Below are 72089 nucleotides of genomic sequence, written 5' to 3' on the forward strand. Positions count from 1 at the left end.
GCAGGTCATGGTTTAATTTTCCCACGTAAGAAAGTGAGAAAGAGACATGTCTCCACTTCATTTAGACAAAGATAAAAGTAGGTTTTACAATTCATAATGATATTCCAGAGACCAAATCCACATACGCAGACACATTCCACATTATAATAAGATTAGTTGGTAGGACTAGGGTTCCTACCGGCTCTACTGCGTAGGTTGTAGGGGCAAGGAGGGAGTGGACGCGGCGAGGAACGGGCGCGCCGGCGGCAGGGCGCCATCGCGGCTAGGGTTGAGGGCGGCGGCGGCTTGGCTGCGGCGGCTAGGGTTTCCGGATCCTCTAGGAGCCGGGCAACAAAAGATAATAATAGTCTTTATTGCTTGATCTCAAAACAATGTCTTACATGAGTATTTATAACTTTAGCCTAAGATAACTTTCCTAAGATAACATTCCTAAGATAACTTGTGGGCCAAGCCCCTAATACTAATGCCCGGTGGGCCTCTTCCTAGTATAGACCAAGCCGGTCATAACATCTCTCCCCGCCTACGCAAACAGCTCGTCCTCGAGCTGAAAGTCTGGATAGTGTTGACGGAAATCCTCACGGTGCTCCCAAGTAGCCTCCTCCTCCGGAAGGCCCGCCCACTGAATTAGGACGAACCAGACGCCACGACGGAGCTGGGCCTGCAACACCTTCGCTGGCTCTGGAAGAATGCGACCATCGGCGGTTGGAGGAAGCGTCAGAGGAGCCGCCGGTAGCTCGCCACGGAAAGGCTTGAGCAGCCCCACATGGAACACGTCGTGGATGCGGGCGCGGGCTGGAAGCTGAAGACGATAGGCCACCTTCCCAATGCGCTCCACGACAGGGAAGGGCCCGACGTAGCGAGGGCCAAGCTTGCGCTTCGCGCGCGGGTCCAGTGACTGCGTAGAGCGGTGGAGAAGACGCAGCCACACCCAGTCACCCACGGCGAACTCCGCCTCACGATGATGATCGTCGTAGTAGTGCTTGGCCGTCTGCTGGGCCTGAAGGAGACGCTGACGGACCTCAGCCAGCATCTCATCACGGGTGAGGATAAGGTCACCCGCAACCGCCGTCCAAGCCGTCTCCGGGTTGACCGGAAGTATAGGCGGGGGTGGTCGACCATAGACCACCTCAAATGGCGTCGCGCGCAAGGCGGAGTGATAAGAAGTGTTGTAGCAGTACTCCGCTCAAGAGAGCCAGTCCAGCCAAGCGCGAGGCCGATCACCTGTCACACAACGCAAATACATGGCAATGACCTTATTAACCACCTCAGACTGACCGTCCATCTGAGGATGGAACGCCGTACTCAGGCGGAGCTGGACATCCGCCATCCTGAAGAGGTCGTGCCAGACATGGCCCGTGAAGATTGGGTCCCGATCACTAACGATCGAAGTCGGCAACCCGTGTAGACGGACGATGCCGTCGAAGAAGGCCCGGGCCACGGACGCCGCCGTGTACGGATGGCCGAGCGCGATGAAGTGGGCGTACTTAGAGAAGCGATCAACCACCATGAGGATAACCGACTTGCCCCCCACCTTGGGAAGGCCCTCGATGAAGTCCATGGAGATATCCGCCCAAACCTGAGACGGCACCTCCAAGGGCTGAAGGAGCCCCGCCGGCCTCAGGGTCTCTGTCTTGTTGCGCTGGCAAGTCTGACAAGACCGAACCCAGTCGCGGACCAGGGCACGATCGCCAGGGATGTAGAAGTCGGCGCGAAGACGATGGAGGGTTTTCTGCACACCCTCATGGCCCGCCGAGTGGGAGAGCTGCAACACCTGGTGACGGAGATCATCATGCGCCGGAACAAAGATCCGGCGCCCATGGAGGAGCAGTCCGTCAGAGAAGCGCCAGGGCTCCTCCAAGTCGCCGGCCGCGAGCTGCTGCTGAAGAAGTGCGGCGTCATCTGCCGTCGCAGTGGCGCGTCGAATGTCGGCGAAGAGACCGAACGATGGCCCGGAGCGGATGCACAGGGCCGTCCCGGCGGACGCGTCGGCGGGTGGCGCGAGGTCGGAATCGCGACAGGACAGCGCGTCGGCCACGGTGTTAAGACGGCCCAGCTGATACTCGACGGAGAAGTCGAAGCCGAAGAGCTTGCTGATCCACTGGTGCTGCGGCACGGTCGACAGCCGTTGGTCCAGCAAGAACTTCAGGCTGTAGTGGTCCGTGCGAATGTGGAAGGACCGTCCCCACAAGTACGGCCGCCAATGACGAACGGCCTGCACAAGGCCAATGAGCTCCCGCTCATATGCCGCCAGCCTAAGATGGCGAGGAGCGAAAGGCCGGCTGAAGAAGGCGAGGGGTCCATCGCCCTGATGAAGCACGGCGCCGAAACCAGCGCCCGAGGCGTCACAGTCCACCATGAACGGGCGGTCGAAGTCGGGCATCTGGAGGACGGGGCCTGTCGTGAGGGCCCCCTTGATGGCCTCGAACGCCGTCGTCGCCTCGTCATCGCAAGCGAAAGCGTCGCGGCGGAGCAACCGCGTGAGGGGCGCCGCAATGAGCCCGAACTCCCGGATAAATTTCCGGTAGTAGCCGCCGAGGCCGAGGAACCCGCGGAGAGCCCGCGGCGAGCGAGGTGTCGGCCATGCGGAGACGGCCGCCACCTTGTCGGCATCCATAGCCACCCCATCGGCAGAGATGACATGGCCGAGGTAGGCGACGGTAGGTGTCCCGAACGAGCACTTCGAGCGCTTAAGGTGGAGGTGGTGCGCCCGAAGCTCGTTGAAGACGATGGCGACGTGCTGGAGGTGCTCAGCCCAGGTGGCGCTGTAGATAAGAATGTCATCAAACAAAACAAGCACAAACCGCCGTAAGTAGGGCCGGAGGACGTCGTTCATCAGGGCCTGGAAAGTCGCTAGGGCGTTGGCGAGGCCGAAGGGCATCACCAAGAACTCGAAGTGGCCATGGTGGGTGCGAAACGCCGTCTTGGCGATGTCGTCTGGATGCATACGCACCTGATGATAGCCTGAACGGAGATCGTGCTTGGTGAAGAAGCGCGCCCCATGGAGCTCATCCAAGAGCTCGTCGACCACCGGTATTGGGAACTTGTCCTTGAGTGTGAGCGCGTTCAGGGCACGGTAGTCGATGCAGAAACGCCAAGTGCCATCCGACTTGCGGATGAGCAGCATCGGGGCGGTGAAGGGTGACGTGGAGATCCGGATGATGCCCGCGGCGAGCATCAGGGCACACTGGCGCTCCAACTCATCCTTCTGCAGCTGAGGGTAGCGGTAGGGCCGAACCGCCACATGAGGGGTACCCGGCATGAGGTGGATATGATGGTCGTACACCCGCGCAGGCGGAAGGCCCCGTGGCTCGTCGAAGAGGTCGCTGTGCTGCTGCAGAAGGGAATCCAGCAGGGGTTGCTCGGCCTCCGAGGACGCGGCGACCAGCTGGAGATGGGGCACGGCTGGCGCAGCGCCCCCAAGGCCGTCCCACCGGACGCGGTGGCCCAGCCGCCAGAACGTCATCGTGAGCGCGTCGAAGTCCCATAGGATGGGACCGAGGATCCGTAGAAAATCCACCCCGAGAATGAAGTCAAAGCAGCCGAGGTCGATCCCTGCACATGTAATGGAGAAGTGTTCTCCACCAATGGAGATGGGAACGTCACGGGCAAGCCCATGACACCGGAGGCGATCGCCGTTCGCCACCGTGATCCGCAGGTGCTCCCCGCCCGTCGTCGGAAGGGCTAGCCGACGCATGGTTGCCTCGGGCAAGAAGTTATGGGTGGAGCCAGTATCCAGCAGGGCCACCAGCCGCTCGCCATGGATCGTCACCGGCAGCAGCATGGTCCGCTCGCCACAGATGTCGGCGAGGGCGTGGAGGGAGACGACGCATGCCGTCGCCGTGGGATCCGCGGGCGTGTCCGCGGCCGCCTCAGGTGGTGGTGTCACGTCGGTCGAGTCGTCCGCCTCGATGTAGTCGACCGTCTCCAAGTAAAAGAGGCGGGGGCAGACATGGGTCGGCGTGTAGGGCTCATCGCAGTTGAAGCAGAGTCCCTGACGGCGACGCTCCTGCTGCTCGGCCGGTGACAACCGGCGAAAAGTCCATGTGGTGACCGGGGGCATGGTCGTCGCGGCTGGAGGAGGCCGGCCCGGTGTTGGAGGAGTCGGCGTTGGTCGACTGGGCTGGCGGCCGCCCCGTCTGGGCTGTAGCTGCAGTGCCTGGGCCCGCTGCTCGAAAGCTCGGGCGTAGTACATGGCCGTCTGGAGGTCGGGGGGATCCCGGAGCTCGACGTCCACGCGAATATGGTCCGGCAGACCGCCCACAAACAACTCGGCACGCTGAATCCCGGAGACGCTCGGCGCGTGGCACGCCAGGGCCTGGAAGCGGTCGGCGTAGTCCTGAACCATGGAGGTGAACTGTAAAGGCCGAGGGCCGCCAGGTGGCTCCCGCGGATAGGAGGCCCGAACCGGAGAAGACAGAGCTCCCGGAAGCGCTCCCATGGTGGCATGCCGCCTTCGTCCTGCTCGAGGGCGTAGTACCAGGTCTGCGCCGCGCCGCGGAGATGATAGGACGCGAGCCAGGTACGATCCGACACGAGTGTCCATTGTTCGCGAAAGAACTGCTCGCACTGGTTGAGCCAATTGAGAGGATCCTCCGTGCCCTCGTAGGTGGCGAAGTCCAGTTTGGCGAAGCGAGGGGGTGTCGGACCGCCGTGCCCGGGGGTGGCTGCAGTCGGCGGCAGCGAGTGTGCCGGGTCGGGGATCTCCGGGGCGTAGGTCGCCGAGCCGGAGGGATGGTCAAACCGGAGGGAGGGCGTCGGGTGCTCCGGCGCCGTGGTATACACCAGGGCTGGCAACGAGCCGGCCGCTCACGCGGGAATTGGCGATGGCGATGGCGGAAACTGCACCTGGTGCAGGGGCCGACCCGTGGGCCTGGGCGCGGGTGGTGATGTAGTCGACGGTGGCGGCGCCTGGAGAAGCTGCGGCGCCGTAGCCAGCGTCGAGGTAGCCGGCGGGGGCGCCTGGAGAAGCTGCTGGGGGGTCCCCCAGCGGTACGGTGGCGGCCGGCCACGCGGGCCAAGGGTTCCCCGTGGTTGGGTAGTGCTACAGCAGCAGCGGCGGCGGGGGTGGCCCTCCGTAGGGTGACTGGAAGGCCGGGGCGGCCCACGGAAGCGGCGGCGGCCCGTAGGCGGTGGTGGCGACGCTCGGCGGTGGGGGCTGGTTCCCGGCGAGGTAGAGGCTGATGCCTTTGACCGCCTGGACGAGCTCCCGAAGGGTGCCTGAGACCTCCTTGGGCGAGAGGATGGGGGGCGGCTCTACCGCGGTGGCGGTCGGCGCTGTCGGGGTGGCCGTCCCGGATGTGAGCGCCGGCATGGACGCGGACGGGGTGGGCGGCAGCGTAGGTGAGGCGATGGTGTTTGGCAGCGGCGGCGGTGATGGAGGAAGCGACATGATCGAGCTGGTGTCTCTGAATACCAAATTGGTAGGACTAGGGTTCCTACCGACTCTACTGCGTAGGTTGTAGGGGCAAGGAGGGAGTGGACGCGGCGAGGAACGGGCGCGCCGGCGGCAGGGCGCCATCGCGGCTAGGGTTGAGGGGGGCGGCGGCTTGGCTGCGGTGGCTAGGGTTTCCGGCTCCTCTAGGAGCCAGGCAACAAAAGATAATAATAGTCTTTATTGCTTGATCTCAAAACGATGTCTTACATGAGTATTTATAACTTTAGCCTAAGATAACTTTCCTAAGATAACTTGTGGGCCAAGCCCCTAATACTAATGCCCGGTGGGTCTCTTCCTAGTATAGACCAAGCCGGTCATAACATTAGTGTTGAAAGTCAAAACAATACAAGGGCACTATTAACAACAGAATCAGATTTGAACACAAATTTACATAAACAAGATTTCAAACTTAATAATCAGTATCAAACAGAGTGCTACAAATACATCATCTTGCATATCAAATATACTTCGTATACATCAATATCTTCCACAACTTTAAAGGAATATTAGCTTCCTCTGCCACAGAGTTGTCCAGTCCACATATTACATTTGATTGTTGCTATTATAACCACAACTTCTGCCACCTCCTGAAAATTCTGGTCGAACCAACAATCATTCACATCATTACAATAAACTTTGAAAACACAATGAAAATCAGAAATATCATAAACTAGAAGGAAGAACCAATGGTTTTCTTGGCATACTCACCACAATATCATGTGCACAATGATGAAGAACAATACGTACACAAATTACTAAAATGCAAAACCTTCAAGATCATGTTATTGATTAAGATGCACATAATAAGTAACACCTCTAATTAAGAGCATGTCATTTTTGAAAATGAAATTGCAAACAGTTCATTGTACAGTAAAGTACCATTCTAGACTGGCAACCATAGCTGCTACTAAGTGATTCAAAGCTCTGCATAAGTGGAAGAAGCCTAAGCTCGGGCTTGTTTGAGTGGACTACTAGTACCTCAGAAAATTGATCCCACACCTGCGATCTTTTCTTCATCTGCCTTCTTCTACGTCGTTCATCCATTCCCTTCCTTTTCTGTTCATACTCCTCTTTTCTTTCTTTCTTTTTCATAAACTTGAATCTCCTCAGTCATCTCAACATCACCTACTCCACCAGATTCAACCATCTAAAAGTCAGTAACAAAATTAGAATTCATGGGATCATTCTTCTATACAGATTCAAGGCAATAAGAATTAACAAGAATTTCAAAATATAAGTTACAATTAACATCAGTAAGATACTAATAACAAATACTAGTAGAACCCTGATTCTCCACTAACATCATACGGAGATCTTTGCAGAATAAGCAAAAATGAAACAAAAAGTAACCAACAGTACAGACAGTGCATCCAAGTTAGCATGTACATACAGAAAAATGCACAAAGAATGAAACAAAATTCGAGACGACTAATGAGAGAGGGGGGTTATTACATTGACTGACTGCTCAGTTTCTGCCGTGGAAGACGTGGTGGCGAATAGGAGAAGACACCTCCGAGATGCCAAGGTGGGCCGACGGTCGCCCGCTGAGTTGCCGGTGTGGAGAGTTGGGATGATGTCGAAAGCTCGAAGCTCGAACCGAAGGTGGGTGGGCGCTGGGCGGACGGATGTGCGACGGCTGGTCCATGTCCTCCTCTGATCATCTGCTTCCTTGCGTGCAGCGAGTCCAGCAACGGCGCGACGGTCGGCGGTCAGTGAGAAGGCGAGGGCGGAGATGCGGAAGATGCCAGCCGCCACGGGAGTTGGCGTCGGGGGTGGCCGGGTGGGGGAGAAGATGCAGTGAGCAGTGGCGCCGGCGGCGTCTAAGCCGCTCAGATGAGTAGCGGCGGCGGCGGCTGAGTCGGGGTGGTAGAGCAGGCGGTTAGGTCTTCTAGTCTTGCGTGCGTGCGTGAGGTGCGGGGCTGCGGGCTAGGTCCAGGCCTCGTGGGGTGGGTGGGCTTGTACTGGGCCGGAGGCGGGGAGAGTTTGGGCTGGAAGTTTCGGCCATTTCGGTTAACAAGGTAAAATACCGGATGGACCACCCCTATTCTTTTGTACACAGTGGAAAAATAATCGAAATTTGGGTTTTTTTGCGGGGTGAAATTTGGTTTATTCGGCTTCGGTTCATTTTTTGGTTACTCGATTTTTATACCCATCCCTATTCATATATTCTATCAAAAAATAAAGAAACGAAAACACTAACGCCCATATATATGGGCGTTACCCAACTTGCCCACACGCCTGAATCGTCGTTCACTATCTTTTGCACGAATCTTGACACGAAAAGGTGGATTTGGTGTGCCACATAGGACGGGGCTGGTGTGTGGGCGTTGGAGAGTTTGCCCACACACCCGCACCACACACAGCCACCAACTAGGTCATGCGCATATGGGCGAACTGCTTTTCGCCCACACGACACTACTACCTTTGTGGATGGCAACTGCAGTTACGCGAACGTGGCAACTCGGTACACACATGGTAACTGTGACTCTTTACTACACGGCAACTGCAGTTACGTGAACATGGCAACTCGGTACACACACATGGCAACTGTGATTCTTTACTACACGGCAACTGCAGTTGCGAGTACATGGCAACCAGATAAACACACATGGCAACTGTGATTAACAATACATGGCAACTATGGTTGGACCACACGTGGCAACTAGGTAAACACACATGGCAACTACTGTTTTGATCATATGTGGCAAATAGTTAATCACACACGGCAATACGATTTGATTACACGCAGCAACTATCATAAATTAGACATGGCAACTATAGTTAATCAAAATAGATAGAGTTGCCATACTTTTACAACTACACTTGCCATCCCGGATAACTACATCTGCCAACCAGGATGGCAACTAAATCGTCATCCCGCGGGGTACCTAACGTAGCTGCGTCAGGACGTGTGGGCATTTTTGCTTCGTGCCACACGCATGGGGTGAAGATGAGTAATACTTGTTGGCCGTGTGGCACGAAGTAGTCGCGCCCACACATGTGGGCAATTCTAATATCCGCCCACACACAGCCCGTGTGGGCTGCCTCTTGCTCACACCATACACGGTGTGTGGGCGCATGTCGTATATGCCACACGTGTGGCAGTTACCGGCGTCCTAAAGAAAACATACAATGGACAGAGATACTCATCTAGGACTAGTTGCGCAGGTGCGGACTCATCTTGACATCCATGTTGTGAACGCGGGAACGGAGATGGAGCAGCAACCTACTCCCTATATTCTGGAGTTCTCGCATTGTTGCTTCGAAGAGCGCCGCCAATACAAGGACAAGCCCAACATCACCAACATAGAAGGAAAAAAAAGATCGAAAGCCTGCAACTATGTGACAATAAACACGCAACGGTAGATGGAAGAAGGCAAAAAAAGATTTTTGACTCACCGTACTCCATTAGACATGGAGATCTGAACCCCCAGGAGTTCTTGGCCTCGATAAAGGCAACTGATGTCGCCTTCCTCGCCAAGACCCGCGTCATCAGTGCGCCATCTTTGGAGGTCTAGGTCGCATCTATTGAGAATGTGGAAGAAGAGATTTTCGACGCTTCGCTACTATGAGAGAAGTGTGACTCGCCGTCTTTGATGTATCTAGATGGCAACTTGCGGGGCGCCGACGATGCAGGAGCCTCGCGGAGTAGGAGAGTGAGGATGCAGAACGACGACGATGGAAGGGATGGCACACGAAGTGGGAGGTGAGAAATTGTAATGTTCCTCACAAACAATGTACTAATTATTACAAATGAATAAAGTTGGAGTTTGTTTTCAAAAAAAAGGGGGAGATGGGACTGGTAAGGTCTTGGCGTTTGATGCATGGTTAAATCAATAAAAATTTGACACCCCGTGTATGAAACTGTAAATTTTGCCTCCCTGACTCCCAACGCACCGTTCACATTGATATTTTTCTCCGTCACTGGCTGCTGCTGGCCCGACGTGACATAATTTATGCAATATTTGATTAGAATTCCTAGTTTTATTACATTACATATACTTACAGTAAAAAATAAAAACAATTAAATGAACCTTGAAAAACCATAGAAAATTTAGAGTCGGAATTTTAGCGTTCACAAACAATTGGTTTTTCCAACTATCCTGTGCATATGACCTAAGCTTGTACCTAGGTCCTATAATATATTTAGTTTATGTATTTTGAAATATTATTTGAGAGACATCTTGTTATTGTTGTACATAGAAACAATGATACACATGTAGTTGCAACAAAATATTAGTAGATTGTGTGTGTTACGACCATCACTTCACCTTATAGAGAATGTCATACACTACCAAGCATCAACACACGATGTTTTCTTGCATAGGGTTTGTCGCCTCGTTGGCTTCATTGTACAATCCCGAACATTTTTTGAAATTAGTGAACACTTTTCGTACTCATGAATATTTTTTTGAACCAGATGATTAATTTTTCGAATTCATAAAAAGTTTTTAAAAATTGTGATAATTTTTAAAACTCACAAACATTTGAAAATTTACGAATATATTTTGATTTTATGAAACCTTTTTGAATCCACAAACTCTATTTTGAATAATATTTTCAAATTCCTGAACATCTTTTTAAATTCTTTTTTCAGATGATTAATAGATAAATTCCTCACGTCCAGAAATTTATTTTAGAATTTTTGGGGTTCCATAACTTGCGTTAGCTACAGATTACTACAGACTGTTCTGTTTTTGACAGATTCTGCTTTTCTTGTGTTGTTTGCTTATTTTGATGAATCTATGGCTAGTAAAAGAGTTTATAAGCCATAGAGAAGTTGGAATACAGTAGGTTTAACATCAATAAAAATAAATAATGAGTTCATTATAGTACCTTGAAGTGGTGTTTTGTTTTTTTTTGCTAACAAAGCTCACGAGATTTTCTATTTTGAGTTTTGTGTTGTGAAGTTTTCAAGTTTTGGGTAAAGATTTGATGGATTATGGAACAAGGAGTGGCAAGAGCCTAAGCTTGGGGATGCCCATGGCACCCCAAGGTAAAATTCAAGGATACCAAAAAGCCTAAGCTTGGGGATGCACCGGAAGGCATCCCCTCTTTTGTCTTCGTCTATCGGTAACTTTACTTGGAGCTATATTTTTATTCACCACATGATATGTGTTTTGCTTGGAGCGTCTTGTATGATTTGAGTCTTTGCCTTTTATTTTACCACAACCATCCTTGCTGTACACACCTTTTGAGAGAGACTCACATGATTTGAAATTTATTAGAATACTCTATGTGCTTCACTTATATCTTTTGAGCTATATAGTTTTTGCTCTAGTGCTTCACTTATATCTTTCAGAGCACGGTGGTGGATTTGTTTTATAGAAACTACTGTTACCTCATGCTTCATTTATATTATTTTGAGAGTCCTTTAGAACATCATGGCAATAATAAAAACTTTCATATAAGTGCATTGAATACTATGAGAAGTTTGATACTTGATAATTGTTTTGAGATATGCAGATGGTGATATGAGAGTCATGCTAGTTGAGTAGTTGTGAATTTCATAAATACTTGTTTTGAAGTTTGTGATTCCCATGGCATGCACGTATGGTGAACTGTTATGTGATGAAGTCGGAGCATGATTTATTTATTGATTGTCTTCCTTATGGGTGGCAGTCGGGGATGAGCGATGGTCTTTTCCTACCAATCTATCCCCTTAGGAGCATGTGTGTAATACTTTGTTTCGATAACTAATAGATTTTTGCAATAAGTATGTTAGTTCTTTATGACTAATGTTGAGTCCATGGATTATACACACTCTCACACCATTGCTAGCCTCTCTATTATCTCGCAACTTTCGCCAGTACCATAAACCCACCATATACCTTCCTCAAAACAGCCACCATACCTACCTATTATGGCATTTCCATAGCCATTCCGAGATATATTGCCATGCAACTTTCCACCGTTCCGTTATTATGACACGCTTCATCATTGTCATATTGCTTGCATGACCATGTAGTTGACATCGTATTTGTGGCAAAGCCACCATTCATAATTCTTCATACATGTCACTCATGCATCATTGCACATCCTGGTACACCGCCGGAGGCATTCACATAGAGTCATATTTTGTTCTAAGTATTGAGTTGTAATTCTTGAGTTGTAAAGTAAATAAAGTGTGATGATCATCATTATTAGAGCATTGTCCCAAGTGAGGAAAGGATGATGGAGACTATGATTCCCCCACAAGTCGGGATGAGACTCCGGACGGAAAAAAGGCCAAAAAGAAATAAAAAAAGAAGGCCCAAAAAATGAGAGAAAAAGAGAGAAGGGACAATGCTACTATCCTTTTTCCACACTTGTGCTTCAAAGTAGCACCATGTTCTTCATATAGAGAGTCTCCTATGATATCACTTTCATATACTAGTGGGAATTTTTCATTATAGAACTTGGCCTGTATATTCCAATGTTGGGCTTCCTCAAAATGCCCTAGGTCTTCGTGAGCAAGCAAGTTGGATGCACACCCACTTAGTTTCTTTTGTTGAGCTTTCATATACTTATAGCTCTAGTGCATCCGTTGCATGGCAATCCCTACTCACTCACATTGATATCTATTGATGGGCATCTCCATAGCCCGTTGATATGCTTAGTTGATGTGAGACTATCTTCTCATTTTTGTCTTCTCCACAACCACCATTCTATTCCACCATAGTGCTATATCCATGGCTCACGCTCATATATTGCGCGAAGATTGAAAAAGTTTGAGAACATCAAAAGTATGAAACAATTGCTTGGCTTGTCATCGGGGTTGTGCATGATTTAAATATTTTGTGTGGTGAAGATAGAGCATAGCCAGACTATATGATTTTGTAGGGATAACTTTCTTTGGCCATGTTATTTTGAGAAGACATGATTGCTTAGTTAGTATGCTTGAAGTATTATTATCTTTATGTTAATATTAAACTTTTATCTTGAATCTTTCGGTTCTGAACATTCATGCCACAAAAAAGAAAAATTATATTGAGAAATATGTTAGAAAGCATTCCACATCAAAAATTCTTCTTTTATCATTTACTAACTCGAGGACGAGCAGGAATTAAGCTTAGGGATGCTTGATACGTCTCCAAACGTATCTATAATTTTTGATTGCTCCATGCTATTATATTATCTATTTTGGATGTTAATGGGCTTTATTTTACACATTTATATCATTTTTGGGACTAACCTACTAACCGGAGGCCCAGCCCAAATTGTTTTTTTTTCCTATTTTAGGGTTTCGAAGAAAAGGAATATGAAACGGAGTCCAAACGGAATGAAAACTTCGGGAATGTGATTTTCTCAACAAACGTGATCCAGGAGACTTGGAGTGGCCATCAAGAAACAAGGGAGGAAGGCACGAGGCAGGGGGCGCGCCTACCCCCCTGGGCGCGCCCTCCACCCTCGTGGGCCCTCCGTTGCTCCAATGGCATACTTCTTCCTCCTATATTTATCCACGTACCCCCAAACATCCAGGAGCGCCACGAAAACCTAATTCCACCGCCGGGAACCTTCCGTACTCGAGAGATCCCATCCCGGGGCCTTTTCTGGAGCTCCGCCGGAGGGGGCATTGATCACGGAGGGCCTCTACATCAACTCCATGGCCTCTCCGGTGATGTGTGAGTAGTTTACTTCAGACCTACGGGTCCATAGTTATTAGCTAGATGGATTCTTCTCTCTCTTTGGATCTTAATACAAAGTTCTCCTCGATCTTCTTGGAGATCTATTCGATGTAATCTTCTTTTGCGGTGTGCTTGTCGAGATCCGATGAATTGTGGGTTTATGATCCAGATTATCTACAAACAATATTTGATTCTCCTCTGAATTCTTTTATGTATGATTGGTTTATCTTTGCAAGTCTCTTCGAATTATCAGTTTGGTTTGGCCTACTAGATTGATCTTTCTTGCAATGGGAGAAGTGCTTAGCTTTGGGTTCAATCTTGCGGTGCTCGATCCCAGTGACAGAAAGGGAACCGACACGCATTATATTGTTGCCATCGAGGATAAAAATATGGGGTTTATATCATATTGCATGAGTTTATCCCTCTACATCATGTCATCTTCCTTAAGGCATTACTCTGTTCTTATGAACTTAATACTCTAGATGCATGCTGGATAGCGGTTGATGTGTGGAGTAATAGTAGTAGATGCAGAATCGTTTCGGTCTACTTGTCTCGGTCGTGATGCCTATATACATGATCATACCTAGATATTCTCATAACTATGCTCAATTCTATCAATTGCTCGACAGTAATTCGTTTACCCACTGTAATACTTATGCTCTTGAGAGAAGCCACTAGTGAAACCTATGGCCCCTGGGTCTATCTTCCATCATATTAATCTTCCAATACTTAGTTATTTCCTTTGCCGTTTATTTTACTTTGCATCTTTATTTTTCTTTATCATAAAAATACCAAAAATATTATCTTATCATATCTATCAGATCTCACTCTCGTAAGTGACCGTGAAGGGCTTGACAACCCCTTTATCGCGTTGGTTGCGAGGTTCTTATTTGTTTTTGTAGGTGCGTGGGACTTGAGCGTGATCTCCTACTGGATTGATACCTTGGTTCTCAAAAACTGAGTGAAATACTTACGCTACTTTTCTGCATCACCCTTTCCTCTTCAAGGGAAAACCAACGTAGTGCTCAAGAGGTAGCATGTACACGAAAGTTTACTCGTACAACCATTAATTTTAGCAAGAAGTACCTCCGACTGAACACCATTTACCAGTATGTACCCTAGGTAACTAAAGTTCGTCCATGGATCATATTGTCTGTGATCTCAATAATTTGGATGCATAAACATACTGAACATGTGTATATCTGAATCTTTTTGTGAATTATCTATGAATATTGTTGTGTGATCTATCAATCATTTGGATCCATAGACATGCTGAACTTGTGTGTATATGAATCTTTTGAGTTGTTGATAGTGAATGTCGTCTATGAATATGAACGTGTCCTGTGAACCTGAGTTTGATACGAATGTTTACCTTTTCTGTTGTACTTGTGTGTGAACTTGTTAGTATGCCTACTGTGGGGTATGTGACGTGTGGGTGTCAACGGCACACCTTCTTCCCGAGAAGAATTGCACCAGCTTTGTTAGGGTAGCAATGGCGCATCAGCTCTTTTTAATCTTTTTGCTCTGTCTTGCCCCCTCTCCCGCTTAACCCCTGCCGTAATGTTTTCGGCCTCAAAACAAACATAGTACTGCGTTGTTTTGGGGGCTTGATGAAAAATCAAGTGCTGGTTTATGTAGGTTGGCCCGCCCAGCAAATGGGCTGCTTGTCCACCACGGACTGGGAGGCTAAAAATACAAGTTGTATGGTGCAGAGGCAACTAAAAAAAATGCCCTCGAGAGCCATCCACTGAAGAAAAGAAATTGCTCCTAATGTGCTTCTTCAGTCGTGCCGCCGGCTCCCTCTTTTAATCCAGTTCGCTCGGGGATCTGGTATCATTTTTTTTCAGAGAGCGAACAAGTATCAGCTAGGCCTAGGTTTTGTATTTTAACATGCGTAGCCCACGACATATGGTGACAGTGGTTTCAACTTATTTTTTGAGGTCCATACCGGCCTATGGGCTTTTTTCTTAAAGATCGGCAGCCCAATGTATTTTTTAACTATATTATATATATTTATATTATTACTATTATCGTATATTTTATAGAGACTTATATATACATTATAAAAACATCCCACGTGTTATTAACTTATAAAAGTAAATGTTTAACAGAAGTTGGCAAGGAAAATCCTGGTTGTTTTTGACTCACAGGCAAGGAAAATCCTGGTGATTGCGTACAAAAGCTTGCGAAGATTTTAAGGACCAATTTAATAATAACGCGCCCATTTTTATTTTGAGAAATAACTTGCTAATTTTTTAATTATGTATATAAAAATGTGCTTCTCCGGTTTATTTTTTGATATTAATTGCTCGTTCTAACATAACATTATATATATAACGAGCCCAGCTAATTCGTGTATTTGAAGGAAGTGCAAATGGGCTGGGATTCCTTAGAAAATATAAATGGGCCGCATTGACGCGAAATTATTTTTTCACCCAGCCCAGCAAATGCAGTGTACATTCTAGAAAACATGGGTTAAATATATGCCACATTTTTGCAGGCTGGCATGTGGGCCAATAGGTCAAAGCCTACGCAGGGCGTTGTCAACTTGGTCAACAAATGATTATGACATCCACAGCCATTGAATTTATATCCAACGGCCGGCATGCACCTTCAAGCTCTCGTCTTCTTCCTCCAGCGTCACCGGGACCACCTGGTACGGCCTCCGGCGGCTAGCCGCTCTGCTTAGCACGCATCGCTTCAAAGCGCTACCCCATCGCCGACCAGGCTATCCCTCCACCCCTCCACACCTCCTATTATTCTCCATCGACTGCAGCCCCACGCCACACCAGAACCAGTTATAACCTTTCTTCTCCTCTCAATCTGGGACTCCACTACCGTGTCTTCCCATTTCCGAGTCATTCCCGTCCGGGGCCTCGCCGTCGTCCACTGCCTCGCTGCGCTCGGTGCGGCGTGGTCAACAATCGGGAGTCATTGGATGAGGACTGTATGTGGAGAGCCTGACGGCTGCGACCCACGAGGTCCATGGTCGCACGCATGCAAAGTTCCTCCTTATTAAGCTGGAAAAAAATGTTTCCTCCACCTGACAACTGGGACCCACCGGTTGTATCTTCGCACGGACGGAAGTGCCTCCTTGTTATGCGAAAAAATTTATATATTCCTCCCGTTGACAGCTGGGACCCGTCGGATTTGGTGGCTGACTTGTGGGCCTACTAAGGGGACATCTACGCAGGGCTTTGTCAACTTAATCAACAAATGATTCTAGCAGCTGGACCGTTGGATGTTAATCCAACAGCCGTGCTCCTTCTTCAATCTCTGTTCTTGCTCCTGTCTCCCGTGGGCGGCACCGCGGTTGTGCTGCCGTGCACCCGAACCAGTCAAGTTTCACACTCCTCTCCATCTGCAACTCCACTGCCTCGTCTTCCCCATCTCCGAGTCGTTCTAGTCTGGGGCATCGCCATCGTCCACCGGCCTTGGTGCGCTCGGCACGGTGTGGTCAACGTGGTGAACAACCGAGAGTCATCGGAAGATGACTGTACGTGAGAGGCTGACAGTGGGGATGCACAACGCCCATGGACGCATGCATGCAACGGAACGCGGCGTGGTCAACGTGGTCAAGGAATGACTTCCATCGGAAGTGTACTGTATGTGGAGAGGCTGACAGCTGGGTCCACGGCCGCAGCAAGGAAGTGCCTCCTTATTATGTGGAAAATAATGATTCCTCCACCTGACAGCAGGGACCCACCGGACGGGCCACCGTATTTTGCAAAAAAAATGTTTCCCCCTGACTCTTGGGACCCACCGGACGAGCCACCGTATTTCGCGAAAGAAACGTTCCCCCCGCTGTCAGCTCGGACCCACCGAAAGTGCCTCCTTATTACGCAGAAAAAATGAATACTCCCCTTGCTAGCTGGGACCCACCTTGGTGGGAGGCTGACTTGTGGGCCTAGTAAGTTGACGGGGACGGAGGGCTTTGTCAACTTAGTCAATATGAACGATTCTAGCTCCAGTGACCGTACGATGTCCATCCAACGGCCGTAGTGCTTCTTCAACCTCTGGTCTTCTTGCTCCAACCGCCCAAACCAGCGCCGGTCGTGCTACGTGCTCCTGCCTCCCGTGGCCGGCTGTGATGCCGCGGATCCCTAACCGCCCCCTACTACTCCCACCGCTGGCCAAGCCATCCCTCTACTCACCCACACCCCCTATTATTCTGCGGTGACGGCAGCCTCACACCGCGGCCGAACCAGTGAGCCCTCATACTCCTCTACGTGTGGGCATCCACTGCCGCGGCTTCCTAGGCTCTACGTCGTCCCCTTCCTAGGCCTCGCCGTCATCCACCGCCTTGGTGCTCTCGACGCGGCGTGGTCAACATGGTCAAGGAACGGCTTCCATCGGACGTGGACTGTACGTGGAGAGGATGACAGCTGGGTCCACGGCCGCAGCAAGGAAGTGCCTCCTTATTACGCAGAAAATAATGATTCCTCCACCTGACAGCAGGGACCCACCAGACGGGCCACCGTATTTCGTGAAAAACGTTTCCCCCCTAATTGCTGGGACCTACCAGCTACATCTTCACACGCAAGGAAGTGCGTCCGGGTAAAAAAAACGATTCGCCCCCCTGACTGTTGGGATCCACCAGCTACATCTTCGCATGCAAGGAAGCGCCTGGCAGTCAGGACCCACCTGGTCGAAGCATACGTAGTGTTGTCATTCTGGTCGCGAACGTGTACGTACATACTGGTCGATGTAGAGGCAAGCACGTGTCGTAGTAGAGGCGCGCACGTAGCATGTATACGTACGTATAGCGGCCAGGGTGCAAGAAAGTAAATACGGCCACGTACGTACATACAGGCGGGGTCTCAAACGCCTACTCGCGCGTACGTACGATCAGGGCTCGTGTACATGGTTGGGTCGGAACGGAGAAACAACGTCGTCGTCGTGTTCATGGGGAGCCAACAGGCTGGGTTGGAACGGAATGCGTCGTCGTGTTCATCTAGAGGGCTTGGACGGAACAGCCGATGGAAACGAGGCCTGGCGTACCGCAGAACGGAGGAAACGGCCTTGTGTTCGACCGGCCATGGTCGAAATGGGATCCTGTTCATCGGGAGGGGTATGGCGTACCGCAAAACGAAGGAAACGGACCTCCTACGGTCGAAACGGGGGTCCTGTTCATCGGGAGGGGTGTGGCGTACTGCAAAACGGAGGAAACGGGCTTATGTTGGAGCGCTACAATCGAAACGGGGGTCCTGTTCATCGGGAGGGGTGTTGCGTACCGCAAAACGGTACTCCACGGGATACTGTTCATCTCCACCGTCGACCCCCTCCATCCTCCACGGGCTACTGTTCATCCACCGTCGACCTCCTCCAGCCTCCACCTGCGACTGTTCATCCACGGGCTCCTATTCATCCAGCCTCCACCGCGCGCAAGTCCACCAGCTACTGTTCAACCAGCCCTCTCCATGTGCTGCTGCTCAACCACCCCTCCATGGGCTACTATTCATCCATCCCTCCAACGTCTACTGTTCATCCAGCCCTCCATGGGATGGTCCTGTTCATCCAGCTCTCCACGGGGTCCTGTTCATCTAGCCCAACCGGCTCGATCAATCGGGGTCCTGTTCATCTAGAGGCAACACCACGGGGTCCTGTTCATCCACCCCCACCGGGAACTGTTCATCCAAACCCCCCAGCAACACTCACTATTCATCCAGAGGCAGCATCGATCGGCTTCAGTTAGCAGCAATAGCGAAGGAATCGCTCGATTGGGTTCAGTTAACAGCCATCGATCGATCGCTCAGGTTCAGTAACGCGTAGCCTGCAGTCTAATCGTTTGGGTTCAGTAGGGGAATGCCTCGCTCGGGTTCAGTTAGAGCCCAACGCCTCGCACCCACACGCGTGCGTGTACAAGAGAAACGCGCAAACCTAAGTTTGATACGAATGTTTACCTTTTCTGTGGTACTTGTGTGTGAACTTGTTAGTATGCCTACTGTGGGGTATGTGACGTGTGGGTGTCAATGGCACACCTTCTTCCCGAGAAGAATTGCACCTGCTTTGTTAGGGTAGCAATGGCGCATTATCTCCTTTTAATATTTTTGCTCTGTCTTGCCCCCTCCCCCGCTCAACCCCTGCCGTAATGTTTTCCGCCTCAAAACAAACATAGTACTGCGTTGTTTTTGGGGCTTGATGAAAAATCGAGTGCTGGTTTCTGTAGGTTGGCCCGCCCAGCAAATGGCCTGCTTGTCCACCACGGACTGGGATGCTAAAAATACAAGTTGTATGGTGTAGAGGCAAGTAAAAAAACGCCATCGAGAGCCATCCACTAAAGAAAAAAAATTCGCTCCTGATGTGCTTCTTCAGTCGTGCCGCCGGCCCCCTCTTTAATACAGTTCGCTCGGGGATCTGGTATCATTGTTTTCTAGAGGGCGAACAAGTATCAGCTAGGCCTACGTTTTGTATTTTAACATGCGTAGCCCACGACATACGGTGACAGTGGTTTCAACTTATTTTTTGAGGTCCATACCGGCCTATGGGTTTTTCTTAAAGATCGGCAGCCCAATGTATTTTTTAACGACATTATATATATATTTATATTATTACTATTATCGTATATTTTATAAAGACTTATATATACATCATAAAAACATCCCACGTGTTATTAATTTATAAAAGTAAATGTTTAACAGAAGTTGGCAAGGAAAATCCTGGTTGTTTTTGACTCACAGGCAAGGAAAATCCTGGTGATTGCGTACAAAAGCTTGCGAAGATTTTAAGGACCAATGTAATAATAATGCACTCATTTTTATTTTGAGAAATAACTCGCTAATTTGTTAATTATGTATATAAAAATGTGCCTCTCCGGTTTATTTTTTGATATTACTTGCTCCTTCTAACATAACATTATATATATAACGAGCCTAGCTAATTCGTGTATTTGAAGGAAGTGCAAATGGGCTCGGATTCCTTAGAAAATATAAATGGGCCACATTGACGCGAAATTATTTGTTCACCCAGCCCAACAAATGGACTGTATATTCTAGAAAACATGGGTTAAATATATGGCACATTTTTGCAGGCTGACATGTGGGCGAATAGGTTGAAGCCTACGCAGGGCGTTGTCAACTTGGTCAATAAATGATTATGACATCTAGAGCCATTGGATTTATATCCAACGGTCGGCATGCACCTTCAATCTCTCGTCTTCTTCCTCCAGCGTCACCGGGACCGCCTGGTCCGGCCTCCGGCGGCGAGCGGATCTGCTTAGCACGCATCGCGGTGAAGCGCTACCCCACCGCCGGTCAGACTATCCCTCCACCCCTCCACACCTCCTGTTATTCTCCACCGACTGCAGCCCCACGCCGCACCAGAACCAGTTATAACCGTTCTCCTCCTCTCAATCTGCGACTCCACTGCCATGTCTTCCCATCTCCGAGTCGTTCCCCTCCGGGACCTCACCGTCGTCCACCGCCTCGCTGCCTCGGTGCGGCGTGGTCAACAAACGAGAGTCATCAGAAGAGGACTGTATGTGGAGAGCCTGACGGCTGGGACCCACGAGGTCCATGGTCGCACGCATGGAAAGTTCCTCCTTATTAAGCTGGAAAAAATGTTTCCTCCACCTGACAGCTGGGACCCACCAGCTGTATCTTCGCATGGAAGGAATTGCCTCCTTGTTATGCGAAAAAAATTATTCCTCCCGTTGACAGCTGGGACCCGTCAAATTTGGTGGCTGATTTGTGGGACTACTAAGCAGACGTGTACGCAGGGCTTTTGTCAACTTAATCAACAAATGATTCTAGCAGCTGGACCATTGGATGGTAATCCAACAGCCGTGCTCCTTCTTCAACCTCTGTTCTTGCTCCTGTCTCTCGTGGGCGGCACCGCAGCTGTGCTGCCGCGCACCCGAACCAGTCAAGTTTCCCACTCCTCTCCATCTGCAACTCCACAGCCCCGTCTTCCCCATTTCCGGGTCGTTCCAGTCTGGGGCCTCGCCGTCGTACACCGACCTTGGTGCGCTCGGCATGGTGTGGTCAACGTGGTGAACAACCGAGAGTCATCGGAAGATGACTGTACATGAGAGGCTGACAGTGGGGACGCACCACGCCCATGGACGCATGCATGCAACGAAACGCGGCGTGGTCAACGTAGTCAAGGAACGACTTCCATCGGAAGTGTACTATACGTGGAGAGGCTGACAGCTGGGTCCATGGCTACAGCAAGGAAGTGCCTCCTTATTACGCGGAAAATAATGATTCCTCCACCTGACAGCAGGGACCCACCGGACGGGCCACTGTATTTTCCGAAAAAATGTTTCCCCCCTGACTGCTGGGACCCATCGGACGGGCCACCGTATTTCGCGAAAAAACGTTCCCCCCGCTGTCAGCAAGGACCCACCAGAAGTGCCTCCTTATTATGCAGAAAAAATGAATACTCCCATGCTAGCTGGGACCCACCTTGGTGTTGGGGAACGTAGTAATTTCAAAATTTTCCTACGCACATGCAAGATCATGGTGATGCATAGCAACGAGAGGGGAGAGTGTTGTCTACGTACCCTCATAGACCGAAAGCGGAAGTGTTAGCATAATGTGGTTGATGTAGTCGTACGTCTTCACGACCCGACCAATCAAGCACCGAAACTACGGCACCTCCGAGTTCTAGCACACGTTCAGCTCGATGACGATCCCCGGACTCCGATCCAGCAGAATGTCGGGGAAGAGTTCCGTCAGCACGACGGCGTGGTGACGATCTTGATGTTCTACCGTTGCAGGGCTTCGCCTAAGCACCGGTACAATATTATCGAGGATTATGGTGGAGGAGGGCACCGCACACGGCTAATAGATCTCAAGGATCAATTGTTGTGTCTATGGGGTGCCCCCTGGCCACGTATATAAAGGAGTGGAGGAGGGGGGAGAGGGCCGGCCCCTATGGCGCGCCCTGGAGGAGTCCTACTCCCACCGGGAGTAGGATTCCCCCCTTTCCAAATAGTAGGAGTAGGAGTCAAGGCAAGGGAACAGAGAAGAGAAGGAAGGAGGGGGCGCAACCCTTCCCCCTAGTCCAATTCGGACTAGGACTTGGGGGGGCACCCAACCTCTCCTCTCTCTTTCCCCTAAAGCCCAATAAGGCCCATATACTCCCCGGCGAATTCCCGTAACTCTCCGGTACTCCGAAAAATACCCGAATCACTCGGAACCTTTCCGATGTCCGAATATAGTCATCCAATATATCTATCTTTACGTCTCGACCATTTCGAGACTCCTCGTAATGTCCCCGATCTCATACGGGACTCCGAACTCCTTCGGTACATCAAAACTCATAAACTCATAATATAACTGTCATTGAAACCTTAAGCGTGCGGACCCTACGGGTTCGAGAACAATGTAGACATGACCGAGACACGTCTCCGGTCAATAACCAATAGCGGAACCTGGATGCTCATATTGGCTCCCACATATTCTACGAAGATCTTTATCGGTCAGACCGCATAACAACATACGTTGTTCCCTTTGTCATCGGTATGTTACTTGCCCGAGATTCGATCGTCGGTATCTCAATACCTAGTTCAATCTCGTTACCGGAAAGTCTCTTTACTAGTTCCGTAATACATCATCCTGCAACTAACTCATTAGTTGCAATGCTTGCAAGGCTTAAGTGATGTGCATTACCGAGAGGGCCCAGAGATACCTCTCCAACAATCGGAGTGACAAATCCTAATCTCGAAATACGCCAACCCAACAAGTACCTTTGGAGACACCTGTAGAGCACCTTTATAATCACCCGGTTACGTTGTGATGTTTGGTGGCACACAAAGTGTTCCTCCGGTAAACGGGAGTTGCATAATCTCATAGTCATAGGAACATGTATAACTCATGAAGAAAGCAATAGCAACAAACTAAACGATCAAGTGCTAAGCTAACGGAATGGGTCAAGTCAATCACATAATTCTCCTAATGATGTGATCCCGTTAATCAAATGACAACTCATGTCTATGGTTAGGAAACATAACCATCTTTGATCAACGAGCTAGTCAAGTAGAGGCATACTAGTGACACTCTATTTGTCTATGTATTCACACATGTATTATGTTTCCGGTTAATACAATTCTAGCATGAATAATAAACATTTATCATGATATAAGGAAATGAATAATAACTTTATTGTTGCCTCTAGGGCATATTTCCTTCAGTCTCCCACTTGCACTAGAGTCAATAATCTAGTTCACATCGCCATGTGATTTAACATCAATAGTTCACATCACCATGTGATTAACACCCATAGTTCACATCTACATGTGACCAACACCCAAAGGGTTTACTGGAGTCAATAATCTAGTTCACATCGCTATGTGATTAACACCCAAAGAGTACTGAGGTGTGATCATCTTTTGCTTGTGAGAGAAGTTTAGTCAACGGGTCTGCCACATTCAGATCCGTAAGTATTTTGCAAATTTCTATATCAACAATGCTCTGCATGGAGCTACTCTAGCTAATTGCTCCCACTTTAAATATGTATCCAGATTGAGATTTTGAGTCATCTGGATCAGTGTCAAAACTTGCATCGACGTAACCCTTTACGACGAACCTTTTGTCACCTCCATAATCGAGAAACATATCCTTATTCCACTAAGGATAATTTTGACCAATGTCCAGTGATCTACTCCTAGATCACTATTGTACTCCCTTGCCAAACTCAGGGCAGGGTATACAATAGGTCTGGTACACAGCATGGCATACTTTATAAAACCTATGGCCAAGGCATAGGGAATGAGTTTCATTCTCTTTCTATCTTATGCCGTGGTCAGGCTTTGAGTCTTACTCAGTTTCACACCTTGTAACACAGGCAAGAACTCTTTCTTTGAATGTTCCATTTTGAACTACTTCAAAATCTTGTCAAGGTATGTACTCATTGAAAGACTTATCAAGCATCTTGATCTATCTCTATAGATCTTGATGCTCAATATGTAAGCAGCTTCACCGAGGTCTTTCTTTGAAAAACTCCTTTCAGACACTCCTTTATGCTTTGCAGAATAATTCTACATTATCTCCGATCAACAATATGTCATTCACATATACTTATCAGAAATGATGTAGTGCTCCCACTCACTTTCTTGTAAATACAGGCTTCACCGCAAGTCTGTATAAAACTATATGCTTTGATCAACTTATCAAAGCGTATATTCCAACTCCGAGATGCTTGCACCAGTCCATAGATGGATCGCTGGAGCTTGCATATTTTGTTAGCACCTTTAGGATTGACAAAACCTTCTGGTTGCATCATATACAACTCTTCTTTAATAAATCCATTAAGGAATGCAGTTTTGTTTATCCATTTGCCAGATTTCATAAAATGTGGCAATTGCTAACATGATTCGGACAGACTTAAGCATAGATACGAGTGAGAAACTCTCATCGTATTCAACACCTTGAACTCATCGAAAACCTTTTTGCAACAATTCTAGCTTTGTAGATAGTAACACTACTATCAGCGTCCGTCTTCCTCTTGAAGATCCATTTAATCTCAATGGCTCGCCGATCATTGGGCAAGTCAATCAAAGTCCATAGTTTGTTCTCATGCATGGATCTCATCTCAGATTTCATGGCCTCAAGCCATTTCGCGGAATCTGGGCTCATCATCGCTTCATCATAGTTCGTAGGCTCGTCATGGTCAAGTAACATGACCTCCAGAACAGGATTACCATACCACTCTGGTGCGGATCTCACTCTGGTTTACCTACGAGGTTCGGTAGTAACTTGATCTGAAGTTACATGATCATCATCATTAGCTTCCTCACTAATCGGTGTAGTAGTCACAGGAACAGATTTCTGTGATGAACTATTTTCCAATAAGGGAGCAGGTACAGTTACCTCATCAAGTTCTACTTTCCTCCCACTCACTTCTTTCGAGAGAAACTCCTTTTCTAGAAAGGATCCATTCAAAGCAACGAATATATTGCCTTCGGATCTGTGATAGAAGGTTTACCCAACATTTTCTTTTGGGTATCCTATGAAGACGCACTTCTCCGATTTGGGTTAGAGCTTATCAGGTTGAAACTTTTTCACATAAGCATTGCAACCTCAAACTTTAAGAAACGACAGCTTAGGTTTCTTGCCAAACCATAGTTCATACGGTGTCGTATCAACGGATTCAGATGGTGCCCTATTTAACGTGAATGCAGCTGTCTCTAATGCATAACCCCAAAACGATAGTGGTAGATCGGTAAGAGACATCATAGATCGCACCATATCTAATAAAGTACGGTTATGACGTTCGGACACACCATTACACTGTGGTGTTCCAGGTGGCGTGAGTAGTGAAACTATTTCACATTGTTTTTAACTGAAGGCCAAACTCGTAACTCAAATATTTTACTTCTGCGATCATATCGTAGAAACTTTTATTTTTGTTACGATGATTCTCCACTTCACTCTAAAATTCTTTGAACTTTTCAAATGTTTCAGACTTGTGTTTCATCAACTAGATATGCTCATATCTGCTCAAATCATCTGTGAAGATCAGAAAATAATGATACCTGCCGCGAGGCTCAATATTCATCAGACCACATACATCAGTATGTATGATTTCCAACAAATCTGTTGCTCGCTCCATTGTTCCGAAGAACGGAGTCTTAGTCATCTTGTCCATGAGGCATGGTTCGCAAGCATCAACTGATTCATAATCAAGTGATTCCAAAAGCCCATCAGCATGGATTTTCTTCATGCGCTTTACACCAATATGACCTAAACGGCAGTGCCACAAATAAGTTGCACTATCATTATTAACTTTGCATCTTTTGGTTTCAATATTATGAATATGTGTATCACTACGATCGAGATCCAATGAACCATTTTCATTGGGTGTGTAACCATATAAGGTTTTATTCATGTAAACAGAACAACAATTTATTCTCTTACTTAAATGAATAACCGTATTGCAATAAACATGATCAAATCATATTCATGCTCAACGCAAACACCAAATAACACTTATTTAGGTTCAACACTAATCCCAAAAGTATAGGGAGTGTGCGATGATGATCATATCAATCTTGGAACCACTTCCAACACACATCATCACTTCACCCTTAACTAGTCTATGTTCATTCTGCAATTCCTGTTTCGAGTTACTACTCTTAGCAACTGAACCAGTATCAAATACCGAGGGGTTTCTACGAACACTAGTAAAATACACATCAATAATCTGTATATCAAATATACCTTTGTTCACTTTGCCATCCTTCTTATCCGCCAAATACTTGGGGCAGTTCCGCTTCCAGTGACCAGTCCCTTTGCAGTAGAAGCACTTAGTCTCAGGCTTAGGACCAGACTTGGGCTTCTTCACTTGAGCAGCAACTTGCTTGCCGTTCTTCTTGAAGTTCCCCTTCTTCCCTTTGCCCTTTTCTTGAAACTAGTGATCTTGTCTACCATCAACACTTGATATTTTTCTTGATTTCTACCTTCGTCGATTTCAGCATTACGAAGAGCTTGGGAATCATTTCCGTTATCCCTTGCATATCATAGTTCATCAAGAAGTTCTGCTAACTTGGTGATGGTGACTAGAGAATTCTGTCAATCACTATTTTATCTGGAAGATTAACTCCCACTTGATTCAAGCGCTTGTAGTACCCAGACAATCTGAGCATATGCTCACTGCTTGAGCTATTCTCCTCAATCTTTTAGCTATAGAACTTGTTGGAGACTTCATATCTCTCAACTCGGGTATTTGCTTGAAATATTAACTTCAACTCCTGGAACATCTCATATGGTCCATGACGTTCAAAACGTCTTTGAAGTCCCGATTCTAAGCCGTTTAAGCATGGTGCACTAAACTATCAAGTAGTAATCATATTGAGCTAGCCAAATGTTCATAACATCTGCATCTGCTCCTGCAATAGGTTTGTCACCTAGCGGTGCATCAAAGACATAATTCTTCTGTGCAGCAATGAGGATAAACCTCAGATCACGGATCCAATCCGCATCATTGCTACTAACATCTTTCAACTTAGTTTTCTCTAGGAACATATCAAAAATAAAACAGGGGAGCTAAACACGGGCTATTGATCTACAACATAGATATGCTAATACTACCAGGACTAAGTTCATGATAAATTAAAGTTCAATTAATCATATTACTTAAGAACTCCCACTTAGATAGACATGCCTCTAATCCTTTAAGTGATCACGTGATCCAAATCAACTAAACCATGTCCGATCATCACGTGAGATGGAGTAGTTTCAATGGTGAACATCACTATGTTAATCATATCTACTATATGATTCACACTCGACCTTTCGGTCTCCATGTTCCGAGGCCATATCTGTTATATGTTAGGCTCGTCAAGTTTAACCTGAGTATTCCGCGTGTGCAACTGTTTTGCACCTATTGTATTTGAACGTAGAGCCTATCACACCCAATCATCACGTGGTGTCTCAGCACGAAGAACTTTCGCAACGGTGCATACTCAGGGAGAACACTTGTACCTTGATAATTAGTGAGAAATCATCTTATAAAGCTACCGTCGAACTAAGCAAAATAAGATGTATAAAAGATAAACATCACATGCAATCAAAATATGTGACATGATATGGCCATCATCATCTTGTGCCTTTGATCTCCATCTCCAAAGTATCATCATGATTTCCATCGTCACCGGCATGACACCATGATCTCCATCATCTTGATCTATATCAATGTGTCGTCACATGGTCGTCTCGCCAACTACTGCTCTTGCAACTATTGCTATCGCATAGCGATAAAGTAAAGCAATTATTTGGCGCTTGCATCTTATGCAATAAAGAGACAACCATAAGACTTCTGCCAGTTGCCGATAACTTCAACAAAACATGATCATCTTATACAACAACTTATATCTCATCACGTCTTGACCATATCACATCACAACATGCTCTGCAAAAACAAGTTAGACGTCCTCTACTTTGTTGTTGCAAGTTTTACGTGGCTGCTACGGGCTGAGCAAGAACCATTCTTACCTACGCATCAAAACCACAATGATAGTTTGTCAAGTTAGTGCTGTTTTAACCTTCTCAAGGACCGGGCGTAGCCACACTCAGTTCAACTAAAGTTGGAGAAACTGACACCCGCTAGTCACCTGTGTGCATAGCACGGCGGTAAAACCAGTCTCGCGTAAGCGTACGCGTAATGTCGATCCGGGCCGCTTCATCCAACAATACCGCCGAACCAAAGTGTGACATGCTGGTAAGCAGTATGACTTATATTGCCCACAACTCACTTGTGTTCTACTCGTGCATATTACATCAACGCATAAAACCTGACTCTGACACCACTGTTGGGGAACGTAGTAATTTCAAAATTTTCCTATGCACACGCAAGATCATGGTGATGCATAGCAACGAGAGGGGAGAGTGTTGTCTATGTACCCTCGTAGACCGGAAGCAGAAGCGTTAGCACAATGCGGTTGATGTAGTCGTACGTCTTCACGGCCCGACCGATCAAGCACCGAAACTACGGCACCTCCGAGTTCTAGCACACGTTCAGCTCGATGACGATCCCCAGACTCCGATCCAGCAGAATGTCGGGGAAGAGTTCCGTCAGCACAACGGTGTGGTGACGATCTTGATGTTCTACCATCGTAGGGCTTCGCCTAAGCACCGCTACAATATTATCGAGGATTATGGTGGAGGAGGGCACCGCACACGGCTAATAGATCTCAAGGATCAATTGTTGTGTCTATGGGGTGCCCCCGGGCCACGTATATAAAGGAGTGGAGGAGGGGGGAGAGGGCCGGCCCCTATGGCGCGCCCTGGAGGAGTCCTACTCCCACCGGGAGTAGGATTCCCCCCTTTCCAAACAGTAGGAGTAGGAGTCAAGGCAAGGGAAGAGAGAAGAGAAGGAAGGAGGGGGCGCAGCCCTTCCCCCTAGTCCAATTCGGACTAGGCCTTGGGGGCGCCCAACCTCTCCTCTCTCTTTCCCCTAAAGCTCAATAAGGCCCATATACTCCCCGGCGAATTCTCGTAACTCTCCGGTACTCCAAAAAATACCCGAATCACTCGAACCTTTCCGATGTCCGAATATAGTCGTCCAATATATCGATCTTTATGTCTCGACCATTTCGAGACTCCTCGTCATGTCTCCGATATCATCCGGGACTCCGAACTCCTTCGGTACATCAAAACTCATAAACTCATAATATAACTGTCATTGAAACCTTAAGCGTGCGGACCCTACGGGTTCGAGAACAATATAGACATGACCGAGACACGTCTCCGGTCAATAACCAATAGCGGAACCTGGATGCTCATATTGGCTCCCACATATTCTACGAAGATCTTTGTCGGTCAGACCGCATAACAACATACGTTGTTCCCTTTGTCATCGGTATGTTACTTGCCCGAGATTCGATCGTCGGTATCTCAATACCTAGTTCAATCTCGTTACCGGCAAGTCTCTTTACTCGTTCCGTAATACATCATCCTGCTACTAACTCATTAGTTGCAATGCTTGCAAGGCTTAAGTGATGTGCATTACTGAGAGAGCCCAGAGATACCTCTCCGACAATCGGAGTGACAAATCCTAATCTCGAAATACGCCAACCCAACAAGTACCTTCGGAGACACCTGTAGAGAACCTTTATAATCACCCAGTTATGTTGTGATGTTTGGTGGCACACAAAGTGTTCCTCCGGTAAACGGGAGTTGCATAATCTCATAGTCATAGGAACATGTATAAGTCATGAAGAAAGCAATAACAACAAACTAAACGATCAAGTGCTAAGCTAATGGAATGGGTCAAGTCAATCACATCATTCTCCTAATGATGAGATCCCGTTAATGAAATGACAACTCATGTCTATGGTTAGGAAACATAACCATCTTTGATCAACGAGCTAGTCAAGTAGATGCATACTAGTGACACTCTGTTTGTCTATGTATTCACACATGTATTATGTTTCCGGTTAATACAATTCTAGCATGAATAATAAACATTTATCATGATATAAGGAAATAAATAATAACTTTATTATTGCCTCTAGGGCATATTTCCTTCACTTGGTGGGAGGCTGACTTGTGGGCCTACTAAGTTGAAGGGGACGGAGGGCTTTGTCAACTTAGTCAATATGAATGATTCTAGCTCCAGTAACCGTACGATGTCCCTCCAACGGCCGTAGTGCTTCTTCAACCTCTGGTCTTCTTGCTCCAGCCACGCAAATCAGCGCCGGTCGTGCCGCGTGCTCCTGCCTCCCATGGCCGGTTGTGATGCCGCGAAGGCCTCACCGCCCCCTACTACTCCCACCGCTGGCCAGGCCATTCCTCTACTCACCCACACCCCCTGTTATTCTGCGGCGACAGTAGCCTCACACCGCGGCCGAACCTGTGAACCCTCATACTGCTCTACACGTGGGCATCCACTGTCGCGTCTTCCCCGGCTCCGCGTCGTCCCCTTCCTAGGCCTCGCCGTCGTCCACCGCCCTGGTGCTCTCGGCGCGGCGTGGTCAACGTGGTCAAGGAACGGCTTCCATCGGACGTGGACTGTACGTGGAGAGGCTGACAGGTGGGTCCATGGCCGCAGCAAGGAAGTGCCTCCTTATTACGCAGAAAATAATGATTCCTCCACCTGACAGCAGGGACCCACCGGATGGGCCACCGTATTTCGTGAAAAAAACGTTTCCCCCCTAATTGCTGGGACCTACCAGCTACATCTTCACACGCAAGGAAGTGCGTCCGGGCAAAAAAAACGATTCGCCCCCCTGACTGCTGGGATCCACCAGCTACATCTTCGCACGCAAGGAAGCGCCTGGCAGTCGGGACCCACCTGGTCGAAGCATACGTAGTGTTGTCATTCTGGTCACGAACGTGTATGTACATACTGGTCGATGTAGAGGCACACACGTGTCGTAGTAGAGGCGCGCATGTAGCATGTACATGTACGTACAACGGCCAGGGTGCAAGAAAGTTAATACGGCCACATACGTAGATACGGGCGAGGTCTCGAACGCCTACTCGTGCATACGTACGGCTAGGGCTCGTGTACACGGTTGGGTCAGAATGGAGAAACATCGTCGTCGTCGTGTTCATGGGGAGCCAACCGGCTAGGTCGGAACGGAATGCGTTGTCGTGTTCATCGGGAGGGCTTGGACGGAACAGCCGATGGAAACGAGGTTTGGCATACCGCAGAACGGAGGAAACGGCCTTGTGTTCGACCGGCCATGGTCGAAACAGGATCCTGTTCATCGGGAGGGGTCTGGCGTACCGCAAAACGGAGGAAAAGGACCTCCTACGGTCGAAAGGGTGGTCCTGTTCATCGGGAGGGGTGTGGCGTACCACAAAATGGAGGAAATGGACTTGTGTTGGAGCGCTACAGTTGAAACGAGGGTCCTGTTCATCGGGAGGGGTGTGGCATACCGCAAAACGGGACTCCACGGGATACTGTTCATCTCCACCGTCGACCCCCTCCGGCCTCCACGGGCTATTGTTCATCCATCGTCGACCTCGTCCAGCCTCCACCTGCGACTGTTCATCCACAGGCTCATGTTCATCCAGCCTCCACCGCGCTCTACTCCACCTGCTACTGTTCAACCAGCCCTCTCATTGGGCTCCTGTTCAATCACCCCTCCACGGGCTACTGTTCATCTAGCCCTCCATCGTTTACTATTCAACCACCCCTCCACGGGCTACTGTTCATCCACCCCTCCACGGGCTACTGTTCATCCAGCCCCAACCGGCTCGATCGATCGGGGTCCTGTTCATCCAGAGGCAACACCACGGGGTCCTGTTCATCCACCCCCACCGGGAACTGTTCATCCAAACCCCCCCAGCAACGCTCACTGTTCATCCAGAGGCAGCATCGATCGGCTTCAGTTAGCAGCAGTAGTGAAGGAATCGCTCGATTGGGTTTAGTTAACAGCCATCGATCGACCGCTCGGGTTCAGTAACGCATAGCCTGCAGTGCAATCACTCGGGTTCAGTAGGCGAATGCCTCGCTCGGGTCCAGTTAGAGCCCAATGCCTCGCACCCACGCACGTACGTGTACGAGAGAAACGCGCAAACCTCTATGCATCGCTCGGCCCCGGCCACCCACCGTAACCGGGAACACCCCGATATTTTCCTCGCCCTCGCTTCTATCACGGTTTTTTCTGTCATGGACGGCCAAAAGAATGTCATGCAGCTGCGTCTCCGGCCCGCCCAGGACGAAAAGCCCATTTTCTGTCATGATTTTTTGTCATAGAAGTAGGAACCCACCACATCTATGATGATACCGAGGTTTGTCACAATTACCATCATAGAAGTGTCATAAGTATGACAGAAAAAAATTTCGTTCAGCCCAAAATGTCACGGATGTGTCTTTTTTGTAGTGTATGATACCACCACTATGGCCAGCCTTATATAGTGGGGAGTATCATATACTATATATATAGTATCATGCATATGATACTAGTGTATGATACTACGTACGTACCTTCATAGTGCATATATAGTATCATAGAGTAGTACTAGCTCCCTCTGTAAACTAATATAAGAGCATTTAGATTACTAAATAGTGACCTAAACGCTCTTATATTAGTTTACGGAGGGAGTATATATCATAGATGACCGTATTTATGAATTGAGCCCTATAAAGCTGGTTGTAATGGGGGTATTATATATATATACTAGTAGTATCATGCATGAATATATATGATAGTTTAGCTAGGATACTACTTCCGTAATGCATAGTATCATAAGTTAACATCTTAGGTTGCCTTACTACTTGTCATACATCACACAAAGTAGTAGTACAACATTTAATATGATATGGTATCATGATATGATACCACATCCTCTCTTGTGTGCCACATCCTCCAGAAAGTCTAGTTGGCATGCATGATACCGCTTATGATAATACCATTACAACCAGCCCAAACCGAAAAGAAGGGAGTATGAGACTAGCCACAATGGAGAGTAGTACACTAGTAACATACACATATCCCTAGACTATATATGTTACTACCTTCATAGTGGGTAGTAACATAAGTGTAGTGTCATGCAAAGCTTCATTTCTTAGGTTACAGACTCATATTGCATTGGGACATGTGATGCTACAGTAACTAGCTAAGTTACTAAAACTATCTCTCTCCTCATTAACTTATTGCCACATAAGCAAGTTTGCTGAGTTGGGTTCGGTGTTACTGCTGAAGTTACTCCCACTGTGGTTAGTCTGATACTAGCTAGTTGTCTATGATATACTAGCTACCTCAGTAAGAGCATAGTTAATAATACAGCCAAGGGTCGGCTATAAGAAGTTACCATGTCATATACATCCAACCTCTTAGCGGGCATGTACAATAATAAGTTTTATATACATACTAGTTTATCAATAGTTGGCCCACCTTACATCCTCACAAAGTGTCTTGGGTCTCGTGTTGCAGCTAGCTCTACTAACCAAGAGCCCGCTTCTCTTCTCTTTCCTCCAACTAATAAGCACATATATATTATTCTATTCCTTATAGCCAGACTACCCATAGTGGGAGTAACATAGGTAGTAACATCACACATATCTAGATAAAATAGATGATGTGGCAAGCAATAAATGAAGAAATGGAGGAAAGTGGATATGTGTGATGTTACTACATATGTTACTCCCACTGTGGGTATAGTCTTACTATAGTATGAGACTATACCCACAATGGGAGTAACATAGGTAGTAACATCACACATATCTAGATAAATTAAGTAGACAATGTGGCAAGCAATAAATGAAGAAAGAGAGGAAAGTAGTAACATAGCTAGTTACTAGTAGTATGAGTAACATCACATGTACATATCAAGGCAAGATGTGTCTATAGCCTAATAAATGAAGTGTTCCATGTTACCACACATATATGTTACTCCCCACTATAGAGGTAGTAACATAGACTAGTAACACATGGGCATGTTACTAGTCTATGTTACTACCTATTGTGGCTAGTCTGAGTAACATCACACATCTCAAGGCAAGATGATCTATAGCCTAATAAATGAAGTGTTGCATGTTACTACACATATGTTACTCCCCACTATAGAGGTAGTAACATAGACTAGTAACATTCTATGTTACTACCCATTGTCGCTAGTCTTAATTATGTCACTCTATTGTGTACTTACTTGCTCTAATGCATAGTATCATAGAGTAGCTAGTATCATATGTAGTACTTTATTTATATTGTCATGCATGACACATAGTAGCATAAGATTTATTATGATACAGTTTCATGATATGATACTTAACCCTCTATTTCTTCATTTAATTAATTCTATGACAGATCATCAAAATTGCCTAGTTGGCATGCATGATACTAGCTATGATACCCCCTTACTATGAGCCTAGCAAAGGTGTACAGATCATTTGTGCGTCGCTTTGTGAGTTTTCATCCGTTTGTTCGAGAAGCGGGGAGAACTTTCAAACATTTCGGCCATGAGGTGCGGCCACTGGCGTAGGCCTAGTTGGTATTTTAATTACAGAAATTCAGATGGAGTTCGGACATCATCAAAATCGATGTGTGCCTCTGGCGTGCTCTCACGACCCCGTGGAAAAAATTGGTAAAGTTTGGCACAAGTTTTGATGACCGCTCCTTCCAAACCGGAGCGTCTCACGTGAAGGATCATGGTTTTCCAAAAGGAGACGTGTCAATTCAAACTCCTGTGGTCGGTGACTTCATCGTTTGGTCTCATAAAAATTACCATGGTACGCAATGACCATTATACCACGGGTTTGATTTTCTGGCGCATTTCAGGTATCGTTAGCTATATTTAAGACATTTTTTGAGATTAACGTGCATGTGTTGTCGAAAGGGATGAGGATCGCCGTTCGATCTGGGAGCATCCAACGGTGCAGACGTACGATCCGTGGGGTTTGGGTTCTGGCTAACCAGAAAGCATGACTCAGATCGTGGGCGGGGTGGCGGGGTTTGGTCGGCACACTACTTTCATCAACGAACCGTGTGCTATTCTCAAACCAGATTGCATATTTTTGTTCACACATACTGTAGTGAGATCGATTGAGTGTGCTACATCTATGATATAATAATAATAATAAACAGTTCATATTCATTGCCTGAGCTAACAGCATATCAAGGTCAACATATCAACGGTTCTTACATCAACAGAAAACCGGGCATAACTCACAAATTCAGTACACGCAACAGTTCTAAATTGAACGAATTAAGTTGTAGGGTAGGCATAAAGACTAGTCTTATGGCTTAATTCCCATGTACATGGGGGAACTGGGATCGTTAAGTTGACACCGAATGAACTTTGGTTTTTTGATGATTTTGCGCTTCTATGTTGCATGATACGTCTCCATCGTATCTACTATTCCAAACACTTTTGCTCTTGTTTTGGACTCTAAGTTGCATGAGTTGAATGGAACTAACCCGGACTGACACTGTTTTCAGCAGAATTGCCATGGTGTTATTTTTGTGCAAAAATAAAATTTCTCGGACTGACCTGAAAATCAACGAAGATTATTTTTGGAATATATAAAAAATACTGGAAGAAGAATCCATGTCGGGGGGCCCACACCCTGTCCACGAGGGTGGGGGCGCGCCCCCCTGCCTCGTGGGCCCCCTGATGTTCCACCGACCTCAACTCCAACTCCATATATTTGAGTTCGGGAGAAAAAAATCAGGGAGAAGGATTCATCGCATTTTATGATACGGAGCCGCCACCAAGCCCTAAACTCTCTCGGGAGGGCTGATCTGGAGTCCGTCCGGGGCTCCGGAGAGGGGAATCCGTCGCCATCGTCATCATCAACCATCCTCCATCACCAATTCCATGATGCTCACCTCCGTGCATGAGTAATTCCATCGTAGGCTTGCTGGACGGTGATGGGTTGGATGAGATTTATCATGTAATCGAGTTAGTTTTGTTAGGGTTTGATCCCTAGTATCCACTATGTTCTGAGATTGATGTTGCTATGACTTTGCTATGCTTAATGCTTGTCACTAGGGCCCGAGTGCCATGATTTCAAATCTGAACCTATTATGTTTTCATCAATATATGTGAGTTATTGATCCTATCTTTCAAGTCTATAGTCACCTACTATGTGTAATGATCCGGCAACCCCGAAGTGACAATAATCGAGACCACTCCCGGTGATTACTGTAGTTTGAGGAGTTTGTGTATTCACTATGTTTAATGCTTTGGTCCGGTACTCTATTAAAAGGAGGCCTTAATATCCCTTAGTTTCCAATAGGACCCCGCTACCACGGGAGGGTAGGACAAAAGATGTCCTGCAATTTCTTTTCCATAAGCACGTATGACTATATTCGGAATACATGCCTACATTACATTGATGAATTGGACCTAGTTCTGTGTCACCCTATGTTATAACTGTTGCATGAATAATCGCATCCGGCATAATTCTCCATCACCGATCCATTGCCTACGAGCTTTTCATATATTGTTCTTCGCTTATTTACTTTTCCGTTGCTACTATCACAATCACTACAAAACCCAAAAATATTACTTTTTGCTACCGTTACCACTACTATTATATTACTTTGCTACTAAATACTTTGCTGCAGATATTAAGTTTCCAGGTGTGGTTGAATTGACAACTCAGCTGCTAATACTTGAGAATATTCTTTGGCTCCCCTTGTGTCGAATCAGTAAATTTGGGTTGAATACTCTACCCTCGAAAACTGTTGTGATCCCCTATACTTGTGGGTTATCAAGACCATTTTCTGGCGCCGTTGTCGGGGAGCATAGCTCTATTCTTTGAGTCACTTGGGATTTATATATGCTTATCATTATGAAGAACTTGAAAGATCAAAGAACCAAGATTTTTCCCTCAACTACGAGGGGAGGTAAGGAACTGCCATCTAGCTCTGCACTTGATTCACCTTCTGTTTTGAGTAAACTTGCGACACCTAAACCTGCTTCTGCTAGTCATTCTGATATGCCACATGTTATTGATGATGCCACTTCTGCTTTGCATGATACTTATGATGAAACTACTTCTATGCTTGATACTACTGTGCCACTAGGTGAATTTCTTGATGAACAACTTGGTAGGGCTAGAGAGAATGAAATTATTGAAACTGATAATATTGATGAAAGTGATGATGAAGATTCTCCCCCTAGATATGAATTGCCTGTTGTGCCTGAGGGTTATGTTATGTATGAAGAAAGTGCTAGAGACTTTCTTGCCTGCAATCATAGGGGTGATCTTAAGAAACTATTAGCTAAGCTGAAAGAAAAATCTCTTAATGCTACAATGAAATATGATCCTGCTTATGCTACTTCACCTATCTTTATTACTGATAAGGATTATGATTTCTCAGTTGATCCTGATATAATTACTCTGGTTGAATCTGATCCTTTCTATGGCTATGAATCTGAAACTGTTGTGGCACATCTTACTAAATTAAATGATATAGCTACCATGTTCACTAATGATGATAAAACTCGCTACTATTATATTCTTAAATTATTTCCGTTCTCATTAAAGGGTGATGCTAAGATATGGTTTAATTCTCTTGATCCTGGTTGTGTGCGTAGTCCCCAGGATATGATTTACTACTTCTCTGCTAAATATTTCCCCGCTCATAAGAAACAAGCTGCTTTAAGGGAAATATATAATTTTGTGCAAATTGAAGAAGAGAGTCTCCCACAAGCTTGGGGGAGGCTTCTCCAATTACTTAATGCTTTGCCTAGTCATCCTCTCAAGAAAAATGAAATACTTTATATCTTTTATAATGGACTAACCGATGCTTCCAGAGACCACCTGGATAGTTGTGCTGGTTGTGTTTTCAGGGAAAGAATAGTTGATCAAGCTGAAATTCTATTGAATAATATGTTGACCAATGAAAATAATTGGACACTTCCTGAACCAACTCCTGAGCCAACTCCGAAGAAAAGGGGTATTCTATTTCTCAGTCCTAAAGATATGCAAGAGGCAAAGGAATCAATGAAAGAAATAGGTATTAAAGCTGAAGATGTTAAGAATTTACCACCTATTGAAGAAATACATGGTCTTAATTCATCACCTGTTGAAGAAACACACGGTCTTGATAACCCGACACAGGTAGTAAAGGTAAACTCTCTCTATAGATACGATAAAGCTAAAATCCCTCCTGCTAAGTTTGCTAGCCAATGTTTGGATGAATTTGATAACTTTATGGCTAAGCAAGAAAACTTTAATGCTTATGTTGGTAGACAATTAAAACAAAATGCTGATATGCTTGAACACTTGAGTGATTATATGTCTAGAGTCAAAGGTGAACTTAAACTTATTAGTAAACATGCTTCTATGGTTACCACTCAAGTAGAACAAGTACTTCAAGCTCAGAATGATTTGCTCAATGAATTAAGCAATAAGAATGATAATGTTGTTAGAGTTATGACTAGAGGTGCTAAAATGACTCAGGATCCTTTGTATCCTGAGGGCTACCCCAAGAGAATTGAGCAAGATTCTCAGAGAACTAAAGTAGATGCACCTAGTCCTTCTAAGAGGAAGAAAAAGAAAAATGATAGGACTTTGCATGCTTCTAGTGAACCTGTTATTGACACACCTGAGAATCCCAATGATATTTCTATCTCTGATGCTGAAACACAATCTGGTAATGAACATGAACCTAGTGATAATGTTAATGATGATGTTCATGTTAATGCTCAACCTAGCAATAATAATGATGTAGAAATTGAACCTGTTGTTGATCTTGATAACCCACAATCAAAGAATCAACGTTATGATAAGAGAGACTTCGTTGCTAGGAAGCACGGTAAAGAAAGAGAACCATGGGTTCAGAAACCCATGCCTTTTCCTCCTAAACCAACCAAGAAAAAGGATGATGAGGATTTTGAGCGCTTTGCTGAATGATTAGACCTATCTTTTTGCTTATGTGTTTGACCGATATGCTTAAAATGAATCCTTATGCTAAATATATGAAAGATATAGTTACTAATAAAAGAAAGATTCTGGAAGATGAAATTTCCACCATGCTTGCTAATTATACTTTTAAGGGTGGAATACCAAAAAAACTTGGAGATCCAGGAGTACCAACTATACCATGCTCCATTAAAATAAACTATGTTAAAACTGCTTTATGTGATCTTGGAGCCGGTGTTAGTGTTATGCCTCTCTCTTTATACCGTAGACTTGATTTGACTAAGTTGACACCTACTGAAATATCTTTGCAAATGGCTGACAAATGAACTGCTATACCTATCGGTATTTGTGAGGATGTGCCTATTGTGGTTACAAACGTTACTTTTTCAATGGACTTTGTTATTCTTGATATTCCCGAGGATGATAGTATGTTTGTTATTCTTGGAAGACCCTTTTTGAATACTGCAGGGGCTGTTATTGATTGCACCAAAGGCAATGTCACTTTTCATGTTCATGGTAATGACCATACGGTACACTTTCCGAGGAAACAACCTCAAGTCCACAATATCAATTCTATTGGAAAAATATCAACAATCACTATTGGAAGTTTTGAATTTTCTCTTCCTACTGTCAAGAAGAAATATGATATTCTTATTGTTGGGGACATGCATATCCCCGTTGAGGTAACCTAGTGTTATTCAAAATTTCTCCGGTTCCATGTTATTCGGAATGAGTTTGTTAACAAGACTTGATCAACCTTGTTAGTGGATTCCTTTTGAAGAACATGAGATGGATGTAGTTAAAAGGCACAACCTTCTGTACCCTCTTTTTACTTTTTGTTATTTATATTAAATAAAGCAAAAGTAGTAATATCTGTCAGTTTTGTGAATTATCCGAGCAATAAAAAATACCTCGAAAAAAAAGTTCTCCTAATGCCCTGAAAATTTAATATGATTTTTTCTAGAATATTTGAGAATATCTGGCACTGAGAACACATCACGGGGAGCCAGCACCTGGCCACAAGGGTCCAGGGCGCGCCCTACCCCCCTGGGCGCCCCCTGCCTCGTGGGCCCCTAGTGGCCCCCCTCCACTTATTCCAGCCACCACACACTCCTTCTTCCTCCCAAAAAAATCACTAGCCAGCTCAAACCCGAGTTCTTGCTCATCTTGCTGCCATTTTTGATCTCCTAGCTCAAAGCTCCATTCACAAAACTGCTTTGGGGGATTGTTCTTTGGTATGTGACTCCTCCAATAGTCCAGTGAGTTTTTGTTCTAGTGCTTTATTCATTCCAAATTTTTGCTGCCTAGGTGACCCTGTTCTTGAGCTTGCATGTCAAATTTATATGGTCCCAAGTAGTTCTAATGCATGATATAGTCTCTAGGAACTTGTGGGAGTAGTTGCTATCAATTTTGTTGAGTTTGGTTCACTTTTATTTTAAGTTACTAAAAATTTCAGAAATTTTTCAGAGGAAGAAATATGTTTAGGAAAATGTACCAAGGTGGTTCTTCAAGGAAGCAAGGACCCAGGCCCGCAATGCGTGAGCCGGACGATGAACCACCGAGGGACGCTCAAGTGCGGCCTTGTGAATGGTCGTCAGAACATTTCATGGTCCAAGCAGGAATCAAGGAGGAATTTGACGCATATGTGCGTAACGCCGATCTTGGGAGCTTCATGGCAGATAAGTGCCATCAGTACCACTACTCACTGATTCCTTTGTGAGAAGGTTTGAATTTTCATCATCATGCAATTCTCAAATTGTGCTGTTTGATCTTTATGATAAATCTTATACCATGGACTTAGAAAATTTTAACACTGCTTGTAAACTCCCACAGTGGCGCGAACCTCGCAAATCTGAATATAGAGACTTTCTTGCTAGTATAACTGTGGGGGGATCTAGAGAAATCACGCAAGCTACCATAGGGAGCATTCATTTTCCTGCCATATATTATTTTGCTCTCTTTATAGGTAGATGCATAAATGATAAGGATGAGGCATGTCACATGTGTGTGCCAGATCTTAGTGTTCTCAAGAGTGATCTATTAGGAGATAGACAATATAACTTGGGGGCCATTGTTGCACGCAGGTTGCATAATAACAAAATTAATGGAGATTTCTTTGGTCGAATTTACGCAACCCGTTTAGCTGATTTTCTTGACATACCCATAAGTGGAGACGATATTGAGTTGCCTCCTGCTTATTTAGATTATAATGCCATGGTTCGTCATCAATTTGTTGAGAGGAACAATTAGTTCCTCCAGTACTGACTAATCTTTGACAGACGACGCACCTATCACGTCGCTCTCCCTACTCCTGCCTTCTTTGACTCTCAGGCAAAAGGGAGATATGTTATAACCAGGGAGGAGGCGACCGAGTACGAGAGGAGGACGGAGGCAGCTCGCCTCCAAGCTGCAGCTCGTCGGGTAATAGCTGATGCATCTTAGTACGACCCCAGCTTCAACTTCGGATATCCACCAGGCCATCCATGGGCATAGACCAACTTAGGCCAAAAGCCTAAGCTTGGGGGAGTACGTATTTCTCACCGATATTACATTCATGTTCACACACTCATGCTAGTTGTCGGTGCTCATAGTTCTTCACTGTATCATCCATGATAGTTTATTTCCTTTTTAGCTTTCTTCTTGTGTGCCTTAATAAACCTTAAGAAAAAAACAAAAAAATTAGTTGTAGCTTTTAGTTAGTTTACTTTCCATGCCTGTAGTAGTAATAATCAAAAAGAAAACCCAAAAAGATTTCTTGTTCTTCTTTTGCTTGTTGGGAGCTTTCCCATGTAAATAGTTTTATTTCTTCTCTTTTCTTTGGGGGTCGAGAGGAGAAGACCATAATGAAAATGTTGAGTGGCTCTCATATGCATTATTGTTGATCTAACAAAGAGCCCATATTATCTTGTCTTCTCTCTTGAATTGAATGCTTGCAGATTCCAGCTTAGTCCAATGCATGTACATTATTATTATTATTATTATTATTATCCACAACGTTTGGTCGTGCAAGTGAAATGCAATAATGATTATTATATGATGAACTTATTGAGATGAGGAAAGCTAGCATGACTCGACCTCTCTTGTTTTTGTAAATATGATTAGTTCATCGTTCCTGATTCAGCCTATTATGAAAGAAACATGTTTACAATGAGAATTAGAGATTGTAGTTGCTTATTCCATGCTTAATTAGCTAGGACTTTATAATGGTTTACCTTGCGTGCCAACATGCTATTAAAATGGTTGTGATGTCGTATGATAGGGTGGTATCCTCCTTTGAACGATTTGAGTGGCTTGACTTGGCACCTGCTCACACATGTAGTTGAAACAAAATCAGCATAGCCTCTATGATATTTATGTTCATGGTGAATTATATACTACTCATGCTTGCATTCGGTGTTGATTAATTTTAATGCATGTTCATGACTGTTGTCGCTCTCTAGCTGGTCGCTTCGCAGTCTTTTTCTAGCCTTCACTTGTACTAAGCGGGAATATTGCTTATGCATCCAATTCCGTAAACCCCAAAGTTATTCCATATGAGTCCACCATACCTACCTATATACGGTATCTACCTGCCGTTCCAAGTAAATTTGTATGTGCCAAACTCTAAACCTTCAAATAAACATTCTGTTTTGTACGCTCGAATAGCTCATGTATCAACTAGGGTTGTTTGTATCCTCCATGCTAGGCAGGTTATTCTCAAGAGGAGTGGACTCCGCTCCTCATTCACGATAAAATGGCTGGTCACCGGGATGCCCAGTCCCAGTCCCATGCTCAAATCAAATCAAAATAATTGCAAACAAAACTCCCCCAGGATTGTTGTTAGTTCGAGGCACCCGTTGATTCGGGCAAGCCATGGATTGATGCTTGTGGGTGGTGGGGGAGTATAAACTTTACAATTCTGCTTGGGAACCGCCTATAATGTGTTTAGCATGGAGGATATCGAGATCTCTCGGTTGTTATGTTGACCATGAAAGTATACCGCTCAAAATATTATTCATCTCTATTTCAAAACCAAGCTCTGACACCTCTACAAATCCCTGTTTCCTCTGCGAAGGGCCTATCTATTTACTTTTATGTTGAGTCATCATCTTCTTATTAAAAAGCACCAGTTGGAGAGCACCGCTGTCATTTGCATCCATTACTGTTAGTTTACATTGAGTATGACTTGACTGGATCTCTTTTACCATGAATAACAATGTCTAGTCAGTCCTTGATCTTTAAAGGTGCTCTGCATGTATGTTTTGCGGTCTCAGAAAGGGCTAGCGAGATACCATCTTGTTATATCATATTATGATTGTTTTGAGAAAGTGTTGTCAACCGAGATTTATTATTATTGCTCGCTAGTTGATTATGCCATTGATATGAGTAAACATGAGACCTAAGTGTTATTGTGAATATGGTTAGTTCATAATCTTTGCTGAAAACTTGAATGCTGGCTTTATCAGTTTCAGTTGATCAACTGAATTGCTTGAGGACAAGCAAAGGTTTAAGCTTGGGGGAGTTGATACATCTCCGTCGTATCTACTTTTCCAAACACTTTTGCCCTTGTTTTGGACTCTAACTTGCATGATTTGAATGGAACTAACCCGGACTGAGGCTATTTTCAGTATCATTGCCATGGTGTTATTTTTGTGCAGAAATAAAAGTTCTCGGAATGACCTGAAATCAATGGAGATTATTTTTGGAATATATAAAAAATACTGGAAGAAGAATCCATGTCGGGGGCCCACACCCTGTCCACGAGGGTGGGGCCGCGCCTACCCCCCTGGGCGCGCCCCCTGCCTCGTGGGCCCCCTGACGCTCCACCGACCTCAACTCCAACTCCATATATTTGTGTTCGGGGAGAAAAAAATCAGGGAGAAGGATTCATCACGTTTTACGATACGGAGCCGCCGCCAAGCCCTAAACTCTCTCGGGAGGGATGATCTGGAGTCCGTTCGGGGATTCGGAGAGGGGAATCCGTCGCCATCGTCATCATCAACCTTCCGCCATCACCAATTCCATGATGCTCTCCGCCGTGCGTGAGTAATTCCATCGTAGGCTTGCTGGACGGTGATGGGTTGTATGAGATTTATCATGTAATCGAGTTAGTTTTGTTAGGGTTTGATCCCTAGTATCCACTATGTTCTGAGATTGATGTTGCTATGACTTTGCTATGCTTAATGCTTGTCACTAGGGCCCGAGTGCGATGATTTCAGATCTGAACCTATTATGTTTTCATGAATGTATGTGAGTTCTTGATCCTATCTTGCAAGTCTATAGTCACCTACTATGTGTTATGATCCGGCAACCCCGAAGTGACAATAATCGGGACCACTCCCGGTGATGAACGTAGTTTGAGGAGTTCATGTATTCACTATGTGTTAATGCTTTGGTCTGGTACTCTATTAAAAGGAGGCCTTAATATCCCTTAGTTTCCAATAGGATCCCGCTGCCACGGGAGGGTAGGACAAAAGATGTCATGCAAGTTCTTTTCCATAAGCACGTATGACTATATTCGGAACACATGCCTACATTACATTGATGAATTGGAGCTAGTTCTGTGTCACCCTATGTTATAACTGTTGCATGAATAATCGCATCCGGCATAATTCTCCATCACCGATCCATTGCCTACGAGCTTTTCATATATAGTTCTTCGCTTATTTACTTTTCTGTTGCTACTGTCACAATCACTACAAAACCCAAAAATATTACTTTTTGCTACCATTACCACTACTATCATATTACTTTGCTACTAAACACTTTTCTGCAGATATTAAGTTTCCGGGCGTGGTTGAATTGACAACTCAGCTGCTAATACTTGAGAATATTCTTTGGCTCCCCTTGTGTCGAATCAATAAATTTGGGTTGAATACTCTACCCTCGAAAACTGTTGTGAACCCCTATACTTGTGGGTTATCATTACACAGGTGCGCGATCCCTTGGCTGGCAACTCATCAAATTCATCGTCCTGATCGGCAACATCATCGATGCCTAGTACCCTTCTCTTCACATGCATCGCTAAATGGCCGTTCTTATGCAAGGGGTCTTCCACAAAGAAAATCTTGGTAGCATCGCTAGCAAGAGTGAATGGGTCTGCGTGATATGCCATCGTTGTCCTGCTAACACAGGTTTTCCTATACTCATCAATCTTTACCTGACCAAGAGGGATCCATGCGCACCTGAATAATGCCACCTTAACTTTCACATAGTCAAGCTCCCAAATCTCTTTGATGGTTCCATAGTATACCCTCTTATCAGCTTCATTTACAGTCATGCATTCTATTCGAACAGAGCTCTTCTGATATGGGGTCTCCTTATCACGTCCCTCAGTGTAGAACGTGTATCGATTTATGTAATATGCTTGGTACGTCAACACCGTAGGTGATGGCTTTTATGCCAACCACGTAGCAATATCATCAATGAATCCTTGTGCCAAACGATTCTTCAGCCATTCGGCGTACTTCTTAGTGTGCTCCTTCATCTCCACTTCTGATGAAGACACCATTGGTAAGAAGCTTTGGCGTATCTCTGCCAAGTGTTCTTCGGCATAAGCGATGAGAACTGGGCTGTTAAGCAGTACCGTCAAATGGGCTTTCTCTGCCAATTCTCTGGGTGCAACCATTTGCTTGCCAGCAAGGACCAGCTTACCTTTCAGCCTTCCCTCGTGGCGAGAGAGGGGCAAACCTATAGGTCTTTGTTTCATGTATTCGGTGCAAAACTCAACCACCTCCTCCGCGGTATAACCTTGTAGGATGCTTGCCTCTGGATGGTTTCGGTTCCGACAAAAGCGCTTCAGTATTCCCATGAACCGCTCGAAGGGATACATGTTGCGAAGAAATACAGGACCACAATACTTTATCTCGTCGACAAGGTGCACAGTGAGATGGACCATGACATCAAAGAATGACGCTGGGAAAAACATCTCTAGGTTGGACAATATTCTTGCAATATCATCTTGCATATTATCCAACTCTTCAGGATCTACAACTTTCTGCCATAGTTTGTAAGAAATCATAGAGGTCAATGAGTGTGTTTCTTATATCTTTGTCCATCAGATTCCTAATGGCTACTGGGAGGATTTGTGTCAACATTACGTGGAAATCATGTGACTTCATGTGTCCCAACTTCATTTTACCTGAGCTCACATCCACAAGACTTCTGATGTTTGCGTAGTAGGAAGAGGGTGTATTAACTGACAACAAATAGGTGAAGAACTGTGTTGCTTCTTTTGTACTGAAATTGTAACTCTGGAAAGCTTTGATGAATTTGTCATCATCTTCTGCTTCACTCTTGCATTGTGTTTGATCAGCAAGCATATTGAGCCGTGAACCGTCACCATCCTTTATTTTACCTTTAGTCTTGAGCAGGGTACCAAGGATGCTTTCACATACGTTCTTCTCTATGTGCATGACATCGATGCAGTGACATGCACGTAGAATCTCCCAGTAAGGTAATTTCCAGAACACCGATTTCTTTTTAAACACTTGATCCTTGGGTGTTAGTTTCACCATCAAAGGGTGGTTCTTGCCAAGCACAACATTAATTTTTTTTAGCCATGTTGTGGACCACCTCCCCTTCATAGGGTCTTGGGGCCACACCTATCTCTGTCGTACCATCAAAATCAGCTTTCATCTTACGGTATGGGTGATTCATCCGCAAGAACCTATGATGACACAAATACACTGTTTTGTGCGAGTTGGGAAGTCTTCTGCTAGCTGTCCTATCCATGCATGTGACACACCCTACATCTCCCCTTGTTTCTTATAGATCCCAATCTTTTTTAGCATGTCCAAAGTATAGATCCTTGATGAATCTGTCCTGAATGACCCCCACCCCCAGGAAAGCGATCTACACCGGATCCAGATCTTGACACCAGACTCCCAGAACACGAGTTCGACTCCGAGTTTTGCGCCACCGAGAAGTACCAAAAGCCGAGTTGTGTGCACGGGCACACTCCCGCTCGATGTGTATGCACAGAGGGATTCGACATTGGCAGGCGGTTTCTCAGTTGCCCCTTAGAGGTTAGTGCTAATTAAGTTCATCATTTTACTTCAGTTAATGCCACAGCTCATCCAGAATACTATTTAACATTGGCAGGGATATGAGGCTTGTGCCTTTGTTAACTAGTTGGATGAAGAATGGCATGGCAGGGCTCGGAGTGTTATCATCAAGCTCGCAGAAGATAATGTAAAGCTGAAGAAGAAACTGGCTGATCTGGAATGTACAATCAGTACGATGAAGCAAGAAAGAATCAATCACAGGCAATAGATGAAAGCAAGAGACAAGAAGGAAATAACATGTGTAGTTGTGGTTGTCACATTAGCCATGTTTTATGCGCTGTTTGCAATGATGATTAGGGATTTTGTTTGACAGTATTGCTAAAGCACATCTAGATGTGCTCTAAGTAATGCACATCTAGGTCCTATGCCATTGATGTTACGCGAAGATTCGTGCGGATATTTTTCTTTGTCTTTTTTCTTTTCCTTTCTAGTTTGATTATTACTGGCTTTATCAATAAGAAGAGCTCAATGTATTTCTTGCCAATTGTCCTACTCCATTCGTACCGGTACCGGTGCATAATCCCAAAACTCGTTCCTTGTTTTTGTCCTGAAAAAGGAAACCAGCCAAATAGCCAATAGGAGTCCTGCGCAACCCCGAGAATTTGGAGCGACTGGGTACAAATAATTGCGGTTGATTATATCAGCGGTTAGATAATACGTCAACCCCCACTTCAATCCTTGCTCCAATTGGTAGTTCCTCTTCACTGCATACCCCGCTTAAGTGTCCACCGTCTTCATCGTCCCCGGCAGGCCATGCTACACACTTGCACACACTCTACAGCCATGTAGAGCGATAGCGAGGAGGACAGTTCGGCCAGCAGTCTGGCGCCCGATGATAGGTCAACACTACAAAAAAATACACTTCAGTCATGATACGTGTTTGTCACAGTAGGTCACGTTTTCTGTCATGCATGTACATTCATGACAAATTTATGACAGAATCAAGATAGTCATACATGTGCTATCGTAGAAGTGTTCCATGACATTACCAAAATTATCACCACGGAAGTGTCCACTTCCATGACGATAAATCGCGCATCACAGAAGTGCTTTCGTCAAGGGTGACCGACACGTGGCATCCACCATAACGAAACGTCGTTAAGCTATCGGGCCCGGTTTTGGATCCGATAACCCGTTAACAGTCCCGACCAATGGGGATTTTCCACGTGTAAAATCATCATTGGCTGGAGGAAACACGTGTCGGCTCACCGTTGGGACAGATGTCATCCACTCATTGGACCCAAAGCGCCTATGATATGTCGACATGTGGCACGGCCCAACAGAGGCCCATTCCTATGAAAAGGCTGGCCCGTTTGACTTGGTCAAAAGGTGGCGGGCCGGCCCACGGCAAGCCTGTTAACGGCCTATTTGCATATAGCCCATTTACAACCCGCTAACCCAGGGCCCGTTTACGGCCTATTCGAATTAGGCCCAGTAGCGTCATCTGGGTCGTCTAATATAATTCCAGCCCGTTTTAACTTCCGGCCCATGTATGTCCCATGACGTCTTTTGGCCCATATGAGGCCCTTAGTAACCCTCGGCCCATTAACGGCCTGTTGTAAAACTGGCCCGTAATGAACAGTGTATCACTTTATACCCATTAACAGCCCATTATTCCGTTGGGCCGTTTCCAGCCCATGTTATCTTTCTGCCTTCTCAGGGCCCATTTATTCTTGGGCTCATTTCCAGCATTCGTTTATTTTTGGCCCATTACTGTCATTTTCTGCTTGTGGGCCAAATACAGCCCGTGGTTACAGTCGACCCGTTTGTGGGCCGTTTTCATAGCGTCATCAAATACGGCCTATTAACGACGGCCCATTATGGTTGGCCCATGAATGGACGATTTCAACTCTAGCCCATTTACGACCATAATGTGGTCTGTTATTGGCCCATGTTTGGCCAACCGATCATACGGGCCATAGAAGGCCCATTGATGATACGGCCCGTGAAGGCCCATTGTGTCTACGCCCCATAGAAGGCCCATTGTTTCTACGGCCCGTAGGAGGCCCATGTTAACTACAGTAAATATGTAGCCCATTGTTAATGTGGCCTAGTTTTAAAAAATAGGTTATTGCAGCCACTAGCAAACCACGGAAAAAGAACTGCACTGACTACAAGAAAACAAATAAACAAGACAACAGAAATAGATAAGCAAGCAACTTACGCTAGGCTATCATGGCTATTACACATATTACATCCACTGGGCATCAAAGTTCGCCACAAGTGCAAATACAGGGAACAAAGCAGCATATAAACGCCGCAGCAAAACAAGTACATAACTAAAACCACTTTAGAAGAGCTCAAGAAACAATATCATGGGTACCCATAATGCTGGCAAGATGCTTAGCAAGCTTATTAACTTTCTCTTGTTTGGCGCTTAAATCCTCCAGCACTTGCTGTTGCACCAGAAAGTATGCATCTGAATTCTGCAGGGACTTCCTCAGCCCTTCGGCTTCCTGTCGCATAACATCTGATCGATGTCTTTCAACTTGAAGTTGAGACTCAAGAAGCCGAACTGATTCAGGCAGTGAGTTCGAAAAGCTGGTGCCAACAGTAGTAGCCAGTAACTCGAACACTACATCAAGACAGGACTTTGGGGTTGTCTCAATGTCTTCAATATAGTTTTTATTAGCTTTCCTGGAGAACAACAGGGACGTCTCACTATCTTGAACCTGGTCTGCATTACTTCCTTTACCATTGCATAACGGGGTACTCTTCTCCAATATTTTATCCGCGTTCTAAAGGAGAAACAAACAAACACATCACATGTTTACAATGTAGTATATGAAACTCATTTTGGTAAACCAGTTCAGTAGTAAGGTGGACAGGATAACAGCATGAAACAAACATATATCTATGTAGTATGGTCACTGTATGGTCTATATCATTCTAGTTTATGTTGCCAAATCAAGATAGATACAGTTCGAATCATATCTATTTAAGACAAAGCAGCATAGACAGAATATAAGTGTGGGAAAGTACATAACAATAACAACACTTGTAATGTGCATGGCATGAGAACATAACTGTTTATTCAATTGAAACTGAAATCAACATAGAGCAAGTTACAACAGCAAACACATTAAAGAAACAGGTTTAAAACATACCTGTTGCACCATTGGAGTTTCAATTGCATCCTTCAAATTTGAAATTAGTTGGTATGAGTAAATACAGTGATGCAAGAGCAAAGTAGTATGAACGATAGCTACGGAACCTGACCTGAGAACAATTCTTCTTCTACTTTAAGCGTTGACTTGGGGTTCGAAGTGGTGGTCCTCGTGCTTTGGGTACTGTAGTTGCCTTACTAACTGCTCATGTTTGGGTGATCTATGGTGGAGACGGTGTTGTGTCAATGGGAACTGGGTTACTATCTGCTGGGGTTGGGGTTAGAAGGGGTGTATCTGGTTCTCTGTCCAACTGAGTAGGGGTACAATCTGCGTGAGTCTGGGTTATGTGTGGTGGGGCTGGTTCTTGGGCAAGTACAACCGTGGTTCTATCTCCATCGACAGGTAGCACGATCTTTTCCGAAGACCGTGTTTTTACTCCCACAGATACTGCCATCACCCCCTCCAATTGAAATGGCTGATAAACAAGAAAAGTAATTGAATGTACAGACATTGTAAGATAGACAGGTGCAATGCATAGTAGGGAAGAAAACAGGGCATGAAATAATTCACATTTATGTTGTCTAACCAAACAGAATTGCAGGACATAATTTCAAATATATGATGGCTAATTAAACAGGATAGCATGACACAATTTTGCATGTATGATGGCTAACTAAACATGATAGAATGGCATACTTCAAAATATGATGACTATGTAAACAGGATGACATGATATAACTATATGATGTGTCTATTAAAGTGGTTGGCATGCCATAAATCACAAACATGTCGTCGATGGAAACATGATGGCATGATACAATTCACGGATAGAATGACATAATTCAAAATATGATGACTATGTGAATAGGATGAGATGATATAACTATATTATGTCTTTAGAAAATGGGTTGGCATGCCATAATTCAGATACATGTTGTCTATGTAAACATCATGGCATGATATAATTCAAATATATGATTTATATACCAAGGAAGTGAGCAGAGGGCAATCGCATATATGATTTGTCAACTAAGGAGACGGCATTCAATATCGTGTATATGATGTAAAAACTAAGCATTGCAATACAACATATGCATGATATGAGTAATATAACCCTGCCAAGTTTGAGCATACACCTCAGGGGGATAATAGGACTGGTCATCTGCCTCTGAATCCTCCTCTGAAGAGCTATCTGTAACCAGCAACATATCTGCTTCACCAGGTAGCATTGTCTGCTCTGAAGACCTTGTTTTCACTCCAGATTTCTCCATCACCAATTCAAATGGCTGATGCACAGGAAGAGCAGTTGAATATACAAACATTATCAACAAAAGCAATGAGAAATACAAAAAAAGTACGACATGATATAATTCGCATATATGAAGCTTGGCTAAACAGCATGGCATTGCATAATTCACATATATAATGCCTTGCAATAAGATATCATTGCATAATTCACATATATAATGTCTTGCAAAAAGATGGCATTGCATAATTCACATATATGGTAATTAGACACTAAACAGGTGGCATTCACACAAACCATGTCTAAACTAAGCAAATGACATAGCAATGCAAGATACCGTACGCACGATATGAGCAACATAACCCTGCCAAGTTAGAGCATGCACCTCGGGGGGGGGGGGGAATAGGACTGGTCATCTGTCTCTGAATCCTCCTCTGAGGAGCTATCTGTAACCATCAAGACATGTGCTTCATCAGATAGCATTGTCTATTCTGAAGACCTTGTTTCCACTCCAGATTTTTCCATGACAGTGTCAAATGGCTGATGTACATGAAGAGTAATTGAATGTACTAAAATTGTTGACAAATTTAACACGTAATAAAAAATGATGTCATGATATAATTCACATATAAGATGACTGGCTAACCAGGGTGGCATTGCAAAATTCACATATATGATGCCTGGCTAAACAAGATGGCATTGCCCGATTCACATGTACGATAAAGAAACTAAACAGATGGCATTGACACAAAGCATGTCTAAACTAAGCAGATGACATCTTTGATGTATACAGTAAGCAATGCAAGGCACCATATGCATGATATTACCAACATTAGCATACCAAGTTAGAGCGAAGACCTCATGGGGTAAATAGGGGTGGTCTTCTGCTTCTGAATCCCCCTCAGAACAGTTATCTTCCTCTTGATTACGATCCGAAATGTGTGGAGGGGGGATGCCTTTGCACCCACCATGGAGCGATGCCTGCATGAAATTTTATTGCCACGCAAGGCTCGTCTCTTTTGCTCTACATGTTCAGTTCCATTGTGTACAATAACTGACATGCATAGGAATAAAACATAGTGAGATTATGTAAGGAGTGCATGCACAAATCCAGAGTGAAGATGGCAAACTGTGGATAGACCCAAAACCAATGATAGCAGGCAGATAATAGCTTTAGTTAAAAAATACAGATAATGGCTCCTTTAATGTTTGTTTGCACCCAATATGAAACTCATAGTAGACACCCGAGATTAACCAGATAGTTGACAGATAGTACTGATTGCTGCCCCAATATGTACCCCACAACCATTTAAAAACTCAAGTTTCAGCATAAGTTTGGACCTGAGTTAGAGTCTAATAGGTGAACACGATGATAAAGTAGCATGTCATCATATTAAGCGATGCATAACGTACGCAGACACGGAAGAGTGTGATCTCTCTTGCGGACCCGTGTAGTCCTTAAGGTCATCTGCTCAATTGATGATGGTAATGCAGTTGTCGTGGCTTCCGGCGACGGGGAAGAAGATCTGAGGCGGCGAAACACGGTCTAGAGAGCAGATCCCTGTTGTGGTGAACCCTTCCATCGTTGGAGCAGCTGAGCTGGGATGGAACACAGCACCGCGGGAGCAGGACAAACCACACAAGGTTTTCTTTGACACATATCTGTAACAGAAGTAATTGTGTAAGGGCTTGTTTGAATTTGAGGATTCTAACAATGCAGGGATAGGAAATAGACAGGAATAGGATAGGAATGCATGTGCAAACACAGAATTTAAAAACACAGGATTTCTGCCAATCTGGGTGTTTGGTTCACAAGAATTGGAAGATCACGGGATGCAAAGAAGCATGGTGAGATTAAGTCAAACCACAAGAAGTGTACAACCTCTTTGGCGAAGCCATGTCGATCTCAGCGTGATTGGGTTAGCCGGTGAGGATGCTCCAGCTGACTTGGCTGTCAGAGGAGGGGAAGAAGATCTTAGGCGTCTGGAGATGGAGCCTGAGGTACTGCTCCACTGTGATGGAGGGTTTCGTCATTGGAGCAGCTCCAGTGAGTTGTACGACGCCGAGGCTGAAGCAGGATAAGAGAGACAACGTTAACCTGAGTGGAATTCTAATAGCATCTCCAATAGATGATGAAAAATACATAACCACAAACTGCTAGATGTATACATCAGCCGCTCATCTCTGAACTTAACTGTCGAAACTAAATTTAACTGTCGAGACTGAACTTGACTGTCAAAACTGAATTTTGCTGTCGAAACTAGATTTTACTATCGAAACTGAACGCACTAGAGGTGAGGCTACAAGTCAGTCGACTGACTTTTTCATCTCTGGTCAGTCGATTCTGCAGCCGTTGGATACGAAATCAAGGGCATGTAGTTCATCTTCAACCTCCAACCCCTGAGCCGCCAGCCACCATCAGCCAAACAGCCGCCACCCGCCACCCGCGACCGGTGGTGCGCCGCCCCGCCCGCCCCGAAAACACTCCCCACCGTCGGTCCGCCGCCGCCCCGGCCATCCCTGTAGGCCCTCCCGTGCCGAGCTTTTTCTCCAGCGATCCCCACGCCACCGCCCCACCATCGCCCCCACCCTAAACCCTAAGATAGATAGTGGGGTACCTCTCCGACGAGCCCCCCTCCCCGCTGCGACTGGTTCTTCCTTAACTCCGGCGAGCCTCCCCCCCACCCCCACCCTTTGAAAATCGATTGACCCAAAAGTCGATTCAGTCGACTGAAGTGTAGCTAAATCGGAGCAGCATCGCAAGCAAGAGCAAGAGCGAGAGCAGCAGCGCGAGTAAGAGCAAGATCAAGAGAAGACCAGGCAGGGGACCGAGAGCAAGAGCAGAGTAGCATTGCGAGCGAGAGCTAAAGCAGTAGCAGCTCCTACTGATGTGGACGCCACCGCCGAGGGAGCAACGCCGTGGAGGAAGTGGCCGGCGATGCCGTCGTGGATGGAGCCACGCCGTGAGATCGAATCAATAAGAAAATGCGGCGATTAGTGTACAACCTCTTTGGTGGCGCCGATTAGGCTGCAGCTTCATCCGTGGAAATGATGATGATGATGATGCTCTTCCGGTGGTGTAGGTGAAGACGGCGGTGTGGGAATGGAGGTGGCGCCAAAGACGAGGGGAACGTCAGGGCAGCTCCTTGAAGGTGGAGGACGGGGTGGCTGAACCGGCGGGACGACTAGATCAATGACGGATCCTCATCCGGTACGGTGGATGAGGGGCGTCGAGGTGTTGCTGTGAACAACGTTGTCGGGGAAGAGGCTCCGGCTGGGTGGCGGACGGAGGAGGGTGTGGGGCTTCGTGGGTTTTGCCGGCATCGGTGTACAAATGGGTGGGCGGATGGGATGGGAGTGGGGGAACCATGGCTTACGGACGCGCTTGTCTGAAATGTGGGGTAAGTTACGAAAGTACCCCCACCGATGTGAGGTGGTTCTTTCGGTTCAGGGGTATCACAGGCATTTCGCGTGTCGGGATTTCATAGGAGGTGGGCGTTTTCGCGCGCTTTGTAATTTTGGAATAGCAAGGCGCGGGTTGAGATGGAGGGAGTTATCAGAGCACAACGAGACAAAGATATATCTTAAATATTTCGGGCTAACAAGGCGCGGGTTGAAATTTTCGGACAAGCCTAACGTGTACTATACCAAATCAATTTGCACTACAAATGTCATTCAAAACTTTAAATTCATGTTATGTTCAATTAAAATATTTCGCTACGTGTATAATGCATGCAACCTAGTACTCAAATAAATGTTTTAGTGCATTCCAAACGTATATACTACCGCTTCAATATGAACTAAATTTGAATTCGTTTCTCTATTTGAATAAGATCTACAATAATGATTGTTGTCAAGTCAAAGCATTTGAATTCGTTTCTATGTTTTAATAAGATCTACAATCGTCATTATTGTCAAGTTAAACCATCGTTTGTATATTATCTTCACAGTACACCACATGATTAGTCTCAAGTTACATATGAACTATGTGTACTATATGAACTCGAACTTGATGTTTTGAATCCATTTTATGTTGATTTCAAATCATAGTACATTTCAAGCTCTAGCTAGATCTTCACAAACTAAACCATGTCTCATATGTATAATGTGTTTATCACATTATGTATGTTGCCCCGCCCACTACGCCTACAAGTATTTAGATGTGAGTTGCAAACACCACACATTACCACAATTCAAATAAAATTTGAGAATGTTCGATATCTAGTATTGTTTAGATTGTTCGATATTTAGTTGTAAGCTGCAAACGCCACACATTATCACAAATTCAAATAAAATGTGAGATTGTTTGATGTATAGTATGGTTTAGATTGTTTGACATTTAGCTGTGAGTTGCAAACGCTATGCATCATCACATTATGGTATTACATGTGCAAAACCACAACACTCGTATCACCGCTATATTCATGTATGCATATATATTTAAAACACTATGATCTCCTATTCAAATATATGAATCCACTTTTATATCAAATTATGATCTTTGTTAGTGTCTTACACCCACACAATCCTCTAAACTTTGTAGCTACCACTAACTTTCTCTCGTGCATGCTCACGCCCTCCTCGCCCTCCCCCTCCCTCAGCATTCTATCCATCGCGCACATTCATTTTATTTTCTTTAGGTCGTTCTCCCACAGTCTCCACAACTCCTTTCCGACACACACCGATCGATAAACCTCTCCAGCGATGCCTGCCTACAACATACACACGCACCTTAAATCTCCTCCTTTATGTGTCCTTACCTCGTGTCTCTCATACGGTCCCACACACGTGTAAACTCTCGCCCCTCTTTTTATCGATCTCACAACCGCACACTCCTCCCCCTATCTAGCTAGTAGCTGGGCCTCTCGCACCACCTCCTAGCTCCATTCTCTCTGTCTATCCGTCTCGCAATGCCTTATTTGCCTCTAACAAATGGACGTACACCGACCGATCTTCCACTATACATAAAGCTAGCTAGGTCCTTATAACTCATTTTTTTCCACGCATCGATCGATCTACCTCATTAGTTATGTCTCTCCCTTCCTCCGACAAACAACAATTGATCTACCGATCTAGTTAGGTTTTCTTACCAAACACATGGTTCCCCTTCATCATCCATGGATGTGTCCCGACAGATCTATCATGCACAGGCACACACAGAAACACATCCCCACTCTTATTGATAATATTACAGTTCCACCATCAGTTTGTCTAGTAGGCCTCTCCCACCATCTTCGAGAAGCAACTCCATCACCCATCCAACACTCTACCCCTCTCCCTCCCTTTCTCTCTCCTCTCTCTCTCTATCCCATCCTATTTCCCGTCCTTCAGTTATGTATGGATGTCGACGGATCTCCCTCAAGACATAGCTGGGTCTCTCCTTCTCAACACATATACGAGTCGTTCTACCTCTATAGTTAGGCATCTGCCTACCCCTACCCCCACCCCCTCCCACACACACACACACCGATACATCGAGCGCTTTAGTCATGTCTCCCTGCCACACACAAACTTGATCTGTGCCCTCTGACGTTCCGGTAGCTAGGTCGGTCGCCCTATATCTTTGACTTGCACACACACACAATTTCGATGTCTCTCTTCATCGATCTCGCACCCACCCACTTGATCCTCTCTTCGACTCTATCGATATCTATGACCTCTCCCTCTCTTCTCGTGGATCGCCCGACCCTCTATATATGACTAGTCGTCAACCCATGCATCCGCACGGGCTAGTCATTTTGCAAATGTGTGGAGATATTAATAGTATACTATATACATGGATGTTGACATATTTTAAATATAGAAAAATAAAACATTGATAATATTGTTTTAGAAAAATATACAACCGTGGATGTACATTATATCACATATTCATTAGTCATGTTAGAAAATGTCAGAGGAAACACGTCCATTCTCATCTACGATTGCAAAAGTAGCTAGCGTTAATATATTGATCCGATTTTAAGTGAATTGTTGCACTCTCCAATGTGTTACAAGAGCCTTAACTTAGTCATCACTGTTTTACTTAACCTTAGTAGGTACAAAAAATGGAAAATATAAATAGTAGAGAACCGACAAATAGTTTGTAGAGCATGAATTTCCAATATGCAAATCCAAACGAACATAATACATTAGGAGCCATTGGATTGAACGAAACAGTCGACCTATTATAAAAATATCAAGCAATAACTTGAAACATTTCATCACATGATTTTATAACATACACCTCGTTTATTGTCCTTTTTGGCGGTACAAATGAGCAACGGAAAGCTAAGTAACAGCAGTATGATAGCAATATCTTTACCGAACTCTGTCCATTATTAACTACAAATCACCTGGAAATGAGGATATCACTTAACTAAATTTGAAACTTTTATTTCATTTGATTGAACTATTGAGGGTTGGAGGGTACCCTAATCCTCAGAAATTTAAACCCCTAATTGGACTCTCTAATGCAAACCTTCCTTTTTTGCCAATGTTTTCACTGCTACTTAGCACAGACCATCATAAGCTCAATACTGCATTTTTTATGCAGATGTATGATGAGCAGTGCTAGTAATTTCATGAAAAATGTGTATGAAAAGAACACCTAAAATTAGTAAAGCGATGCATCTTTACTCTAGTGCTCTGAAAGCTTATTATCCCGGCAAAATATGACCATGCTGCATTTTAGGGTGACCATAATGTTCTACTCTAGCAGTTTATTTCATTTATTGTTGTTCATTGTCCGTGCCCGTGACTGGAAGATACGTCAAGATTGGCTTCATTGCACCTAATTTAATCGTGTTGACGCAGATAAGCAATGCACTGTTCACCACAATAAGAAAATTACCAGGTTATTCCACATGTTCATTTCTTTAACATCTCAAGTATATCAGATATAAGCAAAAGGTTCTGTAGAAAAGCAAAGCAGACATTAGTTTATACCAACATACTTCTATGCACCTATAGCATCCAGATCTCCATAGTCGATACAACCTGATGATTTTAATACATTTAAATTATATTTGAAGTGTACATTAGGTAATTATACTTGCTAGAAACTTATGAAATTCAACTATTTTGACAGGTTATGATCAAGTAAAAGATTGACAAAATGTACTGCAGAAAACCAATCATCTATCATAACAAAAATTTAAAGGGCTATTTGTGGAAACGGAATGTAAAAAAGTAGCATTAGCAATGCATCAAAATTACAAACCATCTTATAACAAAATAGTACACCACAAAACTTATGGCTAGAATAATCAAGAAAAGTATCTATAGTGATCTTCCAGTGCACCCAAGACTGAAATAAAATAGGAGCTAAAGGAACAAATTTAATTAGGAGCACATAGCTAAATATACTGCAGTTTTGTAATCCAAAGAGATAAATTTATCTAAATGACAAAAAAAGATAAATCTTTGCAAGTACAAAAATAGCAACTTAATAACGCACCGGATAATAATCCAAGCAAACTTGTAGGTGTAGCCGACATGCTAGCATTGGCATCAGATCGATGGATTGGGCAGCGTGTTTCTCCGCCCAGCACATAGACATTGCCAAGCACTCCTATACGTTCAGGTCCTCAACGTGAGAATCTTTAAACAGTTTTGCTAGAACTCATCTAGATGAGATATAATTTGGTCTCATTCATCTTTTATAGTCATTGGATGTGATGCTATAAGATGCGTGTGTGCTGACGTGGATGTTATATGTTCTTGTTTTCCAAGTGAATGAGACCAAATTATATCTCATCTAGATGAGTTCTAGGTACTCCCATCTTTAAAGGTGATTTCCTTACATGTTAGGATAGTACAATGGTATCATAACCGAGCTAGGGGATTTTATTTTTAACCTACATATGATAAAATATTGTAATCTGTAAGTTAGAGTCACATCTGATTTATTTGAACGACTTATTAAGGAGGTAATAGTAATTAATGCAACAACTGCAAATAGAAATTGTTTCTCAGTGAGAAGGATTTCCTCCTGACTTATGAACATGTATTTATATGTTTGCATCATGAAAAAATCCAGCGGAGCTGAGCACGCCATTTTTTCAAGTGAATGTAAATGTGAGAGCATATATTTCACTCTGGAAGGCTATTGCTCCATGCTCGGTGGCATATATGAATTTAGTGCTACCATTGGTGTCGCTTCCAAGTATGATTTGGCGAGTCAACATGGGGGTCGTCTTTCTATAGGACCTGTGTAATCCGTGCCTTGCCATCTGGTTCTGTTTTAGCACCCCCGTGTCAATTCGCCATATTCTTCTGTATAAAGTTATTGGATGAGCTGTGAAGACCGGTCTAGCTCATCTGCATAACTGACGTCAAAGCAAGTAAAAGGCAAGAAAATATAAAGAACTGGAGCAATAGTTAATATTTTGAGACGGAGGGAGTACTTTATTTAAATAGATGATGTCAAAACTAAACTGGAGAAGTAAAATCCTTTATAATCTTAAGAATATATACAATGAATCAAAATCTGAATTCATCATTGATGCCAATTAATTATCATCTAACTGTCAATTAAGTGAATAGTAAATCTAATGAAGATATTTAGAGAAGATGTGTTTTCAAGGTTTTTATATATACGAAGGATGAATGCACGGTACATACCTATTGGACATGAGGGAGAGGTTGAAATAACCAAAAGAAATAAATATGTGGGTCAACTTAGAAAACAAAACATAGCTTCACCTGGTTGCCCTATGCATTTGCTGCAGAGGGCCGAGGCTTCTTTTCCTTTACACCAGAATCAATCCACCTGCCTGCCTTTGCAGCCGGCGTACATGTACATGTGGACATTGCTGCTGACTAATTACAGCATCGCCCATCAACTGATTCCTGGATCGAGCCTTTCTACATACATGTGCACGTTCTGCAGCCGGCAAATAATCGCAGGGCAAGCTTGTTCCTCGTCAGAGAGTAATAGGCAAGAGCAACAATATATGCTTGGAGTCAGCTACATGCCTGCACCAAACTGTTTCCATTAGTTGGGGACTGAGACATGTAAAGTTGGGCGCTGCAATGGTTAATCCCCATGGCATGGAGTAGGGAGGCTGAAGCAACTCTGCCTTGATGTATGCATGAGTGGATCCTGATGAGCGAGTATTCTAGGAAACTAACAGGTAATCAGCGACCTGATGTAAAGCAACCAGTTTGATACAAATGCAGTTTTGTTAGCCAGTACGTGAAAGACAGTTCCACATTAATAACAAACACACTATCTACTAAAAAAGATTACATGCCCAAAGGACATAATAGTGTATATATCCTACTATTACTTCATAAGCTTCAAGAAATTCCTGAGGAAAACTCTGCCATAGGAATTCAAGTCTTGGCACTTTAACAATTCAATGAACAGTTAGAGTGCATTGCCAAACAGGAAAAAAAAATTGGATCCCTACGTGCATAGGGAAGGACTGGAAGAGTGAAAATAGATTGTTGGCTGGAACAGTACCTCAATATCAGGTCGACCTCGTATTCGTCTAAATCGTTGATGGGCATGCCCATGTCCAACCGCCTGCAGTATATGTGTGTGGTGCGTGTCTCACCATGTAGCTAGTCCTATGCTTGAACCATTCATGTCATCTTCCTCTGCCGCCATGATGTTTCAGCACCGCCCCCTGATGGCATCTCTTTCATGTTCCTAAGCAACCTCCACTTTCTCGACGAAGTGGCGGCTGTGTGCTGCCACGACGAATGCACGGTGGTGAGGAGATAAAAGAAAGCGTCCTTGCATCTAGCAAATGGGAGTCATGCGCCGCCATGAGAAATTTCAGGCGGCGAGAGAAAAATAGATCGGTATCGCAGAAAGATAAAAAAAAGGCGAAAGCCACGGGACGGAGAACCAAAGTCGTCCATAATTTTCTTGAGGGAGATATAGGCATGGTCATCATTTAGATGAGACCATAAATCTTTTTTTCTCTTGGAGGAGAGGGTGGCTGGGTGCCAGGGAAGATCGAGAGGCATGGGATAGCGATGATAAGCTGAACTAGCGTCAAGGAGATCGGATGTAACACGGAGGGAATCATCTTGGGTTCTGTCGTGGGATTGTCACGGCAGATGTCCTAGAGTAAGGACTTAGTCGTAAGGCCATCGCACTAGGAAGTTTAAAGGGGTTAATCGGGGCAAAGGACACGAGAGAGTTTTATACTAGTTCGGCCCCTTACGATGAAGGTAAAAGCCTATGTCTAGTTGGGTTTGGTATTGCTGAGGTTTCGATCACCAAGAGGCTTAACTCGCCGGCTTGGTTATCGACTTGTTGTTTCTTGCCCTAAACCGCCACCGGGTCGTCCCCTTATATACACGGGTTGACGCCAGGTGGCCTACAGAGTCCCGGCCGACTCATAACCGTGTCCGGCTCGGTGACCTTCTTTATATGTCTTTCTGTACAAGTATTTCCTTACATGTGGCGTTTTACAATATCGGGCCTTAAGCCGGCCCCAGGCCTTTGGGCCTTCTATAAACTACAAACTTGGATGTTTTACTGAACTTCTTGCGTAACCCGCCATTGAAGCTGACCCGGCCCCTCCTGGGCGGGTCTCAGCTGATAGTAATATCCCCAACATTAGGCCCCAGGTTGACTCTGAACTTTGTTCTTTGTCAATCTTCAACACTTAGTCAGAATCCATCCTCTGTCTAAAAACTTCTGTAACCCACCGTGATGTCATCTTTTGAAAACACAAAAAACCTTCATGACATCATCTTACAACGAATCTTTCATTTTTTAATGCCTTCCGAGAATCGAGGCATCTGTTCAGTTGGATAATTATTATTGGGTCTCCTTAATTTTCACGCCCGCCTGTTCGCATCTGCCCTTATAAATAGGCATGCGGCCGGTCCTTCCCATTCTCCTTTCTTCCTCATCTTCTTCCTCTCGCAACCTCCGTCGCTGCTCGAGCTCCGCCGCCGCCGCGACTCTCATCGTCGTCATCAAGCTTGGCCGCGGCATTACCCTGAGTCCGACCAGAGGACGTGGCGATTCTTCGCGGCAGACCTGCATCTCGTAAGTTTTCTTCTCTCACACACCCAGATCTGTTCTAGGTTTGCAAGTTCTTCAGTGTTCTTCACCTGTTCGCCATGGATCATCTGTAGATCTTCTCCGCAACTTCTTTTTGATCCAAAGAAGAGATATAACTCGCGCGGTAGCTGTTTGGCATTCATTTTTGATATCAGTAGATCCCTTTTACCTGTATAGATACTTCTTTATAATCGACGAACTCATCTGTACTAGGTTTTTAGGTCTAGAATATTTTCCTTTTTGAAACAGCCTTTTGATCTGAAATAATATCAATCACTTTGGGAAACTTGTTTGTCCCAATACTTAGCTGAATCCACTTTCTGAAAGAATCTATAGTCATGGCGGTTTACCGCACAGGCTCTCTTTTCCTTATATGTCATTAGCCCTTAGTTAAACCGCCATTGCTTGTTTTATAACTGACCGTAGGCTGAACCGGCATATTATTATCTATTTTTCAGCTCTCTGCACATCATGCCGTCAAAGACACCCACCGTCTGTAATTGGGTCCCTTCGTCCATAATGGAGGAACGGTTAAAGGAGTTCTTCATCATTGGGTTTCTGCCTTCGAAGAATGTCATGTCTTATCGTGCTCCTGACCCGAAGGAAGAACGCCCCAATCCAAAAGACGGAGAAGTGATTGTCTTCACTGACCACATGAATCGTGGCTTCTCACCGTCTGGTTCAAAATTCTTCAGAGAGGTCCTTCATTTTTTCAAACTCAACCCTCAGGACCTTGGACCCAATTCCATTTCCAACATTTGCAACTTTCAAGTACTCTGTGAGGTGTATCTTCAGCAAGAGCCCACCGTAGAGCTGTTTAGGGAGTACTTTTATCTAAACCGGCAGAACGAATGCCCAAATGGTCCTAGCTTAGAACTTGGAGGCATCTCAATTTAGTGCCGCCAGGGTGCTGTTTTCCCTCTTATCGTCTTACCAAGTCACCCAAAGGACTGGAACCAAACTTGGTTTTATTGCCAGGATATTTCTCCAGCAAACGAGAAGCCTCTGCCGGGTTACCGCCCCTGTCATCTTGACTCCAAGTTCACCCTTCCGGATAAGCTCACCGTTGCTGAACGCAAGAAGCTACTTCCCTCCATCAGAAAAATCAATGCTTTGTTGGGCAATGGTTTAACCGGAGTAGATCTGGCCCGCTGCTGGATCTCATGGCGGGTTATTCCATTAGGCCGTTGATCCAAACTGATGTATGAATATGACGGAAGCCCAGACAACTCTCTTCGTTACAGCTCAATTGAACTCACCGAAGAAGACATTGTTTCGATGTAAACTCTTTTGGTAAATGGGAAGTACGAAGATTGCAGTATTGTTGGGTTGAGTCCCTTTTGCAAGATCAATCCGGCGCTAGAAGTACATTCTAATCTCTTTTTCTTCGTGTTTTGCTCAGCTATTTGTACTTAATACTAATCTTTCTTCTTGTCTTTACAGGCCAATTCTGACTTCTGGAAGGTGAAATATGACCATGAAGCTGCCAAGAAGGCGAAAGCCGCCGCTATGAACACCAAGAAGACGACCCGGAAATCAAAGAAGAAGAAGAAGAAAACTATTGTTGAGGAATTAATGAAGCTTGATGACTCGCCTGACTCGGAGGTAGCCCTTGATTCCCTTGGCCAATTTTTTAACAATCTTATTGATACTGATCCTTGCCAGGATGACACTGGGGCTAGCCAGGCCGGGGAAGCAGAGGTAACTATCATTTCCTCCGACTCAGAGCCCTTACCAAGACACAAAGTTCGACGAGTGATTCATAAAGTAAGGTTTTCTAACCCCTTAGCTTACTTGGATCCCAACTTTCATTTGAAAAAACAGCAACATGAAAGTCGTCATGAAGTTGAGATTGAAGATGAGCCGGCTGTCGTCCCTGAACAGACCCCTCGGAAACGTCTGAACGAGGTTTACTTATTACTATCCTTACCTTTGTTTTAATGAATCCTGCTCCTTGTATTTTCTTTAACTCTTTTCATTTACCTTTTCAGGAGGTGTCTCGTTCCTCGGGTGACTCATCACAAACACAATTTCCGGCTTTCAAGACTGCTCCTGGGTAATTAGAAACCCTTTTTTCTTCCGAGTTTGATCAATTGTTATCTTAATGCTGATTATCCTGCAATATTTTTCTTCAGTGGTCAAGCTAAGTCCAAAAAAGCGAAGGCAACAAAACCAATGGAAGACCCACCAGTACTGGCATCTGAGCCGGCTAGGCCACCTTCTCCATTGACTGTCGCCCCAGAAGACCCGCCTATTGTTCATGAAGCAAATCCTCCAGAGCCATCCCTTGTCAAGAACACTATTAACCCTTCTGCAGCTGGTCCATCAAGCTCAACCGGCCCACAGTCTCCTCGTGTTCAAGATGTTAAAATTACTGTGAGCCGCTATGTTGAGCCGGGGAACCCGACGGTTTTGGCACGGTGCACAGCTAAGCAATTTAGGGAGGCGGAAGGTTCGTCTTGATGTTGCCAATTATGACCGTCTTAATGCCAGTGATATCTTATCCGGCTATCTCAGTCATGTACACTCCAGTTGTCATTCTGAGATTGAGATGCTCAAGCAGCTTTAATTGAAGTATGAGGTATGTAATTTCCGGTTTATCAATATTCCTTCAGCCCCCAAGTCTGTAGATTATGAGAGAAACAGAATAACCTATAGACTTACAATATAGACTGATAATTTTACTTCTGAATCTTTGCTTGATATTGGTAGAACAAGACTTCACCCGTAGTCCCCAAGGACCGGTTTATTTAAGCATTAATAAATTGGTACTTCAGAATTGAACACCATCTGTAAAATACTTAACATTCCGGTTTATCTTTGATAACCTTGCTGAATTGTGTACATTAGCCCCCAAGTGCCAAGTGTTGTTACTTTGTAAAGGACTTGGGACTTCTAATATGCTGGTAGAGTCACAAAAATTTGATTTGGCATACATTAGCCCCCAAGTGCCAAGTGGTTTATTCGTAAAGTACTTGGGACTTTGTATTTTGAATATGTATATTGGAATTGAAAACCAAATGTTGACTTATTGGAATGTTTCACAGAATGCATTATCTGAACTAAACTCCCAATTGACTGACGCAAAGACCTGGCTAGCAAGCCAGGAGTCAGAAATCAAATCTTCCACCTCCAAATTGCAAATGAGCCTTTCTGAAACGGAAACTTTGAAGACCAATTTTGCTGCCAAAGAGAAAACTTGGGAGAATGAGAAAACACTCCTGACCCGCCGAGCTGAGACAGCCGAAACAGCTCTGAAAGAAATTTCAACAGAGCTGAACAATTTCAAGGGCCGGGTATCTCAGATGGTTGCTGCGATTTTTGGTAAGCCGTCTGAATTGATCTTGAATATAATTTTCGTCAAACCGGAATATGATCCGCCAACTGACTCTGTTAAAAATACACAAGTCCGCGAAGCAAAAATCTGAGCCAAGACCCGTTGATTAAACTGAAGGCAGTATACACCTTGGTAAAACAATTGTACATTGGTACACAACGGGCTCTGGCCGCTATCTCTCCGGTAAATCAAGGATCCAACCGCCTTAGCGATGTCCTGAAGAAGCTATCCATCCTTCCTGCTAGATTTCAAGAGGTAAACCGCTCATGTGCGTGAGCCGGTGCACTGACTGCCCTAAGCCGCTCCAAAGCTTGGGTGCCAGACCTAGACCCGGCGGATGTTGCAAGGGGCTATCCTACCATGAAGGAGGATGGGTCTCCTTTTAATCAAGATGACTTTATAGCCTGCGTCTGTGAAGTCCGGCCTCATGCGACTAGCCTTGGATATGACACCAACGTGGACAAATACCAGCCGGGTTTTGACAGTGCAAATAAGAAGATGGCCACCCCTTCATACAAAGTTGCCGATCTGATCCTACCCGTGAGAGAAGATACATTTGCCTTGGAAATTGACCCGGTCGGCCTTATTGACGACGAAGCTGAATTTTTCACCATGAACGGCTTTGACTAGTCAAAATCCAACTTCCCACAGACTCAAGATGGTGAACCGGCGAGGGAAGGACTGTGATCATCTTCACGGGCTTATTAAAGTCTTGTAATAGCTTAGCTGTTTAAAACACCGCTTGTTTTCTTATGCCATCTCGCATAAAACACATCTACATGAATTTGTGCTTCCAAATGCCAATGCTTAATACTTTCTTATGCATCGTTTAATGCTTGTCTCTGCAATGTTTGAACTCTGTTCCTGTGAACACAAGGAAAAAACCTGGCAAGGCGGTTTAGAACCAACTGGGCTTAAACACCTAATTTACAGCCCATATTTCCACCTCAAAAAACAGAGACAAATATAAATAAAGGATAAGGTTTAATACCAACTCTGAAGTTAATGCAGCCGATAAGCGCGTGTAAGTAAAAACCATACCTTGTCCTTGGTGATCCTTAGATCGCCGGTTTAAATAACCCGGGTGATGAATTTGAGAATTCAATATAAAAGTTAAGACTCCTTGAACATTCAATAATCATCATATCTCAGTAGCTCGTACCTTCGGATCCTTAGACCACCGGCTTGGATAACCCGGGCGGCTGTGTTGTCCAATAATTGAGCCGGCGAAGAGAATCGGGCCATCTCATTTGTAATATTGAAACAACAAAAACTCAAAGGCAAGCAACAGATAACAAACATATTTTTAACTCTGTATTTAAAAGATTGGGGGTTTCTGATTCGAATACGATCAGTAAACCGGACCAAAGGGGTTAAGCTAAGGTTTGAATATGACCATATAGCCCCCAATGGCTTTGGCGTTGCGCCGATCAAGAGGGTACCGACAGCTATGTTCTCTTTGGTACGAATACGACCTATGTTTGAACAGGAAGCCCCCAAATGACCTTGAGAGGTTTTTAACGACCCTGATTCGAATACGATCCAAGTCGGCTCAAAAGGGGTTAAGCTATGATTCGGATACGATCAAGAAGCCCCCAAGTGAGTTTGGCCTTGAGCCGATCAAAAGGGTTACGACAGCTATGTTCTCTTTGGTTCGAATACGACCTATGTTTGAACAGGAAGCCCCCAAGTGACCATGATATTTAAAGCTAGATTCGAATACGATCATAAGCCGGACTAGAAAAGGTTAAACTTGATTCAAATATGATCAGCTCCTTAATAGTCATTTGTGAAAAAGTAATAAAGATGCATAATCTTTGAAAAGAAAAGAGACCGATGGTCTTACTTTATTGCTTATCATCATATATACAGGATGAACGTATGTACAGGATGAGAGCCGGTGGCTCAGGTATAGTACGGCCGAAGTTGAGCAATGTTCCACGGCCGGCGGGTCTCCTCTTCCGACTTACGTGAGTCTGCATGCTCTCGAATGTCAATGAGGTAGTAAGACCCATTGTTTAAATTTTTACTGACCACAAAGGGTCCTTCCCAAGGTGGGGATAACTTGTGTGCATCTGAAAGATCTTGGATGAGCCGGAGCACCAAGTCGCCTTCCTGAAAAGTCCTGGTCTTAACCCGGCGGCTGTGATAACGACGCAGGTCCTGTTGACAGATTGCTGACCGTGCTGCTGCTAAGTCTCTTTCTTCATCCAACAAGTCAAGCGCATCCTGTCTGGCTTTTTCATTGTTAGCTTCAACATAAGCCGCCACGCGGGGCGAGTCATGACGGATGTCACTGGGCAATACTGCTTCTGCCCCATAAACCATGAAGAAGGGTGTGTAACCCGTAGACCTGTTGGGTGTAGTATTGATGCTCCATAACACTGAAGGCAACTCCTCTACCTAACAACCCGGCGTTCGCTGTAAAGGAACCATAAGCCAGGGTTTTAGCCCTTTCAGAATTTCCTTATTGGCTCTCTCAGCTTGACCATTGGATTGAGGATGAGCTACAGAAGAAACATCAAGCCGGATGTGCTCTCACTGACAAAACTCTTCCATAGCCCCTTGGGATAGATTGGTGCCATTATCTGTGATAATACTGTGTGGAAAACCGAAACGGAAGATTATTTTCTTCATGAACTGAACCGTCGTGGCTGCATCACACTTACTCACAGGCTCCGCCTCAACCCATTTAGTGAACTTATCAAAAGCCACCAGGAGATGTGTCTTCTTGTCCTTAGACCTTTTGAAAGGTCCCACCATGTCAAGCCCCCATACTGCAAATGGCCAAGTGATTGGAATCATCCGGAGCTCTTGAGCCGGCACATGCGCTCGCCGTGCAAATTTCTGACTTCCATCACATCTACTGACCAGATCTTCTGCATCAGCGTGAGCCGTCAACCAGTAAAAACCGTGACGAAACGCCTTGGCCACTAAAGATTTTAACCCGGCGTGATGACTACAATCGCCTTCATGGATCTCATGAAGGATTTCTTGACCTTCTTCGGGGGAAACACACCGTTGAAATGCTCCGGAAACACTGCGATGAAATAACTCTCCATCCGAAATCGTCATGGACTTAGACCGCCGGGTTATCTGTCGAACCAGAGTCTCATCTGCCGGCAATTCTCCCCGGGTCATGTAAGCCAAGAATGGCACCGTCCAATCTGGGATGACATGAAGAGCTGCCACCAACTGCGCCTCCGGGTCAGGAACAGCTAAATCTTCTTCTATGGGCAACTTGATAGAGGGGTTATGCAAAACATCTAAAAAGGTGTTGGGTGGTACCGGCTTACGTTGAGACCCCAGCCGGCTCAAAGCATCAGCTGCTTCGTTCTTTCGACGGTCAATATGTTCCACCTGATAACCTTTAAAATACCCTGCAATAGCATCGACCTCTCGGCGATAAGCCGCCATGAGAGGGTCTTTGGAATCCCACTTGCCAGACACCTGCTGAGCCACTAGATATGAATCACCAAGACATCTGACCCGGCTCAAGCTCATCTCCTTTGCCACTCAAAGACCATGGAGCAATGCTTCATACTCTACTGCGTTGTTAGTGCATGGAAACATCAATCGTAACACATAAAAAAATTTATCGCCTCGTGGGGAAGTTAATACAACTCCAGCCCCTGAGCCCTCCAATTGCCTGGACCCATCAAAATGAATAGTCCAATATGTGTTGTCCGGCTTTTCTTCTGGCATCTGCATCTCTGTCCAGTCATTGATGAAGTCAACCAGGGCTTGAGACTTAATCGCAGTGCGTGGAACATACTTCAGCCCATGAGACCCAAGCTCAATTGCCCACTTGGCAACTTGCCCTGTAGCTTCTCTATTTTGAATAATGTCTCCCAAAGGAGCAGAGCTAACCACAGTGATTGGATGTCCCTGAAAGTAATGCTTAAGCTTCCGGCTTGCCATGAACACCCCATAAACAAGCTTCTGCCAATGTGGATATCGTTGCTTAGACTCAATTAGCACTTCACTGACATAATAAACCGGCCGCTGAACCGGATGCTCCTTGCCAGCCTCCTTGCGCTCTACCACCATAGCCACACTAATGGCCCGTGAGTTGGCAGCTACGTATAACAATAGCGGCTCTTTTTGGAGCAGCTTGGACCGGCGGCTCAGCCAATTGCGCCTTCAGATCCTCAAAAGCGGCGTTCGCAGCATCGCTCCAAACAAACACATCTGTTTTCTTCATCAACTGATACAGAGGCATAGCCTTTTCCCCTAACCGGCTTATGAACCGGCTCAAAGCAGCCACACGACCCGCCAGTCGTTGAACATCATTGATGTAGGGATACCTCAGTTGGACACCAGGAAACCCAAAATTTTGCCAGCTGGCACTCCAAAAACACACTTGGCCGGGTTAAGCATCATCTTGTAAACCCGAAGATTATCAAAAGTCGCTTTCAAGTCTGTGACCAAGGTTTCCTCTTCCCTGGAATTTACCACTATATCATCCACATAGGCATGCACATTGCGCCCAATTTGATCATGAAGACAATTCTGCACACACCGTTGGTAAGTCGTCTGAGCACTCTTGAGCCCAAAAGGCATAGACACATAGCAGAAAGCCCCAAAAGGAGTTATAAATGCCGTCTTCTCTTGATCCTTGACTGTCATCTTAATCTGATGATACCCGGAGTAAGCATCTAAGAAACTCAACCGTGCGCAACCCGCCGTAGCATCAATGATCTGATCAATACGGGGAAGAGCAAAAGGATCAGCCGGACATGCCTTGTTTAAATCTGTGTAATCCACACACATACGCCAGGTGCCATTCTTTTTGAGCACGATCACCGGGTTAGCTAACCATTCTGGGTGAAAGACCTCCACAATGAACCCGGCCGCCAAGAGCCGGGCCACCTCTTCTCCAATGGCCTTGCGCCTTTCTTCATTGAACCGGCGAAGAAACTGTCTGACAGGTTTGAACTTTGGATCGATATTAAGAGTGTGCCCAGCGAGTTCCCTCGGGACACCCGGCATGTCTGAAGGTTTCCATGCAAAGATGTCCCGGTTCTCACGGATGAACTCGATGAGCGCGCTTTCCTATTTCGGATCCAAGTTTGTGCTGATGATGAACTGTTTGGATGAAATGTCAGGCACAAATTCAACCATCTTAGTGTCATCCACCGATTTGAACTTTAACTCCGGCTCATGCTCCGTTGTTGGTTTCTTTAATGACGTCATGTCCGCCGGGTCAACATGATCCTTGTAGAATTTCAACTCCTGTGTTGCACAAATAGATTCAGCATAGGCAGCATCCCCCTCTTCACATTCCAAGGCGATCTTCCGGCTCCCATGGACTGTAATGGTGCCCTTGTGACCCGGCATCTTGAGCTGTAAATACACGTAACATGGCCGAGCCATGAACTTGGCATAAGCCGGTCGCCCAAACAGAGCATGATATGGGCTTTTGATCTTAACCACTTCAAAGGTTAATTTTTCTGCCCCGGAGTCATACTCATCCCCAAAGGCTACCTCCATCTCGATCTTACCAACTGGGTATGCCGACTTACCGGGTACTACACCATGAAAAACAGTGTTGGATTGTTTAAGATTTTTATCTGTCAATCCCATCCGGCGGAACGTCTCATAGTAAAGGATGTTGATGCTGCTGCCTCCATCCATGAGCACCTTAGTAAACTTGTACCCACCAACCTGAGGTGCCACTACCAAAGCCAAGTGACTCGGATTATCAACCCGGGGCGGGTGATCCTCTCTGCTCCACACAATAGGCTACTCCGACCAACGTAGATAACGTGGGATTGCCGGTTCAACGGCATTGACGGCCCTCTTGTGGAGTTTCTGGTCTCTCTTACATAAACTGGTAGTAAAGACATGATAATGTCCGCTACTCAACTGCTTAGGGTTGCTCTGATAGCCGGATTGTTGCTGTTGTTGATTCCCTTGGTTGTGTTGCTGATTATATCCTCCCTGGTGACCGGGATGTCCCTGACCATGAAAACCTCCTCCGCTTGAACCGGTGCCCGGGTCCTGAAAGCCGCCTCCACCTGGGCCGTGACCCCCATCAAATGCGTTTGAATTTTTAAACGCCTTCATGATCATGCAATCCTTCCACAAGTGGGTGGCTGGCTTCTCTCGGGTGTCGTGTTTTGGACAAGGTTCATTCAACAACTGCTCAAGGGTGGGGCCTGACCCGCCCGATCGAGGAGGTTGTCTTCCCTTGCGCCGCTGATTACCACCCTGCGCATTAGTATTAGCAACAAACTCATCAGCCTTACGCTTATTACCTCCTTGAATTGCCGGGTTATGCTGGTGACCTTTGTCGTTCTTCTTTCCCTTCGTTGATTTTTCTTCATCAGATGCCGAGTCTTTGGTGGTGTCAGAATCGGCATACTTGACAAGAGCCTCCATCAATGTTCCCATGTCATTACAGTCACGTTTAAGCCGCCCCAACTTCTGCTTCAGAGGCTCAAAATGGCAATTCTTCTCCAACATCAAAATTGTTGAGCCGGCATCCATCTTATCAGATGAATGTATTATCTCCTTGACCCGGCGCACC

At 45.3% G+C, this 72089-nt stretch overlaps 1 protein-coding gene across 1 annotated transcript; it reads right to left on the reverse strand.

The window, feature by feature from the left end:
• Nucleotides 1–5762: 5762 nt before the first annotated feature.
• LOC125519225 lies at nucleotides 5763–45070 on the reverse strand. The gene is made up of 3 exons (XM_048684096.1): nucleotides 44951–45070; nucleotides 6887–7360; nucleotides 5763–6581 (listed from the first exon to the last, which is right to left on the reverse strand). Exons 1-3 carry the CDS (start codon nucleotides 45068–45070, stop codon nucleotides 6495–6497), a joined length of 681 nt encoding a protein of 226 aa, XP_048540053.1. The 3' UTR covers nucleotides 5763–6494.
• Nucleotides 45071–72089: the final 27019 nt, after the last annotated feature.

Source organism: Triticum urartu, chromosome 7 (assembly GCF_003073215.2).
Source record: "Triticum urartu cultivar G1812 chromosome 7, Tu2.1, whole genome shotgun sequence".
Lineage (NCBI taxonomy): Eukaryota > Viridiplantae > Streptophyta > Magnoliopsida > Poales > Poaceae > Triticum > Triticum urartu.

What these genes read in the sequence shown, in the direction of transcription:
- LOC125519225 (XM_048684096.1), bottom strand. Translation starts at nt 45,070, where the DNA reads ATGACTGTAAATGAAGCTGATAAGAGGGTATACTATGGAACCATCAAA. An exon ending in CATGGATCCCTCTTGGTCAG is followed by an intron (nt 7,361 to 44,950) that starts GTAAAGATTGAT and finishes GCCTGGACCTAG; the next exon opens with CCCGCAGCCCCGCACCTCAC. An exon ending in AAACTGAGCAGTCAGTCAAT is followed by an intron (nt 6,582 to 6,886) that starts GTAATAACCCCC and finishes ACTGACTTTTAG; the next exon opens with ATGGTTGAATCTGGTGGAGT.